Source organism: Cucumis melo, chromosome 11, assembly GCF_025177605.1.
Source record: "Cucumis melo cultivar AY chromosome 11, USDA_Cmelo_AY_1.0, whole genome shotgun sequence".
Lineage (NCBI taxonomy): Eukaryota > Viridiplantae > Streptophyta > Magnoliopsida > Cucurbitales > Cucurbitaceae > Cucumis > Cucumis melo.
In genome coordinates, this window is record NC_066867.1 from 26,655,041 (window position 1) to 26,727,129 (window position 72,089).

At 37.0% G+C, this 72,089-nt stretch overlaps 2 protein-coding genes and 3 long non-coding RNA genes across 5 annotated transcripts in view; 2 read left to right on the top strand and 3 right to left on the bottom strand.

Annotated features, from left to right (window-relative positions):
- Positions 1-23,746: 23,746 nt before the first annotated feature.
- LOC103501868 (peroxidase 4-like) lies at positions 23,747-25,505 on the bottom strand. The gene is made up of 4 exons (XM_008465592.3): positions 25,191-25,505; positions 24,828-25,019; positions 24,544-24,709; positions 23,747-24,363 (listed from the first exon to the last, which is right to left on the bottom strand). The coding sequence occupies exons 1-4, from the start codon at positions 25,422-25,424 to the stop codon at positions 23,978-23,980; spliced, it is 978 nt and encodes a 325-aa protein (XP_008463814.2). The 5' UTR covers positions 25,425-25,505; the 3' UTR covers positions 23,747-23,977.
- A 9,722-nt stretch (positions 25,506-35,227) lies between these two features.
- On the bottom strand, positions 35,228-37,211 carry LOC127151693 (uncharacterized). The gene is made up of 3 exons (XR_007824800.1): positions 36,918-37,211; positions 36,139-36,215; positions 35,228-35,392 (listed from the first exon to the last, which is right to left on the bottom strand). It is a non-coding gene; the product is annotated as an uncharacterized LOC127151693 (long non-coding RNA).
- A 2,162-nt stretch (positions 37,212-39,373) lies between these two features.
- On the top strand, positions 39,374-52,684 carry LOC103501869 (biogenesis of lysosome-related organelles complex 1 subunit 1). The gene is made up of 3 exons (XM_008465593.3): positions 39,374-39,636; positions 39,760-39,965; positions 52,233-52,684. The coding sequence occupies exons 1-3, from the start codon at positions 39,465-39,467 to the stop codon at positions 52,320-52,322; spliced, it is 468 nt and encodes a 155-aa protein (XP_008463815.2). The 5' UTR covers positions 39,374-39,464; the 3' UTR covers positions 52,323-52,684.
- On the bottom strand, positions 42,517-43,489 carry LOC127151694 (uncharacterized). The gene is made up of 2 exons (XR_007824801.1): positions 43,429-43,489; positions 42,517-42,825 (listed from the first exon to the last, which is right to left on the bottom strand). It is a non-coding gene; the product is annotated as an uncharacterized LOC127151694 (long non-coding RNA).
- Positions 52,685-67,095: 14,411 nt separating the features above from the next.
- Positions 67,096-72,089, top strand: part of LOC127143862 (uncharacterized) — a 7,559-nt gene continuing 2,565 nt past the window's right edge. Inside the window, exons 1-2 of the long non-coding RNA XR_007815422.1 lie at positions 67,096-67,179; positions 67,277-67,353. This is a non-coding gene — a long non-coding RNA (uncharacterized LOC127143862). The remainder of the gene's footprint in view (positions 67,180-67,276; positions 67,354-72,089) is intronic.

The window sequence follows — 72,089 nt, forward strand, 5'->3', positions numbered from 1 at the left end:
GAATGTAATTGTTTAAACCTATACTATCTGGTTGGCAAACCCTATGGTGAATTAGTAATATGAATGTTGTCGGAGTGTGACTGTTGTAGACGGTGTAATATGGACTGGGGGGTAACGGTTAGCTTCATCTATGGGGTAGTGTACCTTACGGTTAGGTGCATCCTACGGGATCACTGGACTGATACGTGCATCCTTCGGGATCACTAGACTGATATGTGCATCCTTCGGGATCACTAGACTGATATGTGCATCCTTCGGGATCACTAGACTGATAGGTGTATCCTTCGGGGTCACTAGACTGATACGTGCATCCTTCGGGATCACGAGACTGATGTGTGCGTTCTACGGAACCACTACACTGTTTACGTAGGGTACCCCCTACATAGGAAGTTAACTGTTGTTCCCTAACGGGCCCGGTAGTGGGTCCCTTACTGGGTATATTTATACTCACCCTTTCTCTTCTTTAACTTTTCAGGTAAGGGCACAGCGAGGGGCAGACCGACGAGAGGCAGGAAGGATGCGTGAAGGCCATATGGACGCGTCTGGTTTTCTTTATGCTTCCGCTGATATATTTTGTTAGAATAATGGGTTTTGTGATTTTGAGTTTGATGACTTGAGTATTGTATTTGAAACTCTTGTGACTGTGATTTAAACTAGGGCCCGAAACTGCTTTTGTAATATTTCTAACGTTTTTAATGAATCATAACCGGTCCTTCATGAGTTTTTGTGTTTTGTGGTCTAGTCTTAGTATTGAGTAGTGACCTCAGCTTAGTCCGGAAAGTTGGGTCGTTACATCCAATGTCTAGGGTTTCATATCATAATACTTCTCATTAAATGGGGACTACGAGAGAAAATTAGATATAACTAAAATAATGCAACATACATCATTTGAAGTCCTTCCATTCTTTGGAAGCAATGACAAATCTTTCGATGGCTGTTTGAAGCTATCTTAAAAGTCGTTGATCGCTGTCATGATGCCATAAGTTTCCATGTTGACACAATTGAAATCATTAACCGCCAAATTAATTTGTTTTCGCATTCTTAATGTCACCCACAGCTTCCTCATTGCTCTCGTAGCAAGAAAAATATTAGTTTTTAACTTAAGAACTGGTCGTCGTTGCTACAAGAGATTTGGCCAAATTTAGATATTTTTCTGCCTTTGTACATGTAAGTTTGAGAGTGTAAGTGGCTAACACTTTTAGCTCTGGGTTGCCTCTAGATTTCAACACATTAGCACATAATGATGGATTTCTAGTTTTCGGGGATATGCTTGATGCTACATCGTTTCATGTTGTCGTCGTGTCAACACCATGTGAGGAATAACATTGGAGTAAAGAAAAGAAAAAACTCTAAAACTAGCCAAAGATTTCAAGACTGAAATTGGAATGTATAATTATAAGTTAATGTATAATTAATGATTTTCCTTTCTTTGTTCTTTAAATTTTAATTAATGTAACTATATCACATCTAACGAATTAAATAAATTATTTAAGTTTGAATTGATGTTTTTTATTTGGTTATTTTTATTTTTTAATTTAATTATTACTGTAATTATATATACATTAAACGATCTTATTTAAACGATAATATATACATTAAACATATTTAAAATGCTTCATTCCTTAAGAGATTATATTATGTGAATTATCTTAACGATTGTTTTGAAATATAACAAAATATTTATAAAATTTCAGTAATTTTTCTTTTGTTAGAATTATCTATTAATATACGTCTATCTGTGTTATTAGGGATATTATCTTTCGAGTCTGATTTTTTATTTAGTTATTTTGATTTGTTGGAATTATCTATTGATTGATTTTTTTTCTCTTCTAAATTTTAACCAAAATCAATTCCAATCACCATCACCTTGTAATGTTATTATATATGTTAACAATTTAACTTCATATTATTTATTGATAAAAATCTCAAAAGTACATAGTCCTCAAAGAAGATTGGATATAACCAAAATAATGCTGCATATATCGTTTAGAGTCTTGCCATTCTTCAAAAGCAACGACGTATCCTTCGGCGGCTGCGCGAAGTTATCCTGACAGTCGTCAATCTTTGTCATGGCACCAGAAGTTACAATATTGACAGCATTAAAGTCACCAAGTGTCAAGTCCTTTTGGGCATTTTCAATGTCACCAACAGCTTCATCATAGCTCTCAGCACAAGACGAGGATTGATGGTGGTTGTTGCAAGTGACTTGGCTAAGGTCAAAGATTTGCGAGCATTTGTACGGGCAAGGTTTAAGGTGTATACAGCCAAGCCTTTTAGATCTGCAGTGCCTGCAGATTTCAACACACTTGAACAAAACGGCGGGTTTGAAGTTTTTGGACAGATGGTGGAAACGACGTCATTAGATGATGCCACATTTGAAATGATGGTGAACAAAAGAACTCCAATAAGAGACACAATAAGAAGACAAGAGTTATTGGCCATTTTATTTTCTTTGTTCTTTCCTAATATTGTGTCCTCGTTGAGATGGGTCATTTGATCAATACATATATATATTGATGAAATTTAGAGAAACGGTCTTTTCCTTATGGGAGGAGAAAGGAAAGGTGTTAGTTACATAATTAAACAATCTATTTTAGCCTTTTGTTTGTTTGTTTTATCTTCAACAAGTTAACGCAAATCAATTCATGAATAATCACATTGTCAATTTTTTTGACATAATTACAACTAAGATCGGTTTTATTTATTTATTTAAAAGATTCAACTAATTAGATGTTAAAATTTGAAATTTTCTAACCATGTATGATGCCAAAAACTTGGTGTAAAGTGTAAGTATACCGGTCAAGTTATAAAGCAATAAGATGGTGAAGAAATCAAGTATCATCATCTCGAGTCTAACCTATTCAAACAAAATTTGGATTTTATTTAAGGAATGAAATTTAGATGTGAATTGTTTTCTAAAATAATGAAATATAAGAAAACGTTAAAGTTTTAAATTCAAGAAACAAAGATGTCCAAATGTACTGATTTTCTTAATAATTATTTTCATTTAACCATCGTAATTATATGACTTTTGATTCTATAATCATTAAAATGCATATTTAGTTTTGGAAATGTTTTGTTGCCTACATTTCGTTTTAGGAAAAGATAATTTGTAACTATTGTTTCAATTTTTTTGAGTTAAATTAGTTCAAAAACACGTGCATGAATTAATGTGAAATCTCTAATTAAATTCAAATTATTTTTTAAATATGAATTTCTTTCGCGTATAATAAATAAATATTATACAATATTTAACGATATTTTAGTTACCATCAACTTTTTAAATTAGATAATGTAACAAATTTTATTTTAATATTCTTCGATGATCTTAAAAACAGAAAGAAATTCTTCTATCTAGTACAAGGTGACTTTTTTTCAATAAGGATAAAATGGTATTATCAAAAAGCATTTAAAAAATGGGAAAAAGGAAGTCGGTATCTGTATAGGACTTCCCAACATTTATAATAATAATAATAATAATATTACTATTATTATTATTATTATTACTATTATTATTACTATTACATTTATTATTATTATTAATTACTATTATTATTTAAAAATTGAAAGTAGATGCACCAATTTAACCATTATAAAAAAAGTCAAAACTTTGTTATTTGTTTTAAAAATGTATAGCTGTAACGACCCAACTTTTTATACTAAGCTGAGGTAATTACTAAAAAGAAACAATGACAAGAGACACTTTTTTTTAAACGGGGAAAGACTAAATTTTCATTAAAAACGAAATATTAAAATATTGAAACATAGACGCGGAAGCAAAACTGAGTCTCCATATGGCATGTCACGGATCCTTCTTTGTCGCTCGCCAGCTTTCCTCTACCTTTACCTTCGCCTGAAATATTAAACATAGAAAGAGTGAGTATAAACATATACTCAGTAAGGGACCTACTACTAGTCACGCTAGATGTCTGTTAACTTCCCATTAGAGTCCTGAAAAGTGGTACCCAAGAACTGGCACATTCCCGAACACGTGCAACATGTGATCCCGGAGGAACATAACGGGTCTTCGTGATCCCAAAGGAACACCTAGGACAAACTGGTCTGTAGTGTACCCGGAGGAAACATAAGACAATCGGGCTTCGAGCGATCCCGTCGAATCACTCGAATCATGTCTATGTGAATGCCAGACTGGCGGTCCCGTTGGACTACGCAGTCCTAAAAAGGTGGTGATCCCCAAGGACACCCATGCTGGTACGACTCTAATAGACAAAGTTAACAGAACACCCTATCCATAGCATGTAGCATAACATAACACCATAACATGGCATGAATATTAATCTTAACGTCCTTAATCATGTGATTAATATCTCATGCATCAACAATCATCAACATCAATCTACCAGTCATTAACATAAAATCAGTCATCAACATAATCTCAGTATAATGATAGTCATTATCAATAGCATCAAACTATGCATTTTAGCTACCATCAATGCATAATCATAATTACATGCGGTCTCTTAAATTCAGTTCGAAGGTCTAGTAGGAGAATCTCTTACCTGGAGATTTTAGCCAAACAAGGTACTCCCTATCTAACAGTAAAAATTCTCCAATTAACTTGATTCTAATCATAAAAGTAAAAACCCAGTATCTTAATTAATGAAATTAGCAATTGGCTAACATCCAAAAAATTTCCCAAATTAATTAACTTCTCAAACAAAAGGGGTTGAAACCAATTCAACCTTGATTGGAAAAATCCAAGATTTAAATCTTCAAAAAAATTAGCCAATTGAATCTTTAAAGAAACTCCAAATAGATCCAAAATTAAATTAGTAAAATATTAATTTATTTTCATTGGCTTACCAAGGTTACTCAGATGGATGTTGAAAAATCCTCTTATCCTTGATGGGAAAATTCATCACTTTAAATCCCCAAGCTTCCAAAGAAACCAATCTTAACTACAACTGGTGAGGCGGCGACAGCAGAGGGTTATCTTAGAGAGAAGAAGATAAATAACCTTTTTCTTTTTCCTTTACTTTCTAACTTAAGCATTCTAATGCTATTTATAGACCAAAATAAAAACAATAATAATAATTATTATTATTTCCTTTTCCTTTTCCTTTTAGGATATATATATATATATAATACCAAATATATACATATATCTTTATTCTCATTATCTTTCCTAAATAAATGCCTTAAATGCACAATATTAATCTTAACGTCCTAAGATTTTGTGCATTTAAGGCATTTATAACCATTAATAAAAATAATAATAATAATACTTCTTTATTATTAATAATAATTTTCTCTCACCAAAATCTACAATAAACATATATATTTATTTAAATCATCATAAATATATATTTTTTCTTGTCCAATCAAATCAACCATCTTTGTTCTCATGGATTATCTTATTTTCCAAACGAATATAATTATATTTCATCATATAATTAACTTCACTTTTCCAAATTATTAATTAAATATATATATATATATATATCCATATATATATACTCAATTAATTCCAATTCCACCAAAACTAACTTTTCCCTCCAAAAACTTAAATTAACTTAAATCCTCAATTAATTTAATCAATCAAATCTTTTCCAATAAATCACTTATAACTTCCAACATGAATTATCTTAACCCAACCATAACAACTTCACTCAAGAATCAATATTTATCTTTCTGCAGAATAATTAATTATTTTCCATAATAATTAATTATTATTTATCTTTATCTAAAATAATTATCCTTTTACAAATAATTATATTTTCCCAAAATATAATTATTTTACCTTTTCTCCCTTGCTAAATATCCTTTCTCCAAAATACAATTATCTTTTCCTTAAATAATTATACTTCAACAAATATAATTATCTTTTCCTTTAACATAATAATTATATATATATTTCCAAATACACATATAATTATTAAATCTCCAACAAACTTTCCACCCCACAATTTAATTAAATAACATCCATAATTATTTAATTAATTTCAACTTTAACAACACTAAAAATCCACAACTTTACTTAATCCTCTTAACCTGCCATTTAATCAAAAACTCAACAAACACCACATGCTAAAACCTTTAATTAATTAAATATTCATCCAACAAATATTTAATTAATTTCAATTCCCACGTAAATCAAATAACCCTCATTAAATAAATTCAAAAATAACGCCCAAAAAATTAAATCTAATTAAACAAAATTAAGATAATTAACTCAAAAATTATCTTAAATTTTGGAGCGTTACAATCTTCCCTCCTTTAACAACTTTCGTCCTCGAAAGTTCTAATCTTTGAACAACTTGGGATACTTGGCTCTCATGTCTTAATTAAAATCAAATTCTACCAAATTCCAAAATCTTTAATCAAATATACACACCTATGTATATATATTTAATTAATCCAACACAAAACACCAACTACATTCCTTAACTTCGAAGTCCAGTTAATGTAATACCCATAATAAATTCCTTAAATTTATGGGGTGTTACAGAAATATGGTCTCCAAAGAAGATAACCACATCTAAGCCTTGGTGGGGTCTTCCAAAGACCCATCGAATGTAGTGGGGTTGTACTTTCTAAAATCTCTCAAATGTTTGGCCTCTGCCGACAACTGATCTGGCACGACCTGGGGTACAAGTGGAACCGGAGCAGAAGCTGGCGGGGCAGGCTGCTGCTGCTCCCGCATCTGCATAATCAATTCCCTAAATCTCTACTCCATAGCGGCGAGGTCCGCGTGAGTAACCGGTGCAGCAGGGTCGGTAGCCTGAGCTATAGGTTGTACTCCAGGCTAGACTCGTCCTGTTCCCCTACCTCGGCCTCCTTGGCCACCCCTACGCGCACCTCTCCTCGACAGCATTTTCCTGACAACCACCAATGATTCTTTTAGTCTCATAGGATAATTAACCTCACAGGTTACTTAGGAAAGGTCATGCATATAAAATGATACATATAATTTCATGAAAGCGTACCTGACGAGTGGCAAAGGATCGTTTTAGCCATAGGGACACAAAACATAGACTCACATCATAAGTAAGTCTACAGAACCTAAAACTTAGGCTCTGATACCAACTGTAACGACCTAACTTTTCGGACTAAGCTGAGGTCACTACGTAGTACTAAGACTCGACAGTAAAACACATAAACTCATAAAAGACCGGTTATGAATCATTAAAAACGTTTAAAATATCACAAAAGCAATTTCGGGCCCTATTTTAAATCAAGTTCCCAAGAGTTCCAAAATATTGTGCTCAAATCATCAAAACACAAAACCACCAATCAAATGTTCTAACCATGACTCGATCTGACAATGAAAAAAACAAAACAAGTAACAAAATACATCAGCGGAAGCATAAAGAAAACCAGACGCGTCCATATGGCCTTCACGCATCCTTCTTGCCCCTCGTCGGTCTGCCCCTCGCCATACCCTTACGTGAAAAGTTAAAGAGAAAAAGGGTGAGTATAAAATATACCCAGTAAGGGACCCACTACTGGGCCCGTTAGGGTGATAACAATTAGCTTCCTATTAAGGGGTACCCTACGTAAACAGTCTAGTGGTTCCGTAGAACGAACACATCAATCAGTCTAGTGATCCCATCGGATGCATATATCAGTCTACTGATCCCGAAGGATGCACATATCAGTCTAGTGATCCCAAAGAATGCACATATCAGTCTCGTGATCCCGAAGGATACACATAGCAATCTCGTGATCCTGAAGGATGCACATATCAGTCTATTGATCCCGAAGGATGCACATATCAGTCTCGTGATCCTGAAGGATATCGTGCCTATAAGGTACGCTACCCCATAGATAAAGCTAACTGTTACCCCTCAGTCCATACTAAACCATCTACAACAGTCACATCACAATAACATTCAAGTTAACGTTTCAGTTTATAAGTTTAACCAGTCCGACAGTTTAAGTTTAATCAACAGTCTCCTCGATTGCTATATGTATGTCCAACCCACACTTCATCGTGACATTCCCTAAATTCAGTCTAATAGTCAAATCACCACTTTGTAAATCCCCCTAAAGGTACTTCGTCTCAATTCAAACCCTAGCACACCTACAGGTAATCTATTTTATGCATAACGTCCATATTAGGCATAACAGTCGTATTCAGTTTACAGCACCACTCAACCGTGTATACACAATCTGCCCAAGAGATTTCCAAACCCTTGGTACCTCCATGACATAATTCATAACCAGTATCTTGATAACAGACTTCATGTCACATCCTGTTCTAAGTTTTCCCCTCTAACCTAGATCGTGGTGTGAATCTACTCCTTAAAACAATCCTCCTAAACGTAAGATTTATAAAATGCTTTCCAAAAATTCTAAAAAATTTGACAGAGTCTCCCCTGAAAAATGGATTAACCACACCTGAAAATAGAAGAAAATCACACATCTATGTTTTGTTTAAAAAAAAAAAACTCAAACATCATCGAGTGTGTTTCAACACACATTCATCCAAACAATTTAAGAATCTCATTCAGAATTTCATGTAGAACTCATTATCAGACTAGATACTAGCCAAGAAATAATTACAGTCTAAAAGTGTCTCAAAACACATGACCTTGGCGTGACCCTCATTACTTCTATGCACCCCGTTATACAAATACAAACTTGAATTAAAAACATACGAAAAGAATGAAAATCTATGATTAATGACGGGAAGCTCAACCAATGCCTGGTCCTTGACCGCTACCTGGGGGAGGGGAAGAAAACATTGAAAACGTGAGCTAAATCTCAATGAGTGGCAAGTTTTAAAAGTAAAAGCTTATAAAACATATCTTTAAATCGTTTAAATATAACCTCAATAACGAAATAATAATTACAGCTTTAAAATCGTATATTACCATAAACCACAAGTAAGGCCAACAAACCTGTATCCAATCAACCATGGCAAGGCATCTAAATATACGGCCAAAGATAGCTCGCACATGACTAAAAATCATGCTGCCAAAACTAGCTCACGCATATTTAGTGCCTGCCACGATAACAACCTCCATCCAATCTGATCCAATCAATCCAATCCAACCATGATAGCATACTAAGCATACGGCCCAAGGATAGCTCATACGTGATTAAATCCACAAGGAAACACGCAGCCAAACGGAGCTCACGCATACTTAGCACCTACCACGGTAGCAACATACCGCTCCTATGTGCACATAGAGCCACCCAACCATGGGTTAAGCTAGGTCCGAAGCCATATCACAATCCTCCATCCACGTCCTCACCTAGGCTCAGGTTCTCGGATCTCCGGTCACGGCCTCTTTCAGCCACGGAATCCCCTGACAACCGTAGGTGGCACTATAGAAACATATTCTTGTAGCCTTAAGGGTAATCACCAACATCCATAATGTCACACAGTTCAAGTTTGAAAACAAATCAAACATGGTTAAAAACACGTTTTCACATATTTGGATCCTTAGCCATCAATACATACTTTTGGAACTCCTTCAAATCTAGTTACAAATCAATGAATGTTTAGAAACAAGTTGTCATCTAAACGTACTTAATAAGTTTGGGTTCAACCACAGTTTCAAAATACAAGAGTTCATGAAAAACCGAAAATCACATTTGAAAACCTTTATAACACATAAATCATAAGGCAATCATATTCTAAATTTTCATACTAGAACAATTATACTAGATTTATAATGAAAATACTTGAATTTACGCCACTCACAATCAATTACTCGATCCCCCGAGATTTTACGCCTTCCCCACTTCGATTTAGCCTGAAACAAGATTAAGGTTTATCAATTAACTTTACAAAGCAAGACGACACAACAATCTTCAACATACTCTAATAAGCCAACTCAAACTATTTTATGCTCCAAAGACTCCAATTTCTCTCTTCCAAGACTTAAATTTAATTATCCCTTCATGTTTTAATCTATTCTAAAAATTCCATCTTTGGACCCTTAGCATCACATTAATCTCTTAACGCCACAAGCACCCAAACATGAGAGAACCCACTAAAATTTATCTACAACCATATCAAAATTACCTCGACAACACATTTCTCAAAATTTTCCAGATTCGCAACGTGAACTTCAAATGATCATAACTCTTTCAATACTCAACCAAAATGAGTGTTCTTTATGTCACAATTTTTATTTTAATATCCTTTATAATATATCTGAAGGAAGGAAAATACGATTCCCAACAAATTGCTACAGTATTGGCCCGAAACAGAAAATATTCAAAAACGGAGTCTTCTGCTATCCCCTGACTTGTTTATGAAATTAAGCTTACTTCTAACCATATTTAGCTCACAATTTCTTCATAAAAGTTGTAGTACATTGAATAAGCTTTCCAACCATACTAAATAGAGATCCTAACTCCACTGCTACACCCTAAAATACTAAAAATAACAGAGATCTTCTGATTTTGCGTGAAAACACTTGCTCTATCTTTTGTGTGAAAATTCACCCAATAAACCTCAGAATTTGCTTAAGCTTCCTTCATAAAATTTGTTCAAAAATGAATTAGGTTTCATAAAATTTAAACATCACCTCTTAATTCGTTTTGTGTAGCTCAAACCGATCAGAACATCAGAGGTGGTCTGTGTTTACCACACTGCTGTTATAGCTGTCACTTTTCCAAAGTTCTCTTCTTCCTCTTCAGCCTCAATTTCACAGAACCTCCCATCTTTCATACATAACCTTATGGGTAATATCAAGTTTATGTTAAAACTAAATGGGTATTCACAAAACTTACCGAAATTACCCAAAATCTTACGAAACACTTATCAAAGTTACAATATTGACAGCATTAAAGTCACCAATGACCAAGTCCTTTTGGGCATTTTCAATATCACCAACAACTTCATCATAGCTCTCAGCACAAGACGAATATTGTTGCTTAAGTTGAGGATTGGTGATGGATTTTGCAAGTGAGTTGGCTAGGGTCAAAGATTTTTTAGCATTTGTATGGGCGAGGTTTAAGATATGTAGTGCCTGCAGATTTCAACACACTTGACCAAAATGGTGGGTTTGAGGTTTTTGGACAGATGGTAGAAATGACGTCGGTAGATGATGCTGCATTTGAAATGATGGTGAACAAAATAACTTCATACATGATGCCCAAAACTTGGCGTATAAAGAACTTCAAAATTCGAATTTTCTCACCATGTATGATGCCCAAAACTAGGCGTATAAAGTGTAACTAAGTATACCCATCGAATTATAAAGTAGTAAAATGGTTAAGAAACCAAGTATTATCTTCTCTGGAGATAAAATGTTTGAATTGCGTCTAACCACTAATACATATTTGGCCTTCTTCGATGTGCAAAGCACGTCAAAAAATATCTACCTTGATGGTCTTTGCCCATCATGTAGGCAGACATCAAGAAAGCCCAACCATCAAGAAAACTAGTTTTCTTGATGGTTAAAACATGTCATCAAAAGTTCTTTCTTGATGGTATTGGCCATCAAGAAAGGGAACTTCGATGTTTTTCGCCTATCAAGGAAATTGAAAAGCCTATCAAAAAAATCATTTCTTGATGGCCAAAAGATGCCATAAAAAACTATTTCTTGATGGTATTGACCATAAAGAAAGAAGAATTTGATGTTTGTTGCCCATCAAGGAAACTAAAAAGTCCATCAAGAAATTTGTTTTCTTGATGGCCAAAACATGTCATAAAAAAACCCTTTCTTGAAGGTAGTGGCCATCAAGAAAGAAGACTTTGATGTGTTCATAAATCCATTGCATACAACTACAAACCTAGTTCAAACAACTCCTTCAAATCTACGTGTCAACTACATAACCTGTAGAACTCAGAACTCACACAACTCTAGAACTCCAAAAATTTGAAACTTCTAACTTCCCAACTTCAAACAACTAATGAAAAAAATCAACAATCACAAATATGAAATTCGTACCATCATACCATATAATTGAAACACACAAGTAACATATATTTCATAAAATTACTAGACATCCATCAAATGAACTAATTAATTTTCATTAATCAACTGTAAAACAATGTTGTTCTACGAAAAACAATATCTAACAAATATGATCAAGACATAATCCTACAGAAATTGACATTGTATCAAGATATACCTAAACTATAAATATAAAAACTACTCATTCGTTGCAATAAAAACATGTATCATATATAGCATCCTAGAAAGTCACAGTATTCCACTCTCACCATATCCAATTCAGATTGAGTATAAGGTGCTTGTCTCGTCAACTGTAAATGAAATAAATGTAATTTAGTTACTAGATTGTACTAAGGGTAAGAATAATAGCTATAAGAGATATGGTGCAATAAAATGCGTACCACATCTGTAATTGTAATGCTCTTTTGCCTTACTATGTCTTGCATGAACTTCATCACATAATACCCACATTCTGTACTGCCCAGCTGTTGAACACACTATACGCACACATATATTCAAAACACATGTTAAAATAAAAATAAATATTTAAATTGAACGCACATTATCATTTATTTATAATTTAAGTACTCATATCTTAACAGAAATTCAAGTAAGAGGTCGAGCTCTTGTGTTTGTTTCAGCACAAAACATTCTTAAGCCTCTGAATTAAAAAAAAATAAAAAAAATATAACAAACTGCAATTTACATAATAAATATACACTTAATGTAAAATTACGGTTAAATACTTATGTGTTGACCATAGATTTCAATTCGTCTCGAACACTACCATGTCTTAACGAATCCAGTGCATACATCGTATCTACACGTAATGAGATAATAAATAATAACCAATGATATCTATATAATAAACATATGTTTCAATTTAGTAAAAAATATTTATAATTAAAAACCATATGAAAATATGATTTAATAAAATTAATCAATAATTGGTTTATTTAAAAAGTTAAATAAATCAAAATGCCATATTAATTTGTTGTTTTTTCTAGATAAATGGTTATAGGTTAGTCTAAGAGTTTTATAATTGTTATAAAATAAATTAGACATTAAAATCTATAACAAATATAAGATGCATGCTTACCTAGGTTAATATCATATCTTCCAAAATTAGATTTAGGTCAATATCTTGTAAAACTAAATTACAAGAGGCTCACCTGTTTCGATCTTGTCAACAAGTCAGATAAGATGACTAAGGATTGGAGGTTTTTAAATTGACGGTTTACGGAACACCTCCTATCTGGAGATCATAATCAGTTCTTGAGCCTAGTTAACCTAGTTTTTTATGAGCATGCGTGAGAGATGTAAGGTCATAAAATTGGTTTATCACCTAGACATCGTACGTTAAAATCCAGTATAAATGTTATACTTGGATGGTTTACCTAGATTTAGGATTTGTTTAAGTTAGCCTAAATTAAATCCTAAATTATTTTACCCAAAATTATTTTAGAACACTTCAGCTGGAGAAAAGTATCGTACTTTTAGCTCTAGCGTCCCCAAGAGTTCACACCGTGACGTTCATGCAAGGCTTTAGACCGTGCATAGGAGCGTACTCTCTTCAGAGAGTGTTTGCATGAGCAATGAAGAAGGTGGATGGGGGAAGTAGTTCATAGTAAGTGGGTGAGGGATTTATGACAATACATCCCACAGTCTCTTCCATTGGGTCGCACCATGAGATTCCTATAATGCGCCTACTTGTCTGTCCTAGAGCGACGTTCCCTTCGGAGGGCTGTATTATAGGATTCGGAACACCGAGAACTCCATATATGGATAGGGTCTCTTAGATAAGTTTTCATATTGTCTTTCCACCTTTGGGAGCATAATGATTCTCATCTTTGAGGGCCGAAAATGAAGGGTCACACTTACAAGAATTACTAAAATAGTTAGTATATTTTGGACCGAAGTAAACGGTAACTAAATGCTAAGTAAATATGAGATATTTGTGAGTTTTTGTATTATCGTTGCAAAACATAATAAAAGGGTATATTATTTAAATTTTTGCTAAAATGATTGGTTAATTTAGATTAAAGCTTCTAAACAAAGTATGTTTGTTTTTCAGCATGAATAGTTCGATAGTTCAATTGTTAGCTTCCGAAAAACTTAACGGTGATAACTATGCGGCATGGAAATCAAATCTTAACACAATACTAGTGGTTGATGATTTAAGATTTGTCTTAACTGAGGAATGTCCTCAAACCCCTACCTCAAATGCAAATCGAGCTAGTCGGAAAGCATATGATCGATGGATAAAAGCAAATGAGAAAGCCCATGTCTATATTCTTGCTAGCATATCAGATGTTTTAGCAAAGAAACATGAATCCTTAGCCACGACTAAAGAGGTTATGGATTCTTTAAAAGGAATGTTTGGGCAACCAGAATGGTCATTATGACACGAGGCCATCAAATACATTTACACTAAGCGTATGAAGGAGGAGACCTCTGTTAGAGAACATGTCCTAGACATGATGATGCACTTCAATTTTGCTGAGGTAAATGGTGGTGCCATCAATGAGGCTAATCAAGTTACTTTTATCTTAGAATCTCTTCCGAAGAGCTTCATACCATTCCAAACGAATGTGTCCCTAAATAAGATAGAATTTAACCTAAAAACCCTTCTGAATGAGCTCCAGCGTTTCTAGAATCTTACCAAGGGTAAGGGAAAAGAAGTAGAAGCAAATATTGCTACTACAAAAGGAAAATTAAAAAGAGGATCGTCCTGTAACTCTAAATCTAGACCATCAAAACCCAATCGAAAGATTAAAAAGAATGAAAAGGGGAAGACTCCCAAGCAAAACAAGGTAAGAAAGACTATAGAAAAAGGTAAATGTTACCACTGTGGTGAAAATGGACACTGGCTAAGAAATTGCCCAAAATACCTTGCTCAGAAAAAAGCAGAGAAAGAAGCACAAGGTAAATGTGATTTACTTGTCCTTAAAACATGTTTAGTGGAAAATGAAAATTCTTCCTGGATACTAGATTCATGAGCCACCAATCATATTTGTTTCTCATTTCAGGAAACTAGTTCTTGGAAAAGGCTTTCTGAGGGCGAGATCACTCTCAAAGTTGGAACTGGAGAAATGGTCTCGGCCAAAGCAGTGGGAGATTTGAAGTTGTTTTTTAATGATAGATATATTCTGCTCAAGAATGTCTTGTATGCACCTCAAATGAAGAGGAATTTGATATCTATCTCTTGTTTAATAGAACATATGTATAAAATATCTTTTGAAATTAATGAAGCGTTCATTTTAAGAAAAGCTATTCACATTTGTTCTGCTATAATTGAAAACAACTTATATAAGTTAAGACCAACACGAGCAAATTTTGTCTTAAATACTGAGATGTTTAGAACAGCTGAAACTCAGAATAAAAGACAAAAAGTTTCTTCTAATGCCTTCTTATGGCACTTAAGACTTGGTCACATAAATCTCAATAGGATTGGGAGATTGGTTAAGAGTGGACTTCTGAGTCAGTTAGAAGATAACTCTTTACCTCCATATGATTCCTGTCTTGAAGGAAAAATGACCAAGAGATCTTTTACTGGAAAATGTCTTAGAGCCAAAACACCTTTAGAGCTCGTACATTTGGACCTTTGTGGACCAATGAATGTCAAGGCTCGAGGAGGATGCAAATCTTTCATCAGCTTTATTGATGATTATTCTAGGTATGGTCATGTTTACCTAATTCAGAACAAGTCTAATTCTTTTGAAAAGTTCAAAGAATAAAAGGCTGAAGTTGAAAATGAATCAAGTAAAACAATAAAGACACTTCGATCAGATCGAGGTGGAGAGTATATGGATTTGTGATTCCTAGACTATTTGATAGAACATGGAATCTAATCACAACTCTCTGAACCTAGTACGCCTCAGCAGAATAGTGTATCAGAAAGAAGAAACTGAACTTTGTTAGACATGGTTCGCTCTATGATGAGTTTTGCTCAATTGCCAGATTCTTTTTGGGGATATGCTTTAGCTATATTTTTAACAATGTTCCTTCTAAAAGTGTTTCTAAAACACTTTATGAGCTATGGAAAGGGCGTAAAGGAAGTTTACGTCACTTTAGGATTTAGGGATGTCCAGCACACGTGTTGGTGCAAAATCCTAAAAAGTTGGAACATCGTTCAAAATTATGTCTATTTGTAGATTATTCAAAAGAATCAAGAGGTGGTTTAATTTATGACCCTCAAGAAAATAAAGTATTTGTATCGACAAATGCTACGTTCTTAAAGGAAAACTACATAAGAAATCATCAAACTCGCAGTAAATTAGTATTAGAAGAAATTTTCAAGAATGCTACAGATAGACCTAGTTCATCTATTAAAGTAGTAGATAAAACTAGGAATATTGGTCAAACACATCCTTCTCAAGAATTTGGAGAACCTCGTCGTAGTGGGAGGGTTGTACAACAGCCTGATCGCTATTTGGGTTTAAGTGAAGCTCAAATCATCATACCTGATGATGGCATAGAGGATCCATTGACCTATAAACAGGCAATGAATGATGTGGATTGTGACCAATGGATCAAAACCATGGACCTCGAAATGGAATCTATGTATTCCAATTCTGTCTAGACTCTACTAGATCAACCAAATGATGTAAGACCTATTGGTTGTAAATGGATCTACAAGAGAAAATGAGATCAAGCTGGTAAAGTACAGACTTTCAAAGCTCGACTTATGGCAAAAGGTTATAAATAAAAGGAGGGAATAGATTATGAAGAAACTTTCTCTCTGTTGCTATGATAAAGTCGATATGAATACTCTTGTCCATTGCCACTTTTTATGATTATGAAATTTGGCAGATGGATGTCAAGACAGCCTTTTTGAACGGTAATCTTGAAGAGAGTATTTATAAGGTCCAGCCAGAGGGGTTTATACAAAAGGGTCAAGAACAAAAGGTTTATAAGCTTCAAAAATCCATTTATGGATTGAAACAAACTTCTAGATTCTGGAATATAAGATTTGATACTGCGATCAAATCCTATGGTTTTGAACAGAATGTTGATGAATCTTGTGTTTACAAAAGGATCATCAATTCTACTATAACATTCTTAATATTGTATGTAGATGACATTCTACTCATTGGGAATGACGTAGGTCATCTAACTGATATTAAGGAATGGCTAGCTACGCAATTCCAAATGAAAGATTTGGGAAATGCACAATATGTTCTTAGTATCCAAATAGTTCGGAACCGAAAGAACAAAACTCTAGCCATGTCTCAAACATCTTATATAGATAAAATATTGTCAAGATATAAGATGCAGAATTCCAAAAAGGGTCTGCTGCCGTACAGATATGGAATTCATTTATCAAAAGAACAATGTCCAAAGTCACCTCAAGAAGTTGAGGATATGAGTAACATTCCCTATGCTTCTGCTGTTGGGAGCCTGATGTATGCAATGTTATGTACTAGACCTGACGTTTGCTATTCAGTAGGAATTGTTAGTAGATATCAGTCCAATCTTGGACGTGATCATTGGACAGCCGTTAAGAACATTCTAAAATATCTTAGAAGAACAAAAGATTACATGCTTGTGTATGGTTCTAAGGATCTGATCCTTACTGGATACACTGACTCCGATTTTCAAATAAAGATGCTAGAATGTCTACATCAGGATCAGTTTTCACTCTGAACGGAGGAGTAGTAGTATGGAGAAGCATAAAACAATCTTGTATTGTCGACTCCACTATGGAAGCTGAATATGTAGCTACCTGTGAAGCAGCGAAAGAAGCAATATGGCTTAAAAAGTTTTTAACAGATTTGGAAGTTGCTCCAAATATGCATCTGTCAATCACCTTATACTGTGACAACAGTGGTGCAGTTGCAAACTCACGAGAACCTAGAAGTCATAAACATGGAAAGCACATTGAACGAAAGTACCATCTCATCAAGGAAATCGTACATCGAGGAGACGTTACAGTAACAAAAATCTCCTCCAAGCAAAACATGGTTGATCCGTTTACAAAAGCTCTCACGGCTAAAGTGTTTGAGAGCCACCTACATAGTTTAGGTCTTCGTGGTTTGTAAACTAGGACAAGTGGGAGACTTATTGGGATTATGCCCTAGTTTATATATGTGTTTATTGTACTCATGTATATATACTTTTGTCTCATTATAAAATTCTAACTTGGAGTTTTAGTCCAAGTGTGAGTTTGTTGGAATTTGTGTCCTAAAACTCATATTTTGTTATTTGATTCAATAAAATTTATTATTGAATGTTATAATCTTAAAAGCAATAATTTTAAGGTCCCGAGGCTATTTACTAGTTTGTCATATATACTTGAACTTCATGTGGAGACATAAACATGGATTAAGTTCAAGTTAATAGCCCAAATGGTCTATAGTGTATGAATAAGGTTGGACGCCTTATTCTGGATAAACACTATGGATGCGGCCCACTCCGTAGTTAGTACAAACGATGTAATCCTGAATCGTTCATGTAGAGACATAGGAGTGGGGGCGTCCTATGTAAATTGTTTGCATAAGACTGGAACCACGAAGTAGTCACTTTTAGTTATAACACCGTAAACTATAAACTGACTATTTCAATTATGATGACCTAGGTAACTTGATCTTAATCCTGAGCTAATTATGAACTTCTATTCATTCGGTAGTATCCTTAGATCTGCATAGGTGAGGGCAGCTGTAACAACCCATAAATTTAGGAAAATTATTATGGGTATTACATTAAGTGGAATTGGAAGTTAAGGAATGTATTCAGTTGTTTAGTGTTGGATTAACTAAATATATATACATGGGTGTGTATATTTAATTAAAGATTATGGAGTTTGATAAAAATTGTTATTAATTAAGACATGAGAGCCAAGTATCCCAAGTTGTTCAAAGATTAGAACTTTCAAGGACGAAAGTTTCATAAAGGAGGGAGATTGTAACGCCCTAAAAATTAAGATGATTTTGGAGTTAATTATCTTAATTTTGTTTAATTAGATTTAATTTATTGGACGTTATTTTGAATTCATTTAATGAGAATTATTTGATTTATGTGAGAATTGAAATTAATTAAATATTTTTTGAATGAATATTTAACTAATTAGAGGTTTTGGCATGTGGTGTTTGTTGAGTTTTTGATTAAATGGTAGGTTAAGAGGATTAAGTAAAGTTGTGGATTTTTAGTATTGTTGAAGTTGAATTTAATTAAATAAAGAATGGAGGATTTAAGTTACTGTAACGACCCAACTTTTTATACTAAGCTGAGGTCATTACTAAAAAGAAACAATAACATGAGACACTTTCTTTAAAGGAGGGAAACTAAATTTTCATTAAAAACAGAATGCTGAAACACTGAAACATAAACACGGAAGCAAAACTGAGTCTCCATATGACATGTCACGGATCCTTCTCTGTCGCTCACCAGCTTTCCTCTACCTTTACCTTTGCCTGAAATATTAAACATAGAAAGAGTGAGTATAAACATATACTCAGTAAGGGACTTACTACTAGTCCCACTAGGTGTCTGTTAACTTTCCATTAAAGTCCTGTAAAGAAGTACCCCTAAACTGGCACGTTTCCGAACACGTGCAATCTGCGATCCCGTAGGAACAAGCTGGTCTCTGGTGAACCCAATGGAACACCTATGACGATTGGGGTGTGAGTGATCCCGTCGAATCATTCAAATCATGTCAATGTCAATGTCAATGTCAGACTGGCGGTCCCGTCGGACTACGCAATCCTAAAAAGGTGGTGATCCCGAAGGATACCCATGCAGGTACGACTCTAATAGACAAAGTTAACAGAACACCCTATCCATAGCATGTAGCATAACATAACATCATAACATGACCTGAGTATTAATCTTAACGTCCTTAATCATGTCATTAATATATCATGCATCAACATAAACATCAACAGTCGTCAACAACATACTACCGGTCATTAACATAACATCAGTCATCATCATCAATCATCCATATAATGACAATCATCCATATAATGACAATCATTATCAATAGCATCAAATTATGCATTTTAGCTACCATCAATGCATAATCATAATTACATGCGGTCTCTTAAATTCAGTTCGAAGACCTAGTAGGAGAATCTCTTACCTGGAGATTTTAGCCAAACAAAGTACTCCCTAGCTGATAGTAAAAAAAAATCTCCAATTAACTTAATCTTAATCATAAAAGGAAAACGCAGTATCTTAATTAATGAAATTGGGTTGAAACCAATTCAACCTTGATTGGGAAAAATCCAAGATTTAAATCTTAAAAAAATTAGCCAATTGAACCTTTAAAGAAACCCCAAATAGATCCAAAAATTAAATTAATAAAATATTAACTTAATTTTATTGGCTTACCAAGGTTACTCAGAGGGTGGTTGAAAAATCCTCTTATCCTTAATGAAAAAATTCATCACTTTAAATCCTCAAGCTTCTAAAGAGACCAATCTTAACTTCAACTTACGAGGGCAAAGGGTTATCTTAGAGAAAAAGATGAAAAACCTTTTTCTTTTTCTTTATTTTCTAACTTAAGCATTCCAATGTTATTTATAGACCCAAATAATAACAATAATATTTATTATTATTATTTCCTTTTCCTTTTAGGATATATATATAATACCCAAAATATACATATATCTTTATTTCCATTATCTTTCCTAAATAAATGTCTTATATGCACAAAATCTTAGGCATTTATAACCATTAATAATAATTATTATTATTATTTATTATTATTATTTTTCTCTCACCAAAATCTACAATAAACATATATATTTATTTAAACTATTATAAATATATATCTTTTCTTGTCCAATCAAATCAACCATCTCTCTCCTCATTGATTATCTTCTTTTCCAAATAAATATAATTATATTTCATCATATAATTAACTTCACTTTTCCAAATTATTAATTATATATATATATACTCAATTAAATCCAATTCTACCAAAACCAACTTTTCCCTCCAAAATCTCAAATTAACTTAAATCTTCAATTAATTTAATCAATCAAATCTTTTCCAATAAATCATTATAACTTCCAACCTGAATTATCTTAACCCAACCATAACAACTCCACTTATTTATCTTTCTGCAAACTAATTAATTATCTTTCACAATAATTAATTATTATTCATCTTTCTCCAAAATAATTAATTATTTTCTACAATAATTAATTATTATTTATCTTTCTCCAAAATAATTAATTATCTTCCACAATAATTAATTATTATTTATCTTTCTCCAAAATAATTAATTATCTTCTTACAAATAATTATATTTTCTCAAAATATAATTATTTTACTTTTTCTCCCTTACTAAATATCATTTCTCCAAAATACAATTATCTTTTTCTTAAATAATTATATTTCAACAAATATCTTTTCCTTTCACATAATAATTATATATATTTCCACATATACATATAATTATCAAATCTTCAACAAACTTTCCACCCCACAATTTAATTAAATAACGTCCATAATTATTTAATTAAATTATTTAATTAAATTCAACTTCAACAACACTAAAAATCCACAACTTTACTTAATCCTCTTAACCTACCATTTAATCAAAAACTCAACAAACACCACATGCCAAAACCTCTAATTAATTAAATATTCATTCAAGAAATATTTAATTAATTTCAATTCTCACATAAATCAAATAATTCTCATTAAATGAATTCAAAATAACCCCCAATAAATTAAATCTAATTAAACAAAATTAAGATAATTAACTCCAAAATCATCTTAACTTTTGGGGCGTTACAGCAGCTCAACATCGCTGGCCCAATAAGTCTCCCATTTCAGGGGTAAGATCGAGTGGATAGCTAGGGACATAGGGTGCAAGATGTGATTCACTTTTACCTACTTCTAGGTAGATAGGTTGTTCCCTTAAGACTGAATCCAAGTCTTGAACAAGAGGCCCCACCTTCTCATTGGCCCGAGAAGAATTTTGGTTTAAAGATTGGACCTTAAACCAATTGTTCAATAGTGGATCAGTGGGTCTTAAGGAGCAAGATTAATCTCGGGGGTAAAACGGTATTTTGACCCAGCCAAGATTACGAACAACCTGTGAAGGTTTCAACTTACCCATCATGGTTATATCAGGTGGACAGAAATATATCTATAGTGAGGGGAGTGCAACTAAGAGTCTTTAGTGGAATGACTCTTTAGTTAACGAATGTTGATTAACTTTGGTCTAAAAGAGTTTAGCCAATTAATCTCGAATCGTTGGAGCACATGATCTATAGGTCAATTAGGTTCCCCTACTAGCTCATATGGATTCAACTAAGAACAAGTATGTTGAAGTAATTCGAATTGTTGGAATAAAGATAAGAGAGAGAAACCGACAGATATATAAGATATAAGCGGTAGAAATAAACTTTAAGTTTTATGTTTAAATATGATTTAAATAAATATGAATATAGATTCATATTTAAAAGCTTGAAAAGGTTAGAGAACGGTCAAAAAGTCAACATGTTGATTTTGAACTTTGACCAGATTTATATTCAAATATGATTTGAATTTTAGAGAAATGAATACAGATTCATATTCGGGAGGTTAGAATTAGTCAAAACGGAAAAATTAGTAAAAAGTCAAAAAGTTGACTTTTGACTACGAAAAGTCAAAGTTTGACTTTGACTTAAGTTGGTCAAATGACCTAAATACCCCTTTGACTAATTACTTTATTAATTAACGTTAATGGGAAATGTGGTAGCCAATTATGAATTGAAGGCCACTAATTTCATTAAAGAGTTAATGAATTGATTAAGTGTTGATAAGATATGAAATAATTTACATGCAATTTGCATATAAATTTCATATAAAAACTTCTCATTACCGAATGAGAAGTAGTATGAGTTTTTCTCTAACAATACCTAAATGATACACTCCCTATCTCTCTCAATATTTCACTTCACAAAACCGAGTCCCACAACTCCGTTCTTGGTCCTGAGAATAGTAGGTCAGCTTGGTGGTTGTCCTTGCTCGTGATTTTCAGGAAGAGAAGAAGTTTTGGACCAAAGGAGAAGTTGAGAACTACAAAGGTAAGTACATCGTTTACCTTCCTCTCTCTTAGTTTAGGTTCATCGCATGGTAGATGCATGTTAACTTCTAAATCGTTTAGATGCATATAGAGTAAAGCATGATCCTTTAAATTCCGTTGTTGCATGTCTCTAATGCATTGTTTTTCCATCAAATATTAAATATACGAGCCCAAGGAATAATATATATTTTAAGTAAAGAAGAAAGTTTAAAAGAAAATTAATTTGGAAGATAAAACTAAAACCATTAAAGAATAAGTTTTCAAAAACTATATATATATATATATATTCTAGTTTTCATATGTTGGTTGGTATTTGCAGTAGTAGTAGAAGAGATATATAACTAAGCACCAAAGTCGAAGGTTTAAGAGTTGTTTATAATTTAAACTTTAAAAACTAAAAATCAACCGACAAATGGTTGCGAAGTTGTCAAATGAGATTTATAGTGGCTAAGACCCATGGAGAGGTACTTTCTTTTTTTTTTAAGCTTTTAAATATTTTAAAAAACAGCTTTATTTTCTAAAGTTAATTTTAATTGAATTACAACTAATTAACTACCGTTGACATGTTATTAGATATAATTAACGTTCACACTGGTGCATAACAGTCTAATAAAGCATATATTTGTTAAGTTAAACTCAAAACATTTACCAAATTGCATAAGGACTAAAGTGTCTGTTTCAATTTAATCTTAATTGGTCCATTTAGTTTTTGATCTACCGGTGAGTCAAATTATTATTATAAATTTAAGTAATTTTAATATATTAATTAATGGAATTTGAACTTGGAATCACAAAATTATATTGTACCTTAAATTTTCAAATCTATATCTATTTTGCCAACTAATTAAAACCAAAGTTGAAAATAGATATAATTGTATTTTAACCTTATGTATTTCAAAATTATCAACAAGAAGGTCTGATAAAATAAAACCATTGACGATAATTATAATTTAAAAAACAAAAACAAACACAATATCATCCACAATTGCTTATAAGGGCTTCTATTATTTGGTATGCCCAAACGAATTTGAATGGAAATTTGAAGGATCGATTGTGAATTCTAACGATATATCGATTAGTTGGGTCGACTACAGACTTTTCGGATTTCGCCTTGCAATCCAATGAGTGGTTCAATGTCACCCATTTTGATCATAGCTGCCACGAAGTCAGATTCAAAGGCTGCACTGTCGTGACTGTAGAGTTCAACCAAGGAATCCGTGGATCCACCATCATGTAGCACCTGATCAGAGCGGAGCAAAGCCTTTTTCTCCACAAGGTTCTTGTAATAATTGTTATTAAAAAGGTTTGGGGTTCTGAAGTCAAAAGGACTACGATTTTCATCTCCTCCATTTCTTGGGCAATTCCTTTGTCTTTCCTTTGCAAATGACTTGTCGATGTTGGTTTCATTGTAAATACGATTTTTGAAAAACAAACATCTTGCTTTCCCAATTGTGTGAGCACCTACATGCATCCATGGCACCAACCATTATCTCCTAAAAATTTGAAATTACTTGAGGAGAGACCACTATTCATTATCCAATAGTTTTTATGAAGCAAGCACATTATATAACTTTTGGTCCTTCTTATTGTTTTAGTGAGAATGGAAGTTTTTAAACTGAAGAAGACGATGGGAATATATACCAGATAAAGCAACCAAATCCTTTGGGGAAAGGCCTTTGGTACTGAACCGATTGATGAGAGTGGGAAGGGTGGAGGTTTGCGGAGGAATGGCACCGCTGACATCGGAGAAGCTGGCTGTTTTGGAATCTCTCCTTCCCAATTTCACTTTCCAACTTGGCCCTCCCAACTATAAGAGTTGTTTTTAAAACACACCAACAATAAACAAAAAAAAATTATATCATCATATTCAAACCAAGATAAGGTCGAACGGGCAATTTTAATAAAAATTAAACAAAATAGCTCACTGCTACAACGGAGTCACGAGCAGAAAGAGTCAAAATATCAGCACAAGAGACCACGTCAGGACAAATCTTTTCTATCTTTTCCTTTATACTCGCAATCACATTGAACCCCCTAACAGATCTATTGTTAGGAGCGGCTGTTTGCTCTCCTAAAAACGTAGGAGTGTCATCTAGAAGGATCGATCCATCGCAACCCTGGGTAAATGATGATTTGCAACACCAAAATTAGAAAAAGCAAGTAGAGAACACATGACGGTGACACAACACAATTTTTATTTTCTCTAGTTTGGAAAAGTGTCATGAATATATAAATAATTGTCATGAATATATAAATAATAGAAGAAAAGAAAAGGAAGGTATCCGTACGTTGACGAAACAATCGTGAAAGTGGAGACGGAGAAGGGAAGCACCCATGCGAGCTTCCTTAGCAACAGCAGACCGAACACCAGCTCGAACGAGACTAAGGAGCTTAGGACAACTCTTGTGGTAGAAGTTGGGAGAAAGATGAGCTGAGGAGGCCGGCGCCATGAGTACTGCCAATAAGACTAATGCTAAGGCCATAGCCATTTTGTTATAAGAAGAAAAGGTTGTGGTGGCCATTGATTATTATTTTAAGTAAAATGGAGAGATTATTTGAAGAAAATGAGCAAGAGGAACAAAAGGAAGCAATGAAGAGATGATGATTGTGGTTTGAAGAAGTAAGGGCTATTTATACATAAAATCATCATGAAGGGATATATATTATATATTATGGAAATGTCTAAAAAATTGGAGAAATTTGGAATTGGCTTCTAGTTGGCTCATGGATTTGTAGGTCCAAAAATGACCATAAAATGAAAATAATACAAATTTTGGATTGTAGACTGAGAAATATTTCAAATATTAAGTCTACGGATATTGTATTCATATTTCACTCATTAAATTTATTTAAATATCTCTATTTCTATTAGTACTAGAAAAGGGTATCGACATATAAAGATTATTGTTGACATAAAAAACATTTTAATTCTGATTTTTTTTTTTTTCTTTGAGGGATTGTCTTAGGGAGATAGGATTATGATTACAATTATTTGATGAAGTTAGTAGTCAAAGTTGAAGGTTTATTTTTATCCTTAAAAAGAAAAGGATAAGAACAATTTTGAAGGGTGTTTCCATGTTTATTTGCTTGGTGTGCTGAAAGCCGCCGTCATTTTGTCTCTAATGTGCATTCTTCGGAATTCGAATTTATAGCATTAATTATATTTAGGGTCGACAGGTTTTTTAAAATTTCGTATAGTTTTGTCAAAATTAGATTTATGTTACTTTATCAACTTCTTCAATTTGTGATCCTTTCTTAAATAACCTAAAGACTGATTCTAATTAAATTTAAGTTTATTGTCGAATCGTGTTAAATGAGGATAATTTTGGACTTAAAAAGTTCTAAAATTCAAATAATTTATAGCATTAATTATATATGTGTGTGTTCAATATATTATCTAGGATTTAATAGAAACAAGAGTTTCGACCTTAAAACCAAATTAGATATAACATTGAATGAAACTACTGGAAAGAGGCAAGTGGGTCATATGCGCCAACCCGACCTCTAGCTCTTTCTTCCTCGATCAAGTCCAAGGGAATCCCTAAGTTTACTACCTTACCCAATATGTTGTTATATCTCCATAAAGGGGCAAATTTCATTTTTTTCTCTCTCTTAATTTTCTAATCATAAGAAAGTGTCGTGCAATCGACAGCTAAAGAAAACAAAAAACCGTGTAAAGAGTAGAAACTTTTGTGATTTGATTTTTTTTCAATTTGGTTATATTAGGTTCAAGACTTCACACTTATAACCTTAAATTTTACTAAATATCCATTTTTTTTATTTTTAGTTTTAATGTCTATTAATTAATTTAAAAGAACCATTATTAATTAAATTTCGCTATTTTTCAAACTTTGAATAATAGGTGAATTTCATATACATGACTACAAAAGTCAAATACAATATCACAAACAAAGTATAAGAAAATATATCAAATTAGAGATAAACACACATAAATTTATAATCCAAAACTTATGAATCTCATCCATGTTTGGGGGATCGGGACAACTTACCAGATGAAAAGAACTTCACTGATAAGAATTATATGATTATAATAAAGTACTTATCTAATAGATCATATCTATAAAGACTCTCAAATAGGTTACTTCTAACGAAGAATTTAAGCTTCTCTTAAACTTGAGATTTCTTTTCATAAATACAAGAATAACTCTTTTCACCTTCTTGATTTGAAACATAGTTCAAAACAAGATTAGATTGCTTATATTTATCCTCCCTTAGTACCATAACCTCACTCAATTCTAGAGTCTAGACTCCTCTCCAAGCATAGAGTTAGTATAGAAGATTATTACTGTTTATAAGAGTATAATAAACATATACAAACGTTATAGAAACGACAACAAAATCATAATCTCACAGGAAGGCATACACATATATCCTCAATACCTTCACTTCGAAACTTACGCATAAGATTCTTTAAAGGTGTGATCCTAAAAGTGAAAAAAGCCCAACTAAATATAATCTTTTAATTCAAAAAAGTTACCTAAGGATAATGGAATTGTTCGAAGATAAAAATGTTTTAAAGTAAAAAATACAATGATTCAGATGACCAAAATGTTTTTAACAATTGAAGAGACATGTTGCGAAGAAAAACCCTAAATAAAAAAAAATGTGACAAAAATAACTGCGGTATCAAAATTAATTCTAAAATTTCACTTTAGAGTTATTTTAAAATTTACACAAGATCGGAAATAATAGTTAGCGAACAAATGTTAAAAGTACAACAAACTTAAAACCCTAGGACTAAAGTCGGACAAAATTCGAATTTATAAAATTTTAAATAGTTAATTTACACAAATATAACAAAATCCAAAAATATTTACGGTCCAGGTAAGGAAAATAAGAAAAACTCATGACATGCGATCATTTTTTCATAAATTTCATATATGCCCTTAGGATTTATATCTTCTTTGCGACTTATTAATCTCATACCATTTTGATGCAATAAAGGCTCTAGATTGAATAACTAAAGGAAGAAGTCTTTCAACTCAATCGACCATCTCGGGGTAATGTATGCCCGAGATCGAATAGAATAAAAGGCAGAATTCTTTCATCTCGGGTCATCTCGTGCCACTAAGGCCCAAGATCCAATAAGTACTAAAGGAAGAATTCTTCATCTCGGAGCAACTAAGGTCTAAGATCGTGTATCATGATCTACACGACTGTTTAAATTTGAAAGTCATCATTTAAAATGAAGTACAGAACCGTGTAGATTTACACTTTTGTCTTTCATCTCGGTCATCTCGGTGCATTGTATGCCTGATATCAAATGAATTAATGAGGAAGAATTCTTTCATCTTGGGGCATAGTATACCCTAGATCATGTATCAAAATCGACACGGTCATTCTACACGATCGTGTATCGCGCACATGTGGTTGATGTATCGCGTGTTGATTGGGGTAATTTTGGTATTTTACATTGTGGGCTTCTTCTGTTTTCAAAATTATTCTATACAGTGTATATATTTTATCGATTTGCTATATTTTTTAAAAAATCCCATTTTAAAATATAAATTCATTTTTGTTATGAACATTCTACATTGAAGTCAAATATTATTAGATGTTCATAACCTCCTTAAGTTACAAATTCATCAAATATTCTCCCCCATCAATTTACATAACTTTCTTGTCCCCTATTTATGTTTGGTTTTGTAACCATTATTCTCATGACCTTATAAATAGAGGTTGTAGAGATCATTTATATACACACCACAATTAACACTACAAGAGACGAAGGTACTCCGGATGCTCAAAAATGTCGGTGAAAATGAAAAATACGTCGAAAAAGGATATGTCAACGTATATCATGGCGTTGGGACAAACGTCGAGAGAATCGAGTCGAGAGAGGCATTCCCGACGTCGTGTGGGTACGACGTCGGGAATGCCTTTTCTGACGGTTTTTTTTTTACGTCTTTAGCGCGTTGGGACAACCTTCTCCGACGTCTCTTATGCATCATAATCCTGACATTTCATTGCGTCAGGAATTCTTGTTTATATATATTTTCTAATATTTAATTTCTATTTTTTCTCCTAAAATATATTGCTCAAACATTCACAACGACGTTCGGATTGCTCAAATATTTTTCCCAAAGTTTTGGATTAAATTAAAATAAATTGAATATAAATTAATAAATTAAGAAATATACAAACACAACTTAAAAAAAAGATTTAAAATTAATAATACGAATAAGTTCACAAAATATTAGTAAGTTTAATATAAAAAATATGTAGTTCTCATAATACAAGAAAACGCAAACATAACAAAAAGTCTCCCAACGAGGTGCGTATGCGTCATTCTACATCTTCGGTCCTAAAATGATATAAAAGTAACTAAGTTTAGTACATATATCCATATGTTCATTGTATACTATCATTGCAAAAACTTAAGAATAATAGAGACATATATACGTATCGCAAAGCTAGGGATCATGTGGTGGTTCCTGTTGTGCACGAGTTAATTCTTCTATCATCTTTTTTATTGTTTCCACTTGTGAAGCTAACGCTTAGAGATTTCTATCTTGCACTTCAATCCGTTCCAAAGCTTCATTAAGTTTAGCTTGTAATTCAATCTCTTTTTTTGTGGACTGCGAACAAGATGTCGACGAACTGCTCACACTCGTCGTCCTGCGGGCCTTCGGCTTAGGTCCCAACCAAGGCCTTTTGAGTATCCTGGTCGTCTACCCAACACCTGATCGCATATCTCATCCTATGAGAGTGGCTGACTACCGTCTGGGGTAGGCTGGGATTAGAGTTCCAGCATTTGATTCTGTAACAAATTTAAAAAAACTATGTTAGGTAATGCGCAAAAATATATAATGAAAGTGGATAATTAATAAGGGCATAACTTACATGCGCATCCTCGGTGGCCTGCGACATGAACGTCCTAGCTCGAACGTGTATTTCCCGAAATAACTCAACACGATCGATCGACTCCCCTTTTCTCTCAACAAGCTCGTACTGTCATTGTAGAAATGACTTGGACCCGCTACTATTATTGTAAGGCTGCTTCTGTCTAGCATCCTTGTTCGTTCGTAATTGCTCCTGCATTAAAACAATTATATTGTTTATTTCTTATACATATTAAAACTTGTTATCATAATTAATCATGACAAATACTTAGAATGCACGACTCATATAGTGGTCGTAGAGGAAGTGTCAATCCTCAAGACGTCCAACCAATACGTTTGGTGGGTTGGCACGAGCCTCCTCTGGGTCGCTGTACTTTTTGAAATGTCTGTGACAGTCGACCTGGAACTCTTTAAAGGTCGTGAGCATCTGATGCTCAACAAACCTATTCATTGCTTGATCATTGAAATCAAGCACAAACAATCGTCACAAATTACAAACATAACACATTAGATTGGTTAAAGTTAGATGTTTCAAATGAAATCATAAATGTGTAGTGCACTTAATTGCCTGGAGGTCGTCCTTGACGACCTCAATATATTCTCACCCGACGTCTGCCTACTTAAGATAGCAGACGGAAAATGTCTTTCACACGCACATGTCTATCGCTTGGCTGAAGGGAACGGCGTGTGGGGAAATAGGCTTCTCCGCTCCAGGGGAGATCATCATCGGAATGCACCCATTTATTGCAACGTGGCGCTCTAACTCCAAGAGTCGAGACTGCGTACATCTCCTAGGTGTCGAAGTCTCAGGTTGTTGAGAAGAAGACCCTGCTCAATAAATCGATAATAACATATAATGTTAGAAAAAAGAACATGAAATAATCGTAAATTAAAATGAAGAAAATTCTTAGACTCACCCGTGTTGTTGCCCACAGACAACGACTCTCCCGTGATGTTATCTAAATCGTCCTCAAACTCGAGGAACATAACGTCCGTCTCCATAAAATTATTACGTGGATCTGACGATGACATAATGGTTGTGGACATAGAAAACAAACATTTAATAAGCAAATTAGGTCACTCCATGTCTATACTCAAGGGAGAACTTATTTCTAAGTTTCATCCAACTTTTATCCATCGTTTAAGTCCCTAAAACATAAATAGGTTTGATTAGAAACATATCTCTCTCACTCTCTCACATCCATAACTTACTCCCCTGAATTTTCACTATTTTTCAATAATTAACTTCAAACTATAGAGGCTACCATAACTAAAGGATAGCCAACACAACTTAATTATTAACAACAAAATACTTCAAAATCTTCGCATCCTACAAACCCCTCCAAACTACAGAGGCTACCATAATTGTAGGATAGCCAACACAAACCTAATTATTAACAACAAAATACTTCAAGCTATCCTACTACCACCCCTTGAAACCATCCCAAACAGAAGCAAATTTAAAACAAAAAAGGCTACCATAACTGCAGGATAGTCATCCCAAACAGAAACAAATTCAAAACAAAAAAGCTACCATAACTGCAGGATAGCCATCTCAAATCAACAATAAAAGTATTCAACACAAACAGGCTACCATAACTGCAGGTAGCCAAAACAAATCTTAACACACATATTACATTTTCAATTCAAAACATAAACCCCCCCCCCCTTCAAATTTAAATGCAACCATAACTCTCCCAATTCAATTTTCAATTTAACAATACCCCCAAGTCAATTTTCAACTTAACTATAAACCCCCCCCCCCCCTCAATTCAATTTTTGATTTAACTATAAACCCTAAACTTTAAACCATTCAAATTTCAATTTAACTATAACCCCCTCCCCAATTCAATTTTGAAATTAACTATAAATCATAAACCCTAAACCCTTCAAATTTAAATTCAATCACAAATTACACACATTCTATACAAAAATACATTTAACAAACAAAAATCTATTCCAAAAGAAAATCCTAAAACAATTCTCCTAAAAAAATCCCAAAACATAAATTTAAACTAAACAAACTTTACATTTAAACTTACCTAAGGTGGCAGACGGCGGCGGAACGGTGACGAAGGACGGCAACGACGACGGAACGGAAGGCGGCGACGACAATGACGATGAAACGGAAGCCTCGACGTGCGGTTCTCTCCTCCCTTTCCCCTTTCGGTTTCAGTTATGTGAAATACAGAACTGAATCGTTTATAAAGGGAATTTTTCGACGCAGTCGCGCGACGTCGGGAAATCCCCTAAAAGGCGTCGGGAATACCATTATTCCCGAGCTCATTAAAAGGTTTTCCCGACGTCTTACGGTACATCAGGAAAATCCCTTATTTCTGACGTCGTTCCCGATGCACTCTGCATGACGTCGGAAATAAGGTGTATTTTTAATTTAATTTGGCCTATTCCCGACGCTCTTTGGCCGACCCGTGTTTGATGCGTCGGGAAAAAGTGTATTCCCGACGCAGTGTTCATAGCGTCGAAAATACACTTGTTCCCGACGTTCTTTATGCCGACGTTTTTTTTGGCATCGAAAAACCTTCGTTTTCTTGTAGTGTGAGTTCAATTGTCTTCTTTTCTTCCTCTCTTCTCTATTCTTCTCTTTGGTTGTTTCATTGTTCTTTATTTCATAACACGTTATCAACACGAGTCTCTACTACATTGATGGCTTTGTAGAAATTGATTTTGATTCTTGTTAAAAACCTACTAGAATTCTCTCCATAGTTTTGGAGGTATTTAGAATTTTGTTCAAACATGGTGAGTATTTTGATTTTGATGATTTTTTTTGTATATATATTTATTTGGTGTATTCATCATTAATCTTCTCATTACCATCATTCATGTTTCTTGAATTTAAACATAAAGTTGAAAGAAGATGAATTTAAACATTTGATAACTAAGTATGTAATATATGTTAATTGTGAAATTGTTTGCTAAGGTACATTTGTTATTAGTTTTACAATTTGATTTGATCGAATCGAAAAACTTTACTCATATTTTCATATGTTCGACAAAAGTTGCATGTACTTTGTAAATACCATATTTTGGCCATTTTTTATATTTTTTTATTACTTTATTTTTTATTAAACTAAGTTGATTTGAATTTGAATTTATTTATTTATTAAAAAAACACAAGAAAAAAGAAGTAAATCTCACATCTCCTCCCTATTTTCCCTTAACCACTCCCTCTACAACTGCCACAATTTTTTTTCTCTCCCTCTTCACGATTCTTCCCACCTTCCCCACTCTCACAAACATGATCCTGCCTTCTTCTCCTTCTTCTCAATGGTCTATAAAAACAAAGGAGGAGATTTCCTTAGAAAAGAAAAGAAAAAAAAAAAAAGAATGGAAATAATACTTCAAATATTTTGTCTGAGAAGGTAAACCTTCGTCACCCACCATACTCACATCATTTGGAAGCATATTCTATTTCGTCACTCGAATACTTGATTTTCTATAATGAGAAATATCTTTATTTTTTGTTATATTACTACATGTTTCAAGGTGATTTCCAACATTTTCAACTTTTACGTGTTGTCATATCACAACATGTGGATATCACTTTCTATCTCAATGATGAAAATAAATCATTCTTATTAAATAAATGTTTCTTCTGCAGCTTGCCAAGTCAAAAATTGGGAGTTATGATGTGGAAGTATCTTCTTTGAGGCATGAAATAAAAGAGTTAAAGGAGAGGTTGGAAACTGCAAATGCAAGGGCTCAATCATTCGAGAAGAAGTAAGGATATTGCAACAAGAAAAGGTTGATATTGTAGCTTAGACATGTATATTTTGTTTATATTAAACAAGAAAAAGGTTCATATTGTAGCTTAGACATGTATATCGTTCATTGATATATATACAATTTCTTTAATGGAAAGTTTGAGTTAATTTCCAATTTTCAATTGATGTGTATTTTAATATTATTGGACTTCAAAACAGCTGAATTATAAAATATATGGATATTTTAAAATATATAATTTTTTATTTGAACAAATCTTATGTACTTGATACCTATAAATTGTCAAATATAATTTCCATTGACGTGTAAAACCTGTCAAAAATAAAACTCCCTTATTTTGACACTAGATTAGTTTACACATAAAAACTGTCAAGTATAATTCGTTTTTTCAATGTCAAGTATAATTATATTTGACACTTAGAAACTGTCAAGTAAACATCCCTTATTCTAGACACTGGATTAATTGACACATTGAAAAGAGTCAAGTAAATCAATACTTGACAGTTAAAAAGCGTCAAGTAAGCCCAGTTTTGTAGTAGTGGCTGCCTCAAAAATTCCAATTGTGTCATCAACATAGTCCTCGTCAATTTCTTCTCTTACACTACTAAAGACACTTTCATTGTTTCTCTTTATTGGTAATGATTCACCATGAAAAATCCATTATTCATAACTCTGATCGATGCTGTTAAAAAACAAGTGATCTCTAATTGTATTCACATCTAAAGTTTCTGCATGCATGCACTTTAAACAAGGACAGGCCATGACGTTCGATGTCTTCGAATGTTTCAACCCATTTTTAATAAATATCTCAACCCCAAAAGCATACTCAGTTGACATTCTATTCTTTTTCATCCACGACTTATCCATATTATATAAGATGTAATTTAATCTACAAAAAAAAGTTGAGAAAACAACGAAATTAAGTAAACTTAAACTCTTACCCACATTCCAAAAACTAACAAGTTCTATATAACCCAAACCAAAAGGTTCTATATTATACACTCAAACAACTACAAAACTCACAATTGTATCACTCAATCAACTAACAAGCAAATCTCAAATTAAAACCATCTACAAAGACAAAACACAAGCTCAGTCCGAGTCATGAAGAAGAGTTCGTGAGTTGGAATCATGAACTTGCTCATTAAAATTGTGGTAACGTTTTGATCGGAGTCTCGCTACCTACTAAATATCACACCATAACCATAAGTTAGCTTTTACCCTTCTTCTTTGTTTTCTTAATTTTTAGAATTTCATTTGTTTTTATTAATTATTTTTTATTTGTTAAATGTATAATTCTTAAGACCCCTGTTTCTGTTGATTTAGGTTTATATTGTAATTAATGTTAAATTTACTATACTTTTGTTACATAATTTGATGGATCTTGGCTCTTGATTGAAGATTTTGTTCTATTTATTATGTTTCTTCATTCTGTTTCTAACTAAAAAAAATCTGCTTAACTTCTATTAATTAAACCCTGCATGGGAGAAGAATGATAAATTTGCTTCTTTTATATGTATAGCTTTTCATTGAACTTCATTCCAAGTGCAATAAGTCATGTGTTTATATAGAATATTAAGGGAAGAAAAAGAGTATATGAATGAAAACTCAACTATGGGATCGATACAATATAATGCATAGAGTCTGAGACAATATATATAAGAACTTCATGGAACCATACCCCACCACTTGCCATGCAACATGATAATAAATCCCTAAAAACACTAAAAAAACTTTATAACAAACATGAACATTACACAACTTACATTTAACTTCTTTTGTCTACCAACACGAAAACCACAAAGAAAAATCTTGTGATTTTTCTTCCTTGACAGCCAAACAGAAACTTCCCCAAAAACCGCTTCACACTTTAACAGAGAAAAAATCTGAAGGAATTAAACCAATAAACAATTGAATGATGTGAAGAAGAAATTAGAACAAAAAAAACAGAGTAAAAAAATTTGAAGGAATAAAAATAGAAAAATAAAAAAGGCTTCTTATTCTAAAACTTATCAAACCAATAAACAATTCAATGAAACAAAACAACTTTGCATCCCAAACACAGACATATGACAAACTCCACATACATATGAACTTCTGACATCCTATCTCAACTCAACGCTTCAAACAATCTCTAAATCTCTTTAATAATATATCAAAAACGACAAAGGATGATGAACAAACATATGACGCAAAAACTCACAACCTAAATATTTAAAAAAGTTCATATCAAAATGCCATAGTTCCCTTTGAATTTTCCTTTAAACCCAAAATTTAAGAACAACTAACTGCTCCTGAAGTGAGAGATGTTCTCTCATGTCTGGCTTCTTAAATAGAATTAAATAAGACGACAAGTTTTTTAGAAGTTCTATTCAATAAATTATCATTTGTGTTAACCAACTAATTTGATAGCAGTACAACAATATAATAATTCAAGGTGTATTAGTTTTTCCTCATTAATTTTGCTTCCAAAATTTTCAGCATGATGAAAAAAAACTTCATAAAATGTGAACTGTCATGGCTCAAGTTCAAATCCAGTTATACTCACAAGAGAAGACCTGTACATGGTCTTACCAATTGACAATAATTCTACACGTAGGAACAAAGTAAAGTGTAGGCAAAAGGAGTTTACCTAATCTCTGTTCTTCAATATCAACATCCAACAAAACCCTATGAGTAATTTCTGGCTCTTCTTCTTGTTTCTCTTCCCTGTAGAATTTACATGACAGAATACATGTATATAAATAAATTAACTACAGGGTAACGCTAAATATATTATTTGTTTGAAGTAAAGGAATGATCATATTCCACAGGATCAAAATAACAAAGAAGCCTCGCGAATTCAAATTTTATGCATCCTAATTTCCAAAAAAGTTATTTCCATAAAACTAGCATGTCCAACCAAACCATCATAGGAAAAGAACTATCATTGGTTTATAACAATCATGAATACCATAACTAAGACAAGGTATTCCAAGGGAATTGGATTGCCAGAAACAAATTACTAAATGAACCTCTTTATCCCAATAACTCTTCTACAAAAAGCCACAAGTCCAACAAATGCATAATGGAACCGCACCAAGATGAACGAACTTTGTGTTATTTTATTGCTTATCAAAAAAGGAACTAAAAACTTACAGAAAGCCCTCCAAAAAAAGATCCCTCCCAAACACTAACAAAACCCAAACCCAGTCCCCATCATAATGAAATAACCGAACCACTAAACGCAAGATAACAACATAGCTGTAAATCAATGAAAATCATGTCCACAGGTACTCAAATACTGAAACAACGAGCGTTGAATTTTGAGATTGATGGGTGGTTTGCAGTTTAAATCGAAGTAAAATAAACATTTTAGCTTAAACCCCAAATTAAAAAAATCGTGACCACTTGAAAGAAGATGGAAATTACCGTTGCAGTGAAGCTTTCGCCGCCACCGCTGGAGTTAGATGTTAGCGTCGAGTAGGGACGTCATCACGGAATGTATTTATAGCTTGAATAGCACGGTGAAAATCCCAGCAACTGTGATTTCACCAACAGCAACGGTGAGAATGTAAGAGGGAGACGTGGGCGATTTTGTTTAGAAGGTGGATGCAGAAGCTGTGAGTATTAAAGGTAGAAGCGGAATCAATAGTCTGGGGTGAGAATGTGAGAGGGAGACGCGGACGAGTTTGTTTGGAAGGAGGGAAATGTAGGCGAAATTGTTTAGAAGGGTGGGCGAGCACAACGACAATGGTGGTGGCAAGCAAATTGATGACGACGAGCACAATGGTGGTAGCGATGGTTATTCGGAGAAGAAAAGGGCGATGGTTATTCGAAGAAGAAATGGGTGGATCCCATTTGGAGAAGAAAGGGTTTGCGCGAACCGCGAAGTAATTGATTGAGGAGAAGATCGAAAGAGTAAAGTATGAGAGATAAATTATTAGTTTTTTACAAAATAAAATTATTAAAATTAAAATAGAGCATTAATGTCGATTTTCAAAAGGGAGGACCTTTAATGTAGGTTTAAACATCCGTCTTTTCAAAACCGACATTAATGTTCATTTTTCATTTTTCTCAACCGACATTAAAGCCTATATTTCTTCTAGTGACATATTGAACAATGTCGCGACAGCACAAAAAGGATTGACTTATGTGAAAAGAAACAATCCAATCAAAATAAACTTATATTTCAAATCATAAGAACTAGTTAGACATTTAGAAAATGTCGAACATGCAGAATACAAGTAAAGTATTTGTAAGAAAAACAAATAGAAAGTGGGACAAGTTTCGTAATAATTATCGCAAAGAACTATTATTGGTTATATGAGAATTATATATTCTCCTATGGTGGATATAATACCATGAGATATCTAACATATCTTAGTGTGTATGCAAAGCTTAAGATACACCTTATGGATGTAGTCATTATACATTTATTTATTAATAATTCTATCCCTGAAGGATTAAAGGTTATAAAATCATATGATTCGATAATAAGAAAGTTATAAAATATTTCAGACGAATATCATCATCTCTTATTACACTTTTGTTGATACATGGGAATAAAAATAACCCATATTTGTCCAATTTGATGATTTGAGTAGTTACTTCTAAAGAGATTTCAAAGACAATAGAATTTCTCTAAAAAGAATTTGAGATTATATGTTTTGTCTTAACTTGCAATTAAAGCATAAAGCAAATGAAATTGGACTAGTTATATCATTGAACTTTTCTAGGGTGGTTCATTCACTTGGCCATGTGAGAAAAAAAATTATATCATCTGGTATCAAAATGATGATGAAGAACTTAAGGTCTTGAAAAATCATAATTTTGAGAAATAAGTCCACTTATATCTTTGCTAGTTTATTCACTACTTGTTGTAATATCTTTAGTAATTTTGTAGCATAAAAAAATAATATTTCTCCAAAAATATTGAAGTAGAATTAAACTATGTATGTTTAATTTAAGAATTATTAGCTCACAATAATTTATTTTATTCTAATAGATCTAATTGTGATTTAGTTGATTATGAAAATGCAGGTTATTTATCTAACCCATGCAAGCTAGATCTTACACGAGTTACTTAGTACATATAGAAGATTTTTTATATTATGACAGCTTATGAAGCAGATCAAAACAACTACTTTAAATCATGCAGCGATATTGATGATGTACAAAACTAGCCAATAGTGTTCTTATGTGAAGACAAAGCATCAAATGATGACATCAATATTCAACAAAATTCTTCAAAAGGCAACCTGGCAGACTTATTTACAAAGACAATTACCAACTCCGACATTTAAAAAACTTAAGCACAACAATAATATGTGACAACTCGAAGAATTCAAGTGATGTACTCATGAGGGAGAGTAAAAAATACTGCATTCTTTCTTGATTATGGTTTTTCCTATTGGATCTTTCTAACAATGTTTTTAATGTGGCAATTATTAAAGGATATAAAATGATGTACTATTTTTCTTTCACTAGGAATTTTTCCCACCCGGTTTTTTCCTAGTAAGGTTTTAAAGAGGCATTTATTTTATATAGTATGGACATCTAAAATGGGGAGTGTTATGAGTATTCTACATTAAAGTCAAATATTATTAGATATCGATAACCTCCTTAGGTTACAAATTCATCCAATAACTTTTCCCATCAATTTACATGACTTTTTTATCCCCTATTTATGTTTGATTTTGTAACCATTATTCTCACAACCCTATAAATAGAGGTAATTGAGTTCAATTGTTTTATCTTCTTTCTCTCTTCTCTATCTTTCTTTTGGTTGTTTTATTGTTCTTTATTTCATAACAATCTTAAATATAATATCTTGAGATATAGATTAAGAGGGGATAATTATAGAAATAATAGAGTTATTTAATGAAACGACCAAAACATGGTCCTGAACAAATATTGGATAAAAAGGTAACTCCAACAAATTGAAATAAGAAGCTGGGCGTGGTATGTGAATACACCATGAAATCTTCGTCGGGGCAATCACGGCCGGACCTCCCCGTACCGCCTAATCGCGGCAAGTTTCAATCGGACACGGAGAGATTGAGCGCTGATGTAGGTGGATTGGAAGCTTCATTGCTTCAGATGGTCAGTGATCATCAGTACGCCTCTCTCAAGCTCAGGGAAAACTCTGGTTAGTTGCTCTCTTTCTGTAATTCCTTAATTCTCTCTTACGCCTCCATAGCCTTTACATTCGGATTACTTCCAAATTTCTTAAAATTAAATCCTAACTCCTCCTTCTGAATCATCGCGATAGAGAAGGCGAAGAAAGATGCCATACAGAAGGCGGTACGCGTTTCGGATCTTTTAGTCGATACCGTGAATGGTGGAGTTCAGGAATCTTTTGTCAATCAGAAGTTGATTGAGCTTGAAATTAGGGCTTTAGCGACTACGATTGCAAGATTTACGAAGCAAACCGATCAATGGCTTGCCGCCACTCACGCTTTGAACACTGCCGTTAAGGTTCGTTCTCATTTGGAAAGCTACTACTGAATTTCATGAAAACACTGCATTTTAGCTGTGCCTCTGAAATTGAATATGCGAATTCAGCATTTTGGGCGAATCAAAGCCGGCTTAATCTTATTACTGACTGAAGAGTTTAGCATCGTTATTGGAGTCCACCAATTCAATGATGTTGAGATGGTACTTGAACTTGAGGGATTATATTGGGGCGCTGTTGATAATGGATATGATACTACTTAGTAACTACATTTGATGTTGAGTCTAGATGTTTAGCCATGGCTTCCATGCTGCCCCATCTGTTTATATTAGAATTTGGGGCCCGTTTGACATTGATCTGTTGTGTTTGTTTTTGGTGTATTGTTAGAGCTGTTTTCTTATTTATATTCTTCATTTTGGTTCAAGCATTGTCCGTTAAATTCATAGCAACGGTTAGTTGTGGAGACTCAGTGGCCAAGCAGTATCTTCAAAACCAGCCCCCCTGTACTCCTTGTATCAATAGAAATATGGATAGGTGCAATTCCTGAAACTTAGTTAGGGCTAATTTGCATTTGTTTTTTGCTAGTCTGCTACTTAAGAGTTAAGACAACTTAAGCTATTTATTAGTCATTTTAAAATTATGAGTGGGGTGTAACAAAGGGATTTGAGGGAATGAATTCAAGTCATTGTGGCCACTTTCGAGGATTTAATACCCTACAATTTTTGTTGGCAACCAAATGTAGTAAAGCCAAATGATTGCCCCAAGAGAATAGTTGAGGTGCACTGAAGTTAGTATGGACAATGGACACTCATGGATTTCAAAAAGAAAAGAATAGGTTTCGTTGGCCTTGCAATCCACTCAGCACAACTCTTGAAAACAGTTTTGACTATTCAAGAAAAGGCTAATAAAAACAACTCCGCTTTCATTTAGGTTTAGAAGATTTTGTTTTGTGTTTTGATAGTTTGCTTTCAATGACTTGTGCTTCGCTTTGTTGACACAAGGAGGTAGCTATAGACTTGGAAGAAACACCTTTCAATCTAGAAGAGAAAGACTGCAAAAGTCTAAAATAAGACTAAACTTTAACTTCCATCTTTGTGATCACTGAATAAACATTTCTTATGATCCTGGAGCCTTGATGTTGTCTCATCATTTGAGAGTGAAATGAAAATGTATAGTGCACCGGGAAAGAAATAATCTCTTCTCTTTTTCCTTTTTCTTAGAAGAAGATAGAAATAATCTCTCAGGGGCACTTGGGGCAAAGAGTAGAGTTGTTTAGTCTTAGTAGTTGTTAAGTCTGGAGTGTTGTTTAGCAATGAGGCCCATAGGACATAAATCAACAAGTCATGTAATTTATATTTTGCTCACCATGAGTTTAAGAATTCTTTGGGCCAAACAAAGAGTCTTTGCAACTCCTACTTCTTAGGCCAAACATGCCTTTACTTTTTTAATGAGAATAACCACTTTCATTGAGAAAAATGAAATATACGGGCATACAAAAAAACCAAACCCATAAAAGAAGAAGGCTACCCTCTACAAGAAGGGACTCCAACTATGCAAGATCAATCCTAAAGAATAGTCACAAAAGGTCTTCAAAATTGAAGGCTAGAGAGAAACATGAAAACGAATGATGGACTAGAGCTCACTAGGGTCCCTTTCTAGACTCCTAAACACCCTTCTGTTTCTCTCATCCTACAAAACTCATAACACGCATACATGCTGGAAAGCCAAAGAAACTGGCCTTTGTTTCTGAAAGGCAGATTGAGAAGGGACTCCACAATCATAACTGAGCTCACTAACATGCCTTTATTGTTTTGTCAGATGCATATAGAAAATTTCAATTTTTCCAGATCTAAATTAACATGCCTTTATTGTTTTGTGAGATACATATAAAAAACCTCGGTTTTTCACAGGATTTTAGACAGTTTTAACCGTGCTTGTGCACATTGTTTCTTGACCTTAACCTTTGTAAAACATTGAGCAACTTCGTATTTTGCATCTGCAGAACCTAAGACTGTGATTAGTTTTGACGCTTGAATCACTCTAGAAGTTTCTTAGTTAAGATTTTTGAACTAAAAGAAACTCCATTTTTTTATTTTTTTTTTATTTTACGAAACAATTGTTTTCATTGAGAAGAAATGAAAGAATACATCGCAAAAAAAAAAAAAAATAGCCCACCAAAACAACCCAACTTGGGGGGGGGGGGGGGGGATTCTAACTAAGGGAAATGTTTCTTAGAGTATAGTTATAGAAAAGTTATGAAACCGAGTCCAAAGTGACACATGAAATCTCGCCAAAGACCGAACCTCACAAGGGTCCCTTTCAGTCCCTCTAAACATTCTAGCATTCCTCTCCCCCCAAATATCTTTTCCTTTAGTAGTTTTATGGATACCATAACAAGTGTTGAATAATGGGAGTAATATTCCATTAAGAAGAAATAACTCCACTTACTTGAATACAGTACACAGAAGCCCTATTTCTAGGGTCTGATGTACAAATAACCAACTAAATCAGTTACAACAAATAACAAAAAGCTACAAAAATTACAACAGAATTTACATGTAACGACCCAACTCCTTATGCTGAATCGAAGTCATTACTAAATATAGAACAAGTGGTTTAAGTCTAAAAATTTTATTAAAAGCATACGGTTCAAGAAATTCATTTATAAAAACATAAACAAGGTAGTCATGCAAAAATGTAAAAACGTTCTGAAATCCTACTCGGGCCCTATCTACATAAAAGATAGTGAAAAATAAAAAGTACTCAAACTCAAATGCTAAAATCTGAAATAAGAAATAAGCGGAAGCGGTAGTCCCTATGGCCCTCCTCGGTCTCACTTCGGGTCGCTCGCCAGCTTGCCCTTGCCTTTGCCTCGTCCTCTACCTGAAAACATAAAGTGGAGAGAATGAGTATAAAAATACTCAGTAAGGGACCCACTACTAGTCCCACTAGGTGCCTGTTAACTTCCTGTTAGAGTCCTGATAACTGGTACCCAATCTCTGGCACGTTCCCGAACACGTGCAATCATGCGCTCCCGTAGGAACGTAACTCTGGTCTTCGGTGCCCGGGGACACCTAGGACAGTCGGGATGCGAGGACCCCGTCGAGTCACTCGAGTCATGTCTATATCATGCTAGACTGGCGTCCCGTCGGACCACACAGTCCTCAATAGGTGGTGATCCCGAAGGACACCCATGCAGGTACGACTCTAACAGAATCAAGCTAACAGGTACCCTAATTTGCAGTATACATACACATGGCATCAGCATATAACATGTCACATAAATCATTTCTACACTCTCCGCCCCGACATTCGTCGTAACCATAATAAATCTTGCCACGCATAACAGGCTATAGCACAACTATATCGTCATTTGCATCATACTAACATTTATTTCAGGCATCATACTGTCAAACTCTCAATATGCAACATAGGGCATACACAGTCTCATACTTCAAACATGAAACTAGTAGTAGAATCTCTTACCTGGAGATCTACTTGTCGAGTCCTAACCGCGAGGCAGTACGCTTTCCAAGCGACGAAGTCATAACTGTTTAATAAGTCAAAATTCGTAAACAGGTCGCCAACGACCAACGGTTCGAGACTCAATTGAATTTAACTTACCCTAGAAGGAGGTTGCAGTGCTCGAGCCCCTACTGAAGGAAATCCCGCGCTGCAGTAATTTCTTGGTCCAAGACGTCCCTTGAGGAAAATAATATAATTTAGATCCAAATTAATTTAACTAACGTCCGAGCATGGAGTCTTACCGGAAAAACCACAATAATTAATTAGCTTACCAAAATATAGGTGGATGGAGCCAATTTAGTCCTGGCGGCTCGGCTGGAAGAAGACAGGACCGGCTCGGCTTGGGCAGACGCGGCTCGGCTCGGTACAGGGATTTCGCGTGCGGCTCGGCTTGCAACAGGGGGAGACGCGGCTCGGCTTGCAACAGGGAGACGCGGCTCGGCTACACAAAAGCGCGCGGCGCGGCTTCACACGCGGGCGCGGCTTCACACGCGGGCGCGGCTCACGCACGGGTGCACGCGGGCGCGGGTCGGGTTTCCGGAGGGTGGCGCGCGTCGGTTCGGGTCGCGGGGCGGGTCTTCGGTCGGACCTTTGCGCGCGAGGCTTCGGCTTCCGGATCTCGGGTGGCGCGGCGGCTGCTGGTGGTCCGGCTACCGCGGCTTCGCTCGGCGACGGCTACGACTGGCGTTTCGGCTGCGCTTGCGTCGGATCGGAGCGGCGCGCCTCGGCTGGCTGACGGGTTGGCTGCGGACGCACGGAGGCGGCTTCGACTCGGCTTCGGCGTCCGACGGGCGCTCGGCTGCGCAGATCGGCTTGGACGATCTCCCGGCGCGGCTGGAAACTCGGCGACGGCTCGGTCGCGATTGCGGCTCGGCTGCGCTGCTGAACAGAGAAGGATGCTTGGCGGCTCGGGTTCGCGGCGGCGGCGGCGGCGGCGGCGGCGGCGGCGGCGGCGTGCGGCGGCTAGGGTTTCAAAAGGAAAATTTTTTTTTTTCTCCCTTTTTCTTTCTTTGAAAATTTTCCTCTTCCTCTTTACGCACGAGTCCCAAGGCCTCTTTTTAAAAGAAATAAAAATAATAAAAATAATAAAAGAATCTTTAAAACCCTCTTTCCTCTCTCCTCCAATAACCACTTTTGACCCTTTCCAAGGCCATTTATTTGTTAAGCCAATAATTTATTTCACCCCCCTAACTTCATAATTAAACCATAAAAACTTTAGTTTAATACCAATAATAAACACACTTAGGATTAATATTATTAGTGGTCCAAAATAACAAAGGAAACCGAAAATGTTGGGCGTTACAATCTTCCCTCCAAAAAAAAAAACTTTCGTCCTCGAAAGTTCTAATCCTCGAACAGCTCGGGGTGCTGGGCTCTCATATCCTCTTCTTTCTCCCACGTTGCCTCTTCCACTCCATGGTTTTGCCAAAGGATTTTAACCAGTGGGATTTCTCGACTGCGAAGCTTCTTGACCTCCCTTGCCAGGACCTCGACAGGCTGCTCCTCGTAGCTCAGGTTCTCGCTAACCTGCAGTGGCTCGAAGTCCACCACATGTGTTGGGTCTGCGACATATTTCCTCAGCATGGAGATATGGAATACGTCGTGCACTGCAGCAAACGATGGGGGTAGCGCCAAGCGGTAAGCCACGGGGCCAATCCGCTCCAATATCTCGAACGGCCCTACGAAGCGTGGGCTCAGCTTCCCCTTCTTCGCGAACCTCAGAACACCCTTCATAGGCACTACCTTCAGAAAGACCATATCTCCCACTTTAAACTCGAGGTCCTTACGTCGTACATCAGCGTAACTCTTCTGTCTGCTCTGGGCTGTCAGCATACGAGCTCGGATCTTCTGTATGGCTGCGTTGGTCGTCTGCACTAATTCGGGGCCTAGCATCCTCTGCTCTCCAACCTCGCCCCAGCAGACAGGGGATCTACAGCACTTGCCATACAGAGCCTCGAACGGTGCCATACCGATAGTAGCCTGGTAGCTGTTGTTATAGGCAAACTCCATCAGATGCAGATGGGAGTCCCAACTTCCTGAAAACTCTAGTACGCAGGCTCGCAGCATGTCTTCTAAAATCTGGTTCAATCTCTCTGTCTGACCATCAGTCTGAGGGTGGAATGCCGTGCTGAAGTCCAACCTTGTACCTAATGCAATTTGAAGTCCTTTCCAGAACTTCGATGTGAAACGGGCGTCTCTGTCTGAAATGATGGATACGGGTACTCCATGTAGTCTCACAATCTCTGTCATATATAGCTGCCCCCACTTACTGGCAGTGTAAGTGGATTTCCCTGGCACGAAATGGGCCGACTTCGTGAGTCTGTCGACCACGACCCAGATCACCGTGTAGCCCCTTAGGGTCTTGGGCAGTCCCGTAATAAAATCCATCGACACACTCTCCCACTTCCACCCTGGCACACTCAAGGGTTGCAACAACCCTGCTGGATGCTGCCTAGGTGCCTTCACCTGCTGGCACACCAAGCATCTACTGACAAAGTCTGCCACATCCCTCTTCATGCCCCTCCACCAATAGACACTCCTTAAGTCCTGGTACATCTTCGTACTCCCAGGGTGCATGGTAAACGGGGAACTGTGAGCCTCAGTCAAAAGCTCCGTCTTAACTGCGCTGTCTTCCGGCACACACAGGCGTCCTTCAAACATAAGGCCATCGTCAGAGGATATGGAGAAGCCTTCACCTTGCTCTGTCTCTACCACGCGACGCTTCTCTGCCAAATAAGGATCATTCAGCTGAGCAGCAATGATCTTTTGCCTCAAGGTTGGCTGAACTGTCAACTGAGCCAACTGTGCGGTAACCTCACCTACTGAGACTGCAATCTCTGCCCTCTCAAAGTCCCTGAGTAAGGGGGTCTGCTTGGTGATTAGCGCTGCTGAATGTGCAACTTTCCTACTTAGCGCATCAGCCACTACATTCGCTTTACCTGGGTGGTATAGGATCTCGCAGTCGTAGTCTTTCACCAACTCAAGCCACCTCCTCTGCCTCATGTTCAACTCCTTCTGGGTGAAGAAGTACTTCAGGCTCTTATGATCGGTGTAAATCTGAATCTTCTCACCGTACAGATAGTGCCTCCATATCTTCAGTGCAAAGACTACAGCTGCCAACTCCAAGTCATGGGTAGGGTAGTTCTGCTCATGGATCTTCAACTGGCGGGAGGCATAAGCAACTACCTTACCCTGCTGCATCAGGACACAACCTAGTCCCTTCTTGGAGGCGTCACTATAGATTACAAAGTTTCCCGAACCATCGGGCACTGTCAGGACCGGTGCAGTCACTAGCTTCTGTTTGAGCTCCTGAAAGCTCCTCTCGCAAGCTGGGCTCCAGACAAAAGGGGTTCCCTTCTTGGTCAACTGGGTCAACGGGCTGGCTATACGTGAGAAGTCTTCCACGAACCTCCTGTAGTAACCTGCCAAGCCCAGAAAACTTCGAATTTCACTAACCGTGGACGGTCGGGTCCAGTTGGTCACCGCTTCAATCTTTGCGGGATCTACTGAAACTCCCTCACTGGAAACCACGTGGCCAAGAAACGTCACCTTCCTTAACCAGAATTCACACTTGGAGAACTTGGCATACAACTTGTTGGCTCGAAGGGTCTCCAAAACTTGGTGTAAGTGCTCCTCGTGCTCAGCCTCAGTTTTTGAGTAAATGAGGATGTCGTCAATGAAGACTATGACGAACGAGTCTAGAAACTCCTTAAACACCCTGTTCATCAGGTCCATGAATACTGCAGGAGCGTTAGTCAAGCCGAAAGACATCACAACGAATTCGTAATGTCCGTACCTCGATCGAAAGGCCGTCTTGGGGATGTCACCGTCCCTAATCCTCAACTGGTGATAGCCTGATCGCAGGTCGATCTTGGAGAAGACGGTGGCTCCCTGCAACTGATCGAACAGGTCATCAATCCTGGGCAAGGGGTAGCGGTTTTTGACTGTCACCTTGTTCAGCTCTCGGTAGTCAATACAAAGGCGCATTGACCCATCCTTCTTCTTCACGAACAATACTGGGGCTCCCCAAGGCGACACACTGGGCCGGATGAAGCCTTTGTCCAGCAACTCCTGTAACTGGACCTTCAACTCCTTTAGTTCGGCTGGAGCCATTCTGTAAGGGGCCCTCGAGATTGGGGCAGTGCCCGGCTCTAACTCGATAGCGAAGTCTACTTCTCTGGGAGGCGGAAGTCCTGGAAGTTCGTCTGGAAAAACGTCGGGGTACTCTCTTACCACTGGTTCGGAAGATAGGGAAACTTCCGGCTCTCTCACATCCACTACGCTTGCCAAAATACCCCAAGTACCCTGGCTGAGTAGTTTACTAGCCTTCATGGCTGAGATGACCTTGGGTATACATACCATGCCTGCCCCCCTGAATTTGAAACTAGCCTCGGAGGGAGGGTTGAAGACAACTTCCTTGCCATAACAGTCTATATTTGCATGGTTGGCTGATAGCCAATCCATGCCTAGTATCACATCAAAATCCTGCATGTCTAACACTAGCAAGGTCACGTCTAACATACGATTCGCTATCTCTACCCGACATGCCTTTATTTGTTCTTTGGATAACAGGACCTCCCCAGATGGAGTAGAAACCGACAAAACACTACCCAAAGGCTCTACCTCTAAACCCACATGCTGAACGAAAACGGAGGATATAAACGAGTGGGATGACCCAGAGTCAAATAGCACAAAAGCATAGTGCCCCAAAATTGGGAGCGTACCTGTCACCATAGTGCCAGCTCGCTCGGCCTCCTGCCGGGTAGTGGCGAAAACTCTCCCCTGCTGGGCCGCAGAAGGCTGGGGCGGTGTCGTCTCAAAGGGTTTCCGAGGACACATATCAGCAGTGTGCCCCGGCTGTCTGCACCTAAAGCAGACTCCACTTCCAGCCAAGCAACGACCTCCGTGGACTCTCCCGCAGGTAGTACAAGCGGGTAGCTCTCTCAGAGTCCTCCCGGCTGCTGCAAGCTCCCGTCGGTGTCTCTGGAAGACACCTCCTGACCTCAGTGTTCGCTGCGGTGCTACGTCAGGCTGCGTCTCAACCTTTCTCTTCTGTCCCAAGGCTGACCCTCTGCCGGCAGCCTTAGACGCATCGGCTCTCTCAGGCAGGCTCAAATCCAGTGCTATACGTAGTGCATCAGCATGCGTGGCTGGGCGGAGGGCTCTGACAATGCCCTGAAGGTCTAGCCTGAGTCCTCTAACAAATTTCTCCGTCCTGGCAGCCTCATCTCTTACCATATCGGGAGCAAAGCGGGACAGCATATCGAACTCGGCGTCGTACTGCTCCACCGTCATGTCGCCTTGCTCCAAGTTTAGGAACTCTTGCAGCTTGGCGTGCTTCACATTGGCGGAGAAAAACTTAGCATAGAAGTTCTCCTTGAACTGCTCCCATGTTATTTTGCTTACATCGCCCCCTAGCATTCTCTCCGCGGTCTCCCACCAGGCGGTGCCCCTGTCCTCCAAGAAGAAGACTGCACACTGCACCTTCTGGTCTTCTGGGCACTTCATGTACCGGAAAATAGTCTCTATGGACGTCAACCACATTTGGGCCTTTGTGGGGTTGTCCATGGATCCGTCAAAGGTCTTGGGATTATACTTCCTGAAATCCCGTAAGTGTTTCGCCTCGGCCGACAGTTGAACTGGTACTGGTTGAGCTTCCTCAGGGGCTGGAGGAGCGACGGCCTGAGCCTGAACAGGGGCGGCCTGGGCCTGAGCAGGGGCGGCCTCGGCCTGAACAGGGGCGGCCTGGTTCTGCTGGGCGGCAAGGAAAGGCGCCAAAGCGGCTTGCAGCATGTCCTGATAACGCTGCTCCATTGCGGCGAGATCCGCCTGGGTGACCGGTGCGTTTGGGTCGACTGCCGGTGCAACAGGTGGCGCCTCCGGCTGGCCACGACCGGCTCCTCTGCCTCCCCTACCACCTCCTCGGCGTGTACCTCTACGTGGCGGCATTCTCCCTAAAATTCACCAACAAACTTTTCACCACAAGAACTTAACACCCTATATCTAGGTCTTAGACTATTCAGGCAAAATTGTAATCTTAACATTAGCAAGGCTTCAGACATACCTGGCGAGTGCCGAAGGACCGTATAGCCATAGGGTGAAGTAAAACCAAACAAAATGACTTACATCGTAGGTCAGTCTACAGAACCTAAAACACTGTGCTCTGATACCAACTGTAACGACCCAACTCCTTATGCTGAATCGAAGTCATTACTAAATATAGAACAAGTGGTTTAAGTCTAAAAATTTTATTAAAAGCATACGGTTCAAGAAATTCATTTATAAAAACATAAACAAGGTAGTCATGCAAAAATGTAAAAACGTTCTGAAATCCTACTCGGGCCCTATCTACATAAAAGATAGTGAAAAATAAAAAGTACTCAAACTCAAATGCTAAAATCTGAAATAAGAAATAAGCGGAAGCGGTAGTCCCTATGGCCCTCCTCGGTCTCACTTCGGGTCGCTCGCCAGCTTGCCCTTGCCTTTGCCTCGTCCTCTACCTGAAAACATAAAGTGGAGAGAATGAGTATAAAAATACTCAGTAAGGGACCCACTACTAGTCCCACTAGGTGCCTGTTAACTTCCTGTTAGAGTCCTGATAACTGGTACCCAATCTCTGGCACGTTCCCGAACACGTGCAATCATGCGCTCCCGTAGGAACGTAACTCTGGTCTTCGGTGCCCGGGGACACCTAGGACAGTCGGGATGCGAGGACCCCGTCGAGTCACTCGAGTCATGTCTATATCATGCTAGACTGGCGTCCCGTCGGACCACACAGTCCTCAATAGGTGGTGATCCCGAAGGACACCCATGCAGGTACGACTCTAACAGAATCAAGCTAACAGGTACCCTAATTTGCAGTATACATACACATGGCATCAGCATATAACATGTCACATAAATCATTTCTACACTCTCCGCCCCGACATTCGTCGTAACCATAATAAATCTTGCCACGCATAACAGGCTATAGCACAACTATATCGTCATTTGCATCATACTAACATTTATTTCAGGCATCATACTGTCAAATTCTCAATATGCAACATAGGGCATACACAGTCTCATACTTCAAACATGAAACTAGTAGTAGAATCTCTTACCTGGAGATCTACTTGTCGAGTCCTAACCGCGAGGCAGTACGCTTTCCAAGCGACGAAGTCATAACTGTTTAATAAGTCAAAATTCGTAAACAGGTCGCCAACGACCAACGGTTCGAGACTCAATTGAATTTAACTTACCCTAGAAGGAGGTTGCAGTGCTCGAGCCCCTACTGAAGGAAATCCCGCGCTGCAGTAATTTCTTGGTCCAAGACGTCCCTTGAGGAAAATAATATAATTTAGATCCAAATTAATTTAACTAACGTCCGAGCATGGAGTCTTACCGGAAAAACCACAATAATTAATTAGCTTACCAAAATATAGGTGGATGGAGCCAATTTAGTCCTGGCGGCTCGGCTGGAAGAAGACAGGACCGGCTCGGCTTGGGCAGACGCGGCTCGGCTCGGTACAGGGATTTCGCGTGCGGCTCGGCTTGCAACAGGGGGAGACGCGGCTCGGCTTGCAACAGGGAGACGCGGCTCGGCTACACAAAAGCGCGCGGCGCGGCTTCACACGCGGGCGCGGCTTCACACGCGGGCGCGGCTCACGCACGGGTGCACGCGGGCGCGGGTCGGGTTTCCGGAGGGTGGCGCGCGTCGGTTCGGGTCGCGGGGCGGGTCTTCGGTCGGACCTTTGCGCGCGAGGCTTCGGCTTCCGGATCTCGGGTGGCGCGGCGGCTGCTGGTGGTCCGGCTACCGCGGCTTCGCTCGGCGACGGCTACGACTGGCGTTTCGGCTGCGCTTGCGTCGGATCGGAGCGGCGCGCCTCGGCTGGCTGACGGGTTGGCTGCGGACGCACGGAGGCGGCTTCGACTCGGCTTCGGCGTCCGACGGGCGCTCGGCTGCGCAGATCGGCTTGGACGATCTCCCGGCGCGGCTGGAAACTCGGCGACGGCTCGGTCGCGATTGCGGCTCGGCTGCGCTGCTGAACAGAGAAGGATGCTTGGCGGCTCGGGTTCGCGGCGGCGGCGGCGGCGGCGGCGGCGGCGGCGGCGTGCGGCGGCTAGGGTTTCAAAAGGAAAATTTTTTTTTTTCTCCCTTTTTCTTTCTTTGAAAATTTTCCTCTTCCTCTTTACGCACGAGTCCCAAGGCCTCTTTTTAAAAGAAATAAAAATAATAAAAATAATAAAAGAATCTTTAAAACCCTCTTTCCTCTCTCCTCCAATAACCACTTTTGACCCTTTCCAAGGCCATTTATTTGTTAAGCCAATAATTTATTTCACCCCCCTAACTTCATAATTAAACCATAAAAACTTTAGTTTAATACCAATAATAAACACACTTAGGATTAATATTATTAGTGGTCCAAAATAACAAAGGAAACCGAAAATGTTGGGCGTTACATTACAACTTATTTACAAAGTCTCTAATATTATCTACTGCTTTTACAGAACTAAGCGTCATTTCGTTCATTATAGCTTATCTATGTAATCACTGGTGATTCTTCCCTGATTTCATTGATCATTAGAAGATGTCTTTACCACAAAAAAGAAAAAAAAAAGAAAATCATAATCTTGAAAAAGTAGGATAGGAAAGGCACTCTGATTTCCTTTCATTCATGATTTCGTCATATTCCCCTTTGCGTTTCATACTAATTTCGTCATATATCTTTTCAATCACCGTTCTGATATGTTATTCATACTAATTTGATGTGTTTATTTTGTAGGAAATTGGAGATTTTGAGAACTGGATAAAGACCATCGATTTTGATTGTAAAAGCATCACTACGGCCATCCATAACATTTACCAAGACTGAAATGCTTGTAGTTAAAGAATCAACCAGAATGTAGTCTGTAGAGTCGAGAAAAAGATAGATCCTCATCCTCTGCTTTAAGTTTCTCTGAATCTCTGCCCCCATACATGGTTTGATAAGTTCAAAGGGTGCAGCATGCCCAGATGAAAAGCCTTAGTAGCTTAGAACATGACAGTCACCTGGCGTCTGCTACCTCGCTAATTGTATAAATGATTGTTCGACTCTGTTTTTTATGTTCACTGATTTGTTCTTCATTAGCACATCGCATGTTACCATTTTGCCCATTTATTGCCTATGTAAACTGCAGTCTTCACTGTGCAACTATTAGCAGCTTCCATGTAATAATAATATCTACATTCTTTCAATTTTTGGTATCCCTATTATACTCTCTCCATTAATATTCAGCTTCATAACGCATTATCATTTTATTTTTAGGTGACCGATAACAATGCCGCTTTTTACCTTTCACATTTTTTCTCCCAACAGATAACTGTATCTTTGTTGTCAAATTCAGCCATTATCTCATTTCCTAGAGTGTGGAGGAGTCCCGACGATTCCGATGTCACTTTCTACATTAACTCTGGATTTATCTTGGTTTGGGCATCTACGGAGCTCAGTTCTGGATTTGGAGAATGCCTATTCTGACTTCTGAGGTACACCACATCCTTTCTATTAAAGTGATGATGCAGCACATTCTGCTTGCGCATGAATACAAGTGACGAAGTCTAAGACTTGGTAATACACCAACCTTCCTTTTGTCTTTAGACCAATTTTGTAGTAGCTTTAGGTCTTTAAAAGTATGAAAAGCAGTTGGAAAATATTGTTGTTTTTTTGTGTGCTGAATCTTTTTTGAAAAAAAAAAATCACTCAAGGGCAAACTATATTTTTAGTCCTCGATTTTGAGGAATAGATATATTTGGTCGTTGAGTTTTTAAGTTGTACCTCATTAGTCCTCAAGTTTTTAAGAATAGGTTTAAAAGTTCTCCGAACTATTTTTATTTATATTTTATATAATTATATTACACAAATATGTTTAAAAACTAATTTTGGAGGGATGAGATAATTTTGAAAAAAAAAATTATGGCAGGGATCTTTTAAACTTTCTTAAAAACTTTGGGAGTGTATAATGCAAGGAGTTGATTATTATATTCCTAGGTGATTATAGTTGGGTGGTAATTGTTTATGTTTGGGTGTAGATTATTTTAATTTGAGTTATAATAAGCATGTGTTTGAGGGGTAAGTTATTTTAGTTTGAGAAATAAATAAAAAAAATAGTGTAAGCTAATTGATTCTGTATCAAAGAATAAAAAAAATTGATCAACGTAAACTAGTAAAAACGGTAACAAATAGTTAATATTGTAATAAATTAGAGTTTTGGAGCAGTGTTGATGGTAGTTAGCTTAGAATACAAAATAATATTTACTAGATGGTTATGATAGTCTGATGGACCTCAATTCCAACACAAACCTCAAAGGGTATGTATCACTTTATTGAATTCAAAATGTTTGTTGATTACAATAACAAAGAAAAACAAACAAATGAATTACAGTATGTAATTCATCCCTCTCACCGAAACTCTCTCTAGAGCCCAGTCTCTACTATTTTCCAGAATGAATCATTCCCCTTTCTCTCTCTTCTAACTACTTATAATCCTCTTGTGGTCCTCCCTTAACGTAACTAACTCTAACCGACCAGGTGGTCCTCCTAACAACTAACTCCCACGTATTTTCTATTTTCCTTATTACTTTTTATTTCCATCTTTCTTTCTCCTTTGGTATTGATGGATAATTGGAGGTCTAACATTACATACCCCCTCCAATTTCACCTTGTCCTCAAGGTGGTAATTTGGAAATGACGGCTGAAAATCATCATATTTCTCCCACGTAGCCTCATGAGGCGGTAGTCCTTTCCAACTCATCAATACCTCTCATTCTCCTTTGGTGTTTTTCTGGTAACCGAAGGCTTCATCAGGAACAGCTAGCAATTCATGGGTTTCTGTCATATAAGGGGCCAAATCCTGTGGGTTTTGACAGTCTTCGAAAGCCCCTTTCAGTTGAGAAATATGAAATACCGGATGAATAGTTGCTGTCGGCGGCAACTCCAACCTATAGGCAACCGTCCCTATTTTCTTAAGGACTTTATACGGCCCAAAATACTTAGGCGACAATTTCTCATTTCTTCTTTTCCTCATAAAGACTTGTCTATATGGTCTTAATTTTAAGTAAACCATATCTCCTTCCTCAAATTCTACATGTCGTCTCTTCAAATCAGCATATGTTTTCATTTTGTTTTGAGCCACGCGCAAATGTTCTTTCAATGCTCCTAAGGCGATATCTCTTTGCTTAAGTTGGTCGTCAAGGGTGGAGTTAGTCGTGCTGTGATCTCCATAGAATACTAACGGTGGAGGTGTTCTGCCGTACACAGCTTGGAAAAGAGAAACACCAAGTGACCACTGGTACGTTGTGTTATACCAGTATTCCACCCAACGGATCCATTTAATCCATTCTTTTGGCATTTCCCCACAAAAGCAACGCAAGTACGCCTCTACCGAACGGTTAACCACCTCAGTTTGCCCATCAGTTTGAGGATGGTACGCTGTACTTCTATTTAATTTGGTGCCAGCCAATCGAATAGTTCCTTCCAAAAGTGGCTTAAGAAGATTTTATCCCGATCCGATACAATTGATTGAGGAAATCCGTGCAATCTAACCACCTCCTTCACAAATACTTCTGCCACAGTCTTGGCATCAAATGGATGTTTCAATGTTAGAAAATGGCCATACTTAATAAAACGATCCACTACCACTAAGATGACTTCAAATCCAGCCGCTTTAGGTAATCCTTCAATGAAATCCATTGAAATGTCATCCCAAATTCTGCTAGGAATCTCCAATGGTGTCAATAAACCTACTGGTGATAACGACAGGGATTTATTCCTTTGACAAACCGTACATTCTTCACAATATTTCTGTACATCTCCCTTCATTCCTTGCCAAAATAATTCGCCGGTTAATCTTTTATACGTACGTAAAAAACCCGAATGTCCCCCAAATACCGAGTCATGGTATGTATGAAGAATAGTGGAAATCAAGGTTGAACTCTTGGCAATAACTATCCTCCCTTTATATTGAAGTATACCATGATGTATTGTATATTTCGGTACCTCCTCCCCTTCTGTGATTCTTTTTATAATCTGCTTCAGATAATCATCCTTTTCTACCTCTTTCTGAATGAGCTTTAAGTCAATTAAGGCTGGGACTGTCAGCTGATTAAGTTGTACCACAGAAGGTACTCGGGACAAGGCATCAGCCGCCTTATTTTCCAACCCGGGCTTGTATAAGACTTCAAACGAATATCCTAGCAATTTCGCAATCCATTTCTGATCTTGTGGTTGAATTACCTGCTGTTCCAGTAAGAATTTAAGAGACCTTTGGTCAGTCTTAACCACAAACCTTCTTCCCAACAAGTATGGCCGCCAGCGTTGGACTGCTAAAACTACCACCATCAATTCTCGCTCATATACAGGCTTGGCACGATCTCTTAAAGCCAATGTGTGACTGAAAAACGCAATCGGCCTTTTATTTTGCATTAATACTGCTCCCACACCATAGCCCGAAGCATCTGTTTCCATCTCAAACGGAAGGCTAAAATCTGGTAACGGCAGAACTGGCAATGTCATCATGGCCTCTTTTAAACTATCAAACGCTGTCTGACTGTCCTCGGTCCATCTAAAAGCCCCCAATTTCAATAATTGAGTCAGTGGGGCAGCAATAGATCGTAATTATGCACAAATCTTCGATAGTATCCGGTCAGCCCAAAAATCCCCGTAATTCTCTCACGTTGGAAGGAACTGGCCACTGTTTAATGGATTTAATTTTCTCCGGATCCGCTTCCACCCCTTGACCTGAAACAATGTGGCCAAGATATTCTACTCTTTGAAAAGCAAAACTGCACTTCTTCTTGTTAGCATAAAGCTTATGTTCACGTAATACTTCAAACACCAGCTCTAAATGATATATATGCTCCTCCATTCCTCGACTATAAATCAAAATATCATCAAAAAATACCAAAACGAACTTCCTCAGATATGATCGAAAAATAGAATTCATAAGAGATTGAAAGGTAGCTGGCGCATTTGTTAAACCAAAGGGCATCACTAAGAATTCATTGTGTCCCTCGTGTGTTCTAAATGCAGTTTTCTCAATATCTTCCCTATGCATTCTTATTTGATGATATCTAGCCTTTAAGTCAATTTTAGAAAATAAATTTGCACCGTTAAGTTCATCAAATAATTCCTCTATAACAGGAATAGGAAACTTATATGGTATGGTGACGTTGTTAAGGGCACGGTAGTCCATACAAAACCTCCAGCTTCCATCTTTTTTCTTGACAAGTAATACCGGGCTGGAGTAGGGGCTGGAGCTTGGTCGTATAATCTCAGATGTCAACATTTCGTCAACCAATTTTTCCATCTCTGCCTTCTGCTGAAAAGCATACCTATAAGGCCTGACATTCACTGGGTCTGTTCCTGTTTTCAAATGAATGTGATGTTCAATTACCCTCCTTGGTGGTAAAGTTTCTGGCGAATCAAAAATGTCACTAAAATTCTTCATCACATTCTGTACATTAGTAGGTATCACATCGGCCTCTGTTTCCTTTTCTTTTTCAGCTAACACTACTCCTCCCTCTATTGCCCTGCACTCTACCAAATATCCTTGACCAGTTTCTGTCCACGCTTTCATCATTGACTTCAATCCCACTCGGGTTTTCGTCAGACTCGGATCTCCTTTAATGATAATTTTCTGCCCTTCGTGGAAAAAAGTCATAGTCAAATTCCTCCAATCCGTCTCGGTGACACCAAGGGAGTACAGTCATTGCATCCCTAAAATTGCGTCCGCCCCTCCTAATTCCAGTGGTATGAATTCGGTTTTCACTTTCCATTCATTCAGCAGCAATTCAACATTTTCACAGACCCCCTTACCTTTTATCGTCGTTCCAGACCCCAGGATTACACCATAGTGGGCAGTTTCTTTAGTATGCAACTTCTTTTCTTTCACCAATTTTTCCGAGATGAAATTGTGAGTTGCTCCGCAGTCAATTAACACAACTATCTCCTCTTCTTGTAATTTTCCCCTTACTTTCATGGTTCCCGGGTTAGTCAGTCCAACTAGTGAATTAATGGATAGTTCTACCACAGTATTAACTCCCCCTTCCAACTCAAACATGTTCAGCTCCTTCGATTCTTCACATTCTTCTTTGATGATTTCTTCAACATTGTTATCATGCACCACAAACATTCTCAGCTCTATCAACTCTGGTACTTTGCATTTATGCCCGGAGTAGTATTTTTCATCACATTTGAAGCATAAGCCTTTCTCCCTTTTGGCCTTAAGCTCTGCATCGGACAATCGTTTGCTCGGCCCTTCCCGCTTTGCTTCTCCATCCCCGCGTTCCGTAAAGTAATGGTTCTCATTGGCGTCGAAGTATTATTCTTTCCTTCATTCGGCATTGCGGCTGTATTCGGCTTGTTATAATTGGCTGGATTGTACAGATGCTGTCCTCCCGAATAACCGTACAAGTTGGCTTCTCTCTTAACAACCTCCCTAATCTCCGCCTTCAACGCTAACCTCATCATTTGTGGCAAGCCCATTGGTTCGGAATACGCGACTTCTGCTCGGATCCAAGGAAAAAGCCCATTCATAAAAGTCTCTTCTAAAACCTTATCGGACAGGTCAGATAACGGTGCCACAAGTCGATCAAATAAATTCTGATATTCCTCAACCGTCGTGGTCTGCTTAATCGCAAAAAGTCTGCAATACAAGGATCCCTCACGGATTGACCGGAATCTCTCTAAGAACTTACTTTTTAAATTCGACCAGTCGTAAACTTATTGCGTTGTTCTTGGGAGCGAAACCAATCGAGTGTCAGACCATCAAAGCTTATAACTGAAACAGTCATCTTCTCGGCATCAGTTAACTTGTGAATTTGAAAATACCGATCGGCTCTGAATAACCAGGAATCTGGATCGTTTCCCGTAAACATAGGCATCTCAACTTTTTAAAACTTATTTCTTTCAGCTGTCTTATCTTCTTCATCTTTCACTTCTTTTTTTGTTTCCTCAATCGATTCATCGCTATTAGCTATTCCTTTCATTTTACTCGAAGATTCTTCCAGATCGGAAGTCGTAGTGGATTTTTCGTTAGCGACGTTATCCATATATTTCATAATTACCTGGTATTGTTGCTGCTGTGTATCGGCTTTTGTACTCAACCGATCCAGGTTCTTCATCAAGGCTTGATGTTGTTGCTGTTGCTTTTCGTTCTGCACATTCAAGCGTTCTACCGTTTTCATGATCGTTGATAGCTTTTCTTCGACCGCCGGTAACTTCTATAAATCCTTCTTCATCTCCGAAACCTCCTACTCCAATGCTTCAAACCGTTCTTCATGTTTCTTTGCCATTTTCTTTGGTTTTCCCAAGTTTGGCTCTGATACCAATATGATGGACCTTCCAACACAAACCTCAAAAGGTATGTATCACTTTATTGAATTCAAAATGTTTGCTGATTGCAATAACAAGGAAAAACAAACAAATGAATTACAGTATGTAATTCATCCCTCTCACCGAAACTCTCTCTAGAGCCCAGTCTCTACTATTTTCCAGAATGAATCATTCCCCTTTCTCTCTCTTCTAACTACTTATAATCCTCTCGTGGTCCCCCTTCACCGTAACTAACTCTAACCAACCAGGTGGTCCTCCTAACAACTGACTCCCACGTATTTTCTATTTTCCTTATTACTTTTTATTTCCATCTTTCTTCCTCCTTTGGTATTGATGGATAACTGGAGGTCTAACATAGTCTTAAGATGGTTATGGTCCTAAACACAGGTGGATTTAGCATAGGCCCAAGCGGGCCGAGCCCCCTCAACTTTATAATTGGCTTAGTGCTTACTGTTATCCCCTCCCAACCCAAGTTCAAATCTTACTATGTAGTTTATTTTCCATATTTTTCTTTTAGACCGTGTCAATATATTTTCTAGATCCGCCACTGGTCCTAAACGACCTTAGGGAGACTAAAAAGGTCCATTTTAAAAAGTACTTAAAGATCAAATGAATCTATTTTAGAAAATATAGAAACAAAATAAAAGTATACTTTGAAAACTTAAGAAATAAAAAAAAAAATTCTTTTACTCAATCTCGATCGTGTTTTTTGAGTTCGAATAGTTTTTGTTTTAAAAACAGGATCATTTTTTATTAAAACTTCTGATTACATCATTGTTCCTCGAAATGTTTCAAATAAAATATTATAGTGACTATTACTTGTTTTAAAAGACAATTTCAATTTAATTATGCCAATCATTTCGATGATATTTTTATTACTACTGTTTTTTATACGACACTTGATTTTCATCAACCACTAAATAAGCTTTTCCGTTACCAACAACGATTTATATTTTATCTCACGAATTATTTTATTCGAAAATTGCATGCATAGTCAAATAGATATTCCTAATTGTTTAGAGATATATCTCATCCCAATACGTCATGGCTCTAGTTTAGGGTCTCCTTTATATAAAGTTAAATAAACTCTAGTTGATAGTTTAGAAAAGCAGTGATTTGATAAATATCCTACTTTATTCTTTGTTTTGGAGAATTTCAGTACAACACTTGTCTATTAGCTCTAGGCATAGATATGGATGCAAGGCACAACACAAACACGGTGACCAGTAATTTTTATTAACTTAGGGCACACACATTAAGGATATGTTTATTAAAATGCACATTTTCTTAAACAAAGAAATTAGTTCTATGTATTTTTTGTTTAGTAGTGTTGTAAGGTTGTGTCTACTTATCGTACTTAACAAGCCTTTTGATACACGTTAAATAAATGTTGGTCCATCCTTCATTTATTTTGCTCAACTAGTCTCTAATACATTTGCTTCATTGACAAGTGTTTGGTACATGTCCAAATGTCTAAACTTGTCAGACCGCTAACCAAACTAAAATGGTCGTGCTTCTTAGCCTATTGGCATCCAATCACAATATAGTCCTACCTTTACAAGTTGTTGTTTGCTTTTTAATATAAATTGTGTCGATGATTGGAAAAAAAAAAGGTGTGGATAAAGACAGGTGGGCGGTGGAGGAATGGGGCAAATGTAGTAGGTAAAGCAAATCCAAAGCTTTAAATTATAAACCAAGTTTGTTAAAGACCAACCTAATCTTCTCTCATTAGGAACAGTTGACTTAGCTATGAAGGGTGAAGTGTTTCACAAGTTGATGAATTAATATAAAATTTGGTCAAAACCAATGTTTGAGTTTAATTTGTGTCTCTGTCTGTAAGGCATTGACCCCCTCCTTCCTCTCTTAAACAACACTTTTATTATTCCCTTTTAACTAATGATCTTGAGATATGTGAATAGTTTAGACTTTAATATCCTTTTTTCAGGAAAATTTGGTTGTGAAGGCTTCAAATGGCAGAATTATGGGCATTAGGCAGTGTGTTTCTACTTCTGTGAGCCAATTGCATAGGGATCGATATTGGCATTGGCAATATTTTATGTGTGATAATGTAGAGGATGCAAAGGTAAACAATCGAATTAGTTTGATTTATATATTTAGGGTCGATTTACAAGTCTTCGAGATTTAGGTGGCAATTGTAATTGAATTATGTTGTAAAGGGGATAAGTTATAGAGGTAATCACCTAACCATCAGATGGTGTTAATAATAGTAAAAAAAAAATATTGATGGTGTGTACTTTTCTATGTAACGGAAATGAATTTTGAATGATTAACCTTAACAAAATGTCATTTTATATTTTTTTTAGGGGCTTTTTAAAAATTATAATAAACCGGTAAAATATATCAATTTTGAAAATCGAAAAAGTCCACAAACCTTCGATGGGAAATACCAAAAATATCACTGTCAACTCGCGATTAATTGTCATACGTGTGCATATAATTCTTATTCTAAACGAACATCACATGCAATCGTGTATCATTTCCTACATAATCATATATGCGATTGTATAGTTCTTTTGAACGATGAAAAAAAATGTTTCGTGTAATTCTACTTTTTAAACGATAATAATACACGATCATATAGAAAATGATATACGATCTTGATCTTGCAGCAAATAATACACGATCGTCTAGTTCTTTTTAACAATAGAAAAAATATTTAGTGTAATTCTTATTTTAAACGATCATCATATACGATCGTGTAGAAAATGATACATGATTATGTAGAAAATGGTTATGTAGATTCTATCAAAAATATTAATATTGTGGAAGAGGAGTTTTAAGAAAGAAAGAGAAATAAAAAAAGAAAGAAAGAAAAAGAAGATGAATAAAAATAGAATAAAGAAAATCTTGGAAGAAATTTATATATTATTTACCCAAAAGAATATGAACGGAGGAGCTAAAGAAATTTGAAATAAAAATAAAATAGAAGAAAAAGAGTTGAAGAAATTTGGAAGAGAAAATGGATAAATCGTAAAAAAAAAAATTTATATACCTAAACAAAAAAAAAACATATGGTTTAAAAAATTATAGTAATTCTTGAGAGGGGAATATTTATGGATAGCATAGAAAATACAACTATTTACTAAATATAGTAAAAAATTTAATTGAATTATGAAAGTCTGATGAATTTTGCTATTTGTAGATAGTTTCAATCACTTGTTGTTTTTGAAAATGCCTTTAATTTAAATTTAAATTTGGTTGCAGATTTATTTCTTCAAAATAATTTTAAAATCAATGAATGAGATGAAAATGGAATACAAGATGTATTGACCAATGAAGTCGAAGATCAATATAAAATGAGAGACGGAAATGACAAATGGTGTAAAGGGAAAAAATGCAAATTATATTGAATATGACAAAGGTACCCCACGGCCTTCCTCGTCTTTCTTTTACGCTTTCATTTCCAGTCTCCTTCTAAATTTTGATTTAGAGTCGACCTTTAACTCGTCGCCTTAAATTTTTAGGTGAATTGACAATTTAACACAATAGTTAGGTTTTGACAAATACAAGTGTATTCTCCCACTATTTTCTCTTTCTCTCTTATTTAATGGGGTTTTTTTTTTCCTGTAGTATTTCGCTAGACATACAGATTCATTTGCGATAATTTATTTTTCTAGTATATCTACTACAAAAACGAAGATTCAAACCATGAACGAAAGTTATGTTAATTATTGTGTCTTTGGCAATCAACATAAACATAACTCAAAATCATGTATATGGGGTGAAATCACTTCCAATTGTATTGCATTGAACTATTTCTCAAACTCAAATTGAATAATAAAAATAATTTGTATGACATCCATTAAGTGTAAAGATTATAATAGTTTTTGAATGGGGTGGGTGTGTGTGATACACAACAACTGTTCAAAACCAACCTAAGGCTTTTGGGTGTTATTTAGGTATAATATCACTAATTTAATTTCAATAAAGTCAAAATTATATTATATTGGTGGATTTGCTCTTAATGAAAAAAATAAAAACAAATAGACTAACATACTTAACCCAATAATTATTAATTAATTACCATGTGTAATTTTCCCTAATTAGTTAACAATTTCAAGATTCCAAATAGAATTAGAATAATACTAATTTTATTAGTTGAATCATAAGGAACATACCAAAAATTCAATTTTACTTGGAAAGTATTATCACTAATTTAAATCATTATGATGTACCTTCCCAACCCACTTGGAATTTTTTTTCAAATATAAGAGGTTTTATTCCACATTTTCTCCATGAATTAAAATATTTAAATTTCTTTGAATTTGTTTATATATATTAAAAGATATTTAGTTTTTTTTTTAATTTTGGAATTGTTTTAAAGAGAAATAATACGTGTATAATTAATACCTATCTACGAATGGTTTCTTTTCTTTTTTTTTTAATAATAAATTTTCAGAGGTTAAAATTAAAAATATTTATAAATATAGTAAAATATTACAATCTATCTATGGTAGAACGAGATCGATCACTATATGTATCATTATGATACAAACAGATGTACATATAGTAATTTATCTTGGTCTAGTTTCTTGCCGTTCATCATATGTGATATTTTGCTACATTTTATATATATATTGGTTTATTTTGCTATGTTTGAAAATAGCTTTAAAATGTCCTCGAATCTATTTTAAAAATACATGTTTTTCTAAGATCCCAAACATCGAAATATCCTGTACTTACATTGTATTTAAACTTGGACACACCTTGAACAAGCTTTACATCCATTTTTATTGCTCGATGTTTCTCTATAGATACATTAATGCTAACCACAGATTATCGTCCTCTCACACGTACACATTATATTATTATTGCATGCTTCAATGAAAAATAAATAAACAAAAAATTTGTTGATTAATATTTGGTAATTGTTTTAAATGACAAAATTACAAAAATTATTTTTAAATATAACAAAAAATCACATTGCATCGGTGATTGATAATAGTAGTCCATTGGTGTATATATCAATGATTGTTAATAGTAAACCATTAGTGTGAAACAGTAGTTTACTTTACTGAGAGACAACAAAATATATATATATATTAAAAAAAAAACTATCTTTAATAGATGTTATCAATGATAATAACAACTTATATAACATCTCTCAAATTGAAAGCTATTAGTATAGTAATGACAACTATTAGTTAGGTTGCTACTACTAATAGTTATTAGATTTTGAGAATTTGAGAAGAAATCTTTGAAATGGTAGTTGGACGTAGACCTATTAGTCTTTTACCAATTTCTATGCTATATATACAATTATTTTATTCTTATGTTATATGTGTGTGTATATATATCTATATACTCTATTATTTTTTGACTTAAATGTCATTTACAACTTACCCTCCATAAAAGAGGAAAGAGAAATTGGGTTGCATAGCCCACATCAACTTTGATGGTCGAGACCGAGATCAACGTTCCTTATGTAAGATCTATATTATGATAGACCTTTTATTTAGAATCTTATTGTGGCTCGATCCATCCCTCAAAAACTTCATATTTCCAAAAGGATAAATGAGATAACATCTTAATTCTAGAAGGATGTGAAAGACTTGTGACTCAAGTTAAAGTTTATCTACCTCCCTTAATTGTCTGGTCTAATCTTTTGTGTTGAAATCTAACTTTTAAGTATCAAAATGTATATAACTACATTACATTTTAGGTTTAAATTTGATTATAGAAATATAGTACTATCAGACCATCATATTCATATAGGTGAGTGTTTGCCATTAAAGTTAGGTATTTTTTCCAATGGAAAGTCTAAAATTTGCTACATACCTCAATTGGGCTATATATATCAATTGTATATTGTCCATTAATAGAAATGTTATCCAAGTGTTTTGTCTATATTGACATAATTAGAGTATTTTTAGGAAATATTATTCTTAGGAAATATTATATTATTCTTGTATATTCTTTCCTTTAGTGTGTTTTAATATGGTTATATATAGGGCTGTAATCTGTCATTATTATCAATGAATCATCAATGAAACACCGATATTCCTCTAACATGGTATCAGAGCTTTAGGTTTTAGTCGATCTCTATTTTTGTGTTCGATCTCTACCTCCGTCTATCGTCAATGACTAGCCATAGACAGAGGTAGACCCAGCAGACCCAAATGTAAATCTCCCACTTTCACTCTTTGTTTTTACTTTAAAAAAAAAACATCCGCCCCCACAATTCCCTAGAAATCCATCCGCCGCCAGTCGCTTGCGACCCACGTCCGTCGCCGCCTCCAACTTCAACCGCCGCTGCCGCTGCCTTCGGATCTGCCATTTCTCGCCCGTTCCTTTGCAACCCACGTCAGCTGCACGAAGCTTCTCGCATCAGCCGCCGTCGCCGCCCCCTCCAATCTTAGATCTGTCGCCGCCCTTCAAATCCGCTCCGCCCCACCTCCGTTCAGATCTCCGATCCAAGCCGTCAACTCCAAGTCTTCGTGGAACAGCCGGAATATCCTCACCACCCTCTTTCCTCTTCAGGATCAAATCCCATTACTTGTTTATGCTTCATGTTTGCATTTAGGGTTTGGCTACTCTCCACTGACGTTCCCTCCTCAACATTATAACACTCCGTCTCTATCTCGATCCTTTTCTTAGCTATCTCGATCTTTGAATCCAATTCCATCATTAAAACCCATGATTCAGTTCATAAAATTACTTATATACATACATACATACATATATATATATATATATATATATATATATATATATATATATATATATATATATATGTTTATTTATTTATTTATTTATTTATTTATTCTGTTTTCAAATCAGTAGTTATTTCTCCGACCCAGAAGTTTGGTATGTTCTTCGTAGGTTCTGTTATAGATCGAGGATCTATGTCTCCATCCCATAAGTTCTTCCTTTTGTTCTTCGTGGGATCTGTCTCCATCCCAGAAGTTCTTCGTTTTGTTCTTTGTGGGATCTGTCTCCAACCTAGAAGTTCCTTGTGTTTTTCTTCTTCGTGGGTTCTTGATATCCTAGATTTACTGATTTGTTTAGTAAGTTTTTCTAACAAACTCAAGTTTGTGATAACCTTGAGTTTGAGGGAGGATATTGACATAATTAGAGTATTTTTAGGAAATATTATTCTTAGGAAATATTATATTATTCTTGTATATTCTTTTCTTTAGTGTGTTTTAATATGGTTATATATAGGGCTGTAATCTGTCATTATTATCAATGAATCATCAATGAAACACCGATATTCCTCTAACAGTCTAACTATACAAATTAAAATTAAAATTAAAATTAAAGGGGGTTAATAATTAAGTGATATACTATACAAAAACATAATACGAATATATTGGTGTACATATACACGTGATATATATAATACACTTTATTTCTATAAATACCAGGGTAAATTAAAGGGATTTCATATTTTTCATATTATAATTTTTTCATTTAATAAATTTGCAAACATGTTCTAAATTAAATAACAGTACTTGGTAATAATTAACAAATCAAACACACATAAATCCTAAACGAACTCTATATGAGTCATTTTCAGAAAGCTTTCTCTTCTTTCTTTCTTTCTTTCTTTCTATATATATATATATATATATATATATATATATTGTAACGCCCCAACAAACTCGTTTTTGTTCATCTTACTATTAATATTTACGTATGGTCTTGGAAAATACAAATTTATTGGGAGAACCTTATCATTTTGAAGTTTCCGGTTTATTAAAGTTGGGATTTTCCACTTTTTATTATTAAGTATTATTATACCTGTTTTAGTATTTAGAATTTATTTAGTGAGTTATTGCTAATTGAAAGGAGGGTTGGTTGATTTTGGTGAGATTTGGAGAGAGAGAGGAGATGGTTGGTTTGGGTTATTTAAAAGGAAAAGAAAAGAGTTATTGCCTTATAAAAAGCCTTGGGACTCGTGCGTAAAGAAGAAGAGAAAAATCAAACAAAGAAAGAGGGGAAAAGAAAAGAGAAAAAAAAGAAAAAAAAAATATTATTAATCAAACCCTAGCCGCCGCACGCCGCCGCCGCCGCCGCCGCGAACCCGAGCCGCCAAGCCTTCCCCTCTCTGTTCAGCAGCGCAGCCGAGTCTCCAGTCAAAACCGAGCCGTCGCCGAGCTTCAAGCCGCGTCGGAAGAATCGTCCAAGCCGATCCGTGCACGCCGAGCGTTCGTCGGAGCAGCCGTCTCTCGCACGTGCGTAGCCGCTGTACCAAGCCGAGCCGCGCCTGTCTGCACCACGAGCCGCGCCTGTCTACGCCGCGAGCCGAGCCGGTCTTCAACCTCCAAGCCGAACCGATCCGTGTCCTTTTTTCAGCCGAGCCGCCAAGCCTAATTTGGCTCCTTCCACCTAATTTTTGGTAAATTAATTATTTATTTTGGCATTACCCAATAAGACTCAATGTTTTGGACACTAAATAATTTAATTTGGAACTGAATTAAATTATTTTCCTTAAGGGACGTCTTGGACCAAGTAACTGCTGCAGTGTGGGATTTCTTCAGTAGGGGCTCGAGCATTGCAACCTCTTTCTAGGGTAAGTCATTTCAACTGAGTTTGAACCGTTAGTCGTTGGTGACTTAATTACGAATTTCGGCGTATTACACAATTAGGACCTCGTTGCTTGGAAAGCACACTTGCCTCGCGGTTAGAACTCGCCAAGTAAATCTCCAGGTAAGAGATTTCTACTACTAGCTCCACGTTTAGAGTTATGAGGTCACGTATGCCTCCAATGGTGCATGTTGAGGGCTAAACTGTACGATGCATAAGATTTATGATAGTATAATGCCATTGATGATACAATTATATTATAGCATGATGTTGTGGTGACGAGAACCGTTATGGCTGTACGATGGATGTTGAGATGGAGAGTGAAATGATGATTAATCTGTTATGATTATATGATGATGCCATGTGTATGTATGCTGTGATTAGGGTACCTGTTAGCTTAACCTATTAGAGTCGTACCTGCATGGGTGTCCTTCGGGATCACCACCTATTTAGAACTGTGTGGTCCGACGGGACACCAGTCTAGCATGTATATAGATGTGACTCGAGTGACTCGACGGGGTCCTCGCATCCCGATTGTCCTAGGTTTCCCCCGGGACACCGAAGGCCAGAGTTACGTTCCTACGGGAGCGCATGATTGCACGTGTTCGGGAACGTGCCAGAGATTGGGTACCAATTACAGGACTCTTATAGAAAGCTAACAGACACCTAGTGGGACTAGTAGTGGGTCCCTTACTGAGTATTTTATACTCACTCTCTTCATGTCATGTTTTCAGGTAGAGGACGAGGCAAGGGCAAAGGCAAGCTGGCGAGCGACCCGAAGTGACCGTGGCGAGCCTTAGGGACTTTTGTTTCCGCTTATTCTTGTTTTTAACTTTAGTACCTGAGTTTGAGTATTCTTCATTACTTACCATCTTTTTATGTAGATAGGGCCCAAGTAGGACTTTAGAACGCATTTTATATTTTTTTTTTTTTTTTGCATAACTACCTTGTTTGGATTTTCATAAATAAAATTTCTCAAACCTTATGCGTTTTACTAAATTTTATGACTTAAGCCACTTGTTCTATATTTGGTAATGACTTCGATTCAGTATAAGGAGTTGGGTCGTTACAGTTGGTATCAGAGCACAGTGTTTTAGGTTCTGTAGACTGACCTACGATGTAAGTCATTGTTTTGTTTTGGTTTTACTTCACCATATGGCTATACGGTCCTTCGGCACTCGCCAGGTATGTCTAAAGCCTTGCTAATGTTAAGATTACGATTTTTGCCTGAATAGACTAGACCTAGAGATAGGTGTGTTAAGTTCTTGTGGTGAAAAGTTTTGTTGGTGAATTTTAGGGAGAATGCTGCCACGTAGAGGTGCACGCCGAGGAGGTGGTAGGGGAGGCAGAGGAGCCGGTCGTGGCCAGCTGGAGGCGCAACCTGCTGCACCGGCGGTCGACCCTAACGCACCGGTCACCCAGGCGGATCTCGCCGCGATGGAGCAGCGTTATCAGGACATACTGCAAGCTGCTTTGGCGCCTTTCCTTGCCGCCCAGCAGAACCAGGCCGCCCCTGTTCAGGCCCAGACCGTCGTTCCTCCAGCCCCTGAGGAAGCTCAACCCGTACCAGTTCAACTGTCGGCCGAGGCTAAACACTTACGGGACTTTAGGAAGTATAATCCTAAGACCTTTGACGGATCCATGGACAACCCCACGAAGGCCCAAATGTGGTTGACGTCCATAGAGACTATCTTCCGATACATGAAGTGCCCAGAAGACCAGAAGGTGCAGTGTGCAGTTTTCTTCTTGGAGGATAGGGGCACCGCCTTGTGGGAGACTGCTGAGAGAATGTTGGGGGGCGACGTCAGCAAGATAACTTGGGAGCAGTTCAAGGAGAACTTCTATGCTAAGTTCTTCTCTGCCAATGTGAAGCACGCCAAGCTGCAAGAGTTCCTAAACTTGGAGCAAGGCGATATGACGGTGGAGCAGTACGACGCCGAGTTTGATATGTTGTCCCGCTTTGCTCCCGATGTGGTAAGGGATGAGGCTACCAGGACGGAGAAATTCGTTAGAGGACTCAGGCTAGACCTTCAGGGCATTGTCCGAGCTCTCCGACCAGCCACGCATGCTGATGCACTACGTATAGCACTGGATTTGAGCCTGCCTGAGAGAGTCGATTCGTCTAAGGCTGCCGGCAGAGGGTCAGCCTTGGGACAGAAGAGAAAGGTGGAGACGCAGCCTAACGTAGTACCGCAGCGAACTCTGAGGTTAGGAGGTGTCTTTCAGAGACACCGATGGGAGCTTGCAGTAGTCGGGAGGACTCTGAGAGAGCTACCCGCTTGTACTACCTGTGGGAGAGTCCACGGAGGTCGTTGCTTGGCTGGAAGTGGAGTCTGCTTCAGGTGCAGACAGCCGGGGCACACTGCTGATGTGTGTCCTCGGAAACCCTTTGAGACGACACCGCCCCAGCCTTCTGCTTCCCAGTAGGGGAGAGTTTTTTCCACTACCCGGTAGGAGGCCGAGCGAGCTGGTACAGTGGTGACAGGTACGCTCCCAATTTTGGGGCATTATGCTTTTGTGCTATTTGACTCTGGGTCATCCCACTCGTTTATATCCTCTGCTTTCGTTCAGCATGTGGGTTTGGAGGTAGAACCTTTGGGTAGTGTTTTGTCTGTTTCTACTCCATCTAGGGAGGTCCTGTTGTCCAAAGAACAAATAAAGGCATGTCGGGTAGAGATAGCGAATCATATGTTAGACGTGACCTTACTAGTGTTAGACATGCAGGATTTTGACGTGATTCTAGGCATGGATTGGCTGTCAGCCAATCATGCAAATATAGACTGTTTTGGCAAGGAAGTTGTCTTTAACCCTCCCTCGGGGGCTAGTTTCAAATTCAGGGGGGCAGGCATGGTATGTATACCCAAGGTCATCTCAGCCATGAAGGCTAGTAAACTACTCAGCCAGGGTACTTGGGGCATCTTGGCAAGCGTAGTGGATATTAGAGAGCCAGAAGTTTCCCTATCTTCCGAACCTGTGGTAAGAGAGTACCCTGACGTTTTCCCAGACGAACTCCCAGGACTTCCGCCTCCCAGGGAGGTAGACTTCGCCATCGAGTTAGAGCTGGGCACTGCCCCTATCTCGAGGGCCCCTTACAGAATGGCTCCAGCCGAGCTAAAAGAGCTGAAGGTCCAGTTACAGGAGTTGTTGGACAAAGGTTTCATCCGGCCCAGTGTGTCACCTTGGGGAGCCCCAGTGTTGTTCGTGAAGAAGAAGGATGGGTCGATGCGCCTTTGTATTGACTACCGAGAGCTGAATAAGGTGACAGTTAAAAACCGCTACCCCTTGCCCAGGATTGATGACTTGTTCGATCAGTTGCAGGGAGCCACTGTCTTTTCCAAGATCGACCTACGATCAGGCTATCACCAGTTGAGGATTAGGGACGGTGACATTCCCAAGACGGCCTTTCGTTCGAGGTACGGACATTACGAGTTTGTTGTGATGTCTTTCGGCTTAACTAACGCTCCTGCAGTGTTCATGGATTTGATGAACAGGGTGTTTAAGGATTTTCTAGACTCGTTCATCATAGTCTTCATTGATGACATCTTGATTTACTCAAAAATTGAGACTGAGCACGAGGAGCACTTGCACCAGGTCTTGGAGACTCTTCGAGCCAACAAGTTGTATGCCAAGTTCTCCAAGCGTGAATTCTGGTTAAGGAAGGTGACGTTTCTTGGCCACGTGGTTTCCAGTGAGGGAGTTTCAGTGGATCCAGCAAAGATTGAAGCGGTGACCAACTGGCCTCGACCGTCCACAGTTAGTGAAATTCGAAGTTTTCTGGGCTTGGCAGGTTACTACAGGAGGTTCGTGGAAGACTTCTCACGTATAGCCAGTCCGTTAACCCAGTTGACCAGGAAGGGAACTCCTTTTGTCTGGAGCCCAGCATGCGAGAGTAGCTTTCAGGAGCTCAAACAGAAGCTGGTGACTGCACCAGTCCTGACAGTGCCCGATGGGTCGGGAAGCTTTGTGATCTATAGTGATGCCTCCAAGAAGGGACTGGGCTGTGTCCTGATGCAGCAAGGTAAGGTAGTTGCTTATGTCTCCCGCCAGTTGAAGATTCATGAGCAGAACTACCCTACCCACGACTTGGAGTTGGCAGTTGTAGTCTTTGCACTGAAGATATGGAGGCACTACTTGTACGGTGAGAAGATACAGATTTACACTGATCATAAGAGCCTGAAGTACTTCTTCACTCAGAGGGAGTTGAACATGAGGCAGAGGAGGTGGCTTGAGTTGGTGAAAGACTATGACTGCGAGATCCTGTACCACCCAGGTAAAGCAAATGTAGTGGCTGACGTGCTGAGTAGGAAGGTTGCACATTCAGCATCGCTAATCACCAAGCAGACCCCCTTACTCAGAGATTTTGAGAGAGCCGAGATTGCAGTCTCAGTAGGTGAGGTTATCGCACAGTTGGCTCAGTTGTCAGTTCAGCCAACCTTGAGGCAAAAGATCATCGCTGCTCAGCTGAATGATCCATACTTGGTCGAGAAGTGTCGTATGGTAGAGACAGGGCAAGGTGAGAACTTTTCCATATCCTCTGATGATGGCCTTATGTTTGAGGGACGCTTGTGTGTGCTGGAAGACAGCGCAGTCAAGACAGAGCTTTTGACTGAGGCCCACAGTTCCCCGTTTACCATGCACCCTGGGAGTACGAAGATGTACCAGGACTTAAGGAGCGTCTATTGGTGGAGGAACATGAAGAGGGAGGTGGCAGACTTTGTCAGT

Bases quoted from the DNA above. Each gene is read 5' to 3' on its own strand.
- LOC103501868 (XM_008465592.3), bottom strand. From the start codon at position 25,424: ATGGCCACCACAACCTTTTCTTCTTATAACAAAATGGCTATGGCCTTA. The intron at 25,020-25,190 runs GTACGGATACCT...TCATTTACCCAG, and splicing joins TTCACGATTGTTTCGTCAAC to GGTTGCGATGGATCGATCCT. The intron at 24,710-24,827 runs GTGAGCTATTTT...CAACTCTTATAG, and splicing joins CTCGTGACTCCGTTGTAGCA to TTGGGAGGGCCAAGTTGGAA.
- LOC103501869 (XM_008465593.3), top strand. From the start codon at position 39,465: ATGAAATCTTCGTCGGGGCAATCACGGCCGGACCTCCCCGTACCGCCT. The intron at 39,637-39,759 runs GTTAGTTGCTCT...TCATCGCGATAG, and splicing joins CAAGCTCAGGGAAAACTCTG to AGAAGGCGAAGAAAGATGCC. The intron at 39,966-52,232 runs GTTCGTTCTCAT...TTTATTTTGTAG, and splicing joins CTTTGAACACTGCCGTTAAG to GAAATTGGAGATTTTGAGAA.